Below are 63,573 nucleotides of genomic sequence, written 5' to 3'. Positions count from 1 at the left end.
CCCCCTGGGGTGAAATGAGGGGCTGCGGCCTCACAGCCCCTCCAGTGTCACAGCAGCGCCACTCGAGTGGGGAGTGGCATGGGAGAGACCAGGGAGCAAGGAACCGGCTCCTCAGCTGCCTGGGTGACAGCGGGGACCCGCTGCTATTCCCGCCGGAATCGAGGAGGCCCCTTCTCTCAGGTGTGGAGCAGAAGCGCCCCCGCACAGGGGCCAGCTCCGCGCCCCGCGTGGTGAAGGCCCTGGAGGTGCACACAGGAGGCAGCTGGAGTACCTGCCCGGAGGGGATGAAGGAGGAAGTGGGGCTCAGACCCTAAGAGGCCCTGAGGGGAGCCGCCCCCAGCAGCCCCTCTTGCACCGGGAGGGGCTCACGTTCCGCACCCACAGGGCCTTCCATGCCAGGCCCTGGCTGGCCCCCTGCCCCATGCAGGAAGAGGAAACGCTGCAGAGGACAGTGTCTGCCTTTGAGAGCTCAGCGTCTAGCCAAGGACAAGCCTCCCCGGGGAAAAGGCAACCCTTGATGCAGAGAGGTGGGTGCGCCAGTGTCTTCCTGCAAGATGAGCGGCAGGACGGGCTTCACCTGCTCGCTGGAGTGCCCAGGTCCATTCCTGATGGGTGGATCCCACCCCCTTGGGAACAGGTACAGGGTATTGCCACCAGGGGCGGTAGAAAGGGTTGCATACCTCTGTGATGGGCTCTAGGCCCGACCCCCAAACCCTGGGAACCCAGGGGCCTCGCCAGGAAAACAGGCTGGCTGGTGAGAAGAACCTGTAGAAGCTGCATCCCCCAGCCGCCTTTGGGTGGGGCTCCACTGCGCGGCCTGTCGTGTCTGGGAGCGCCCACCTCCTAGCGGTTCTTCTTCTCCAGGGCCCGAGGCTGCGGTTACAGCGGCACGCCCACCCCTGAGGGGCTTTCGGGGGAGCGGAAGTGCACTTCAGGGAGGGCAGGCAGAGAGAGCCACCTTGAGTACCTGCGCCGATTTAGTCACCTTCTCAGTCTGCTGTGCTGACAGAGGCGGTCCGAGTAACCAGACTCGCTCCTTGGTGCTGACAGCTGATGCTGCCTTCCTGCCTCCACAGCTCTCGCTAGCAGGGCAGGCAGCTTATCCAGCCGCTGGGGGCAGATCCTAAAACGGCTGCTGCATTCGGTTTCTCCAGCCTGCCTCTCCCAGAGAAAGAGTAAGAAGTGAAAAACCTCTATTTTTCATTTACATAGCATGACATATTTGGGTAAATTTTATTTCAGTAATTTTCTTTTTTGTGTGCTATCTTTTTCTGGTTTTGGCATCAGGGTGATGGTGGGTGGCCTCATAGGATGAGTTTGGAAGTGTTCCTTTCTCTGCAATGTTTTGGAAGAGTTTCAGAAGGCTAGGTGTTAACTCGTCTCTAAATGTTTGGTAGAATTCGCCTGTGAAGCCATCTGGTCCTGGACTTTTGTTTGTTGGCAGTTTTTAAAATCACAGAGTCAATTTCAGTACTCGTAATTGGTCTGTTCATATTTTCCATTTCTTCCTGGTTCAGTCTTGGGAGATTGTACCTTTCTAAGGATTTGTCCATTTCTTCTAGGTTGTCCATTTTATGGCTGTATAGTTGCTTGTGGCAGTCTCTTATGGTCCTTTGTATTTCTGCAGCTTTTCCTTTTTCATTTCTAATTTTACTGATTTGGGCCCTCTCCCTTTTTTTCTTGATGAATCTGGCTAAAGTTTTATCAATTTTGTTGGGTAATTTTAATTTCAGTAACATAGAGGGCTTTGCTAGATGTTGAGGAGGATATAAAGACCAGAGAGCCTTTGATGATATAGTCTTGCCTCTGATAAATACCTTCAGTTGGGTAGGGGAAGGACAGGAAGTACTTATAGGACATATGGGCAGGAAAACAAGGACAGGACATGGCAGTGTCACCGGAGTCAAGAGCAGACAGAAATCCATTAAAGTAACGGGCATCAGATCTGACCGAGTGCAGCACGTTCTCACCGCAGCCTCCCGTCGTTGACCCCATGGGCCTCACAGGCCTGTGCGTGCCACTCCTGCTCGGAGCCCTCTCACGGCCCTGGTATTCACCACTCAAGTCTAGACCCCCGCCTGCCTTTCAGGGTGCTTTGTAGTTGGACTCGGCAATCTTTCCAGCCTCAGTCTCTTCCCCCAGCACACCCTCTCTGGTGGGTCTAGAACAGCCCCTGCGACCCCATGAATGTGGCACACTCAGCTCCTATCTCCTTTGTCCCAGGTCTGGAATGTCCTTTCCCTCTGACTCTCCAAGGAGAACCCCCCCAAACCCACCTCCCCTGTGACTTCAGGCTCAGCACACTCCCTCCTGTTTAACAGCATTTTCATCACAAATGTCCTTTGCTCCTTCTCTTGCATCCCAGAGCAGGGAGTGATTCCGGAGCAGGGAGTGACACTCAAGTCGCCGCCTGTCAAGTTTCATACAGCCAGCTAGAGGCAGGGCCAGGACCGAAGCCCGTCTCCCAGTGCGTGGGGAGGGTATAGCTGGCACTGTCCCGAGCTCAAAAACTGGCTTCCCTGTGTCTCTTCATAGGAAAATGGAGCACTAGACCTGCTAGTGTGGCGTGAATTCCCTAGCCTTTTCGAAGATCATTAGGAAGCAATCTGGGAAGCTAGAAGCCACCCCTGGCCCAAGCCCAGGACAGTAACTTGTTAGCCAGAAGCTGCAACCTAGGCCCCCAATCCAAGTCTGACACGGTCTCAGATGAGGCTAGAAACCCCTCGTTGCCTCGGCCCTCTGCTGCTGCCAGCGCTGAGGAAGCAAACCCCGCTTCCCCGCTCAGTCTCCCCTCCCCCACAGGCCCAGAGCCTTTGTACACTTCTTCTTTCTTTCTTTCTTTCTTTCTTTCTTTCTTTCTTTAGGCTGCATTGGGTCTTTGTTGCTGTGCACGGGCTTTCTCTAGTTGGGGCGAGCGGGGGCTGCTCTTCGTTGTGGTGCGTGGGCTTCTCATTGTGGTGGCTTCTCGTTGCGGAGCACAGGCTCTAGGTACGCAGGATTCAGTAGTTGTGGCACGTGGCCTCAGTAGTCGTGGCTCACGGGGTCTAGAGCACAGTCTCAGTAGTTGTGGCGCACGGGCTTAGTTGCTCCGTGGCATGTGGGATCTTCCCAGACCAGGGCTCGAACCCGTGTCCCCTGCATTGGCAGGCGGATTTTTTTGTTGTTGTTGTTTGGTTTTTGTTGGTACGCAGGCCTCTCACTGCTGTGGCCTCTCCCGTTGCGGAGCACAGGCTCCGGACGCGCAGGCTCAGCGGCCATGGCTCACGGGCCCACCCGCTCTGTGGCATTTTGGATCTTCCCAGACCGGGGCATGAACCCGTGTCCCCCGCATTGGCAGGCGGACTCCCAACCACTGCGCGACCAGGGAAGCCCGGCAGGCGGATTCTTAACCACTGCGCCACCAGGGAAGTACCACTTCATCTTTTTTTTTTTTTTTTTTTTTTTTTTCGGTATGCGGGCCTCTCACTGTTGTGGCCTCCCCCGTTGCGGAGCACAGGCTCCAGACGCGCAGGCTCCGGACGCGCAGGCTCAGCGGCCATGGCCCACGGGCCCAGCCGCTCCGCGGCATATGGGATCCTCCCAGACCGGGGCACGAACCCGTATCCCCTGCATCGGCAGGCGGACTCTCAACCACTTGCGCCACCAGGGAGGCCCCCACTTCATCTTTTAACAACAGACATCGATGGTGCTTTTGAGGGCATACATGTGACTTCCTCACAGAAGTCAACGGAAGCAAACGTCTCAAACTAAATGAAGCTCTAGACCGCCCATTTTCAACACTCAAAACAGTTTAGGAGTTTGAATAACTCATTGCAAAGTTAGGCTGACAATTATTGAATATATTTTCCACCTTTTATTTCCATCTGTATCATCCATTTTAAAAGACTTACAAGAAAAGATTTCCACCCATTCAAACTGGACTGCTCTCCAAGATTTATTGAAAATGATTCCTGAAAAAGCTGGAGCATTTCGGCCAGCCCCTTAACAGCAACCACGTGGCCCACCTGCCCTCTGTCACAGGGGCTACCGGTGACTCCCGGAGGGCAGGGAGAGCCTTGGGAACACACCTGGCACTTGATTCATCCAGCACCCGGCTGCTGCCGGCTGTGTCCTGGTGCTGGACAGGGTTTTCAGGTAATACACGTTTACGGAGGGATGCAGGGTGCAATGAGAACGGTTATTTGAGCTGTTAAGAGGCTACAACATATCTTTAGAAACAGTCTTCGGTAACACACCAAGAAACCCCACAAAGACTTGGAGAAAATATACCTTAATCTCTGACAGGTATCTTACCTTAGCCAGCAGTGAATTTATTAATAGGACAGAAATGCATCTAAAAATGCTAATTAAAAATAAGTTGCTTTGGTTAGCATTTAAGACTTTACCATTTAATAAAAGATGTTATTTTTGTAAAGAAGAACTTTGAATACATATATATTCTGAATTTCAGCCTGGAATTTCAAGTGCCTACTTTAGTAAGCTAAGCACAAAACATGGACGTTTCAGGCTGAGGGCGTCTGCCACCGTTTGGTGTGGCTGCAGGAGCCGATGCCTCATCATCAGGCCCCCAAAGCACTTGCAGTGGTTGAGGATCTAAAGGACATTTTCGGGACGGGGCAGAGAGGCTGAAGCAGGAAGGCAGAGCTGCATCACGGGAAGGAGGAGACGATCGAGCAGTGGGCTCAGGAGGGCAGGAGAGCAGGGCAGGATGAAGAGGAGACAGGGCCAGCTTTCACTCCCATAAGCTCCTCCTGGATCCCTTCCCTAGCAGCCACCCTACCCAGCCCTTCCCATTTCTGGGTGGGGAAAAAAAGGAGCAGGGAGGGTGACATTAGGGTTGCAGAACCTGAAGGCAGCTGGGAACTGCAAGATCAGGCCAGAGGCAGCTCAGTTCCCAAGACGGACCCTGGGGACCGGCACCCGCCCCCACCGACCCCACCAAGTCTCTTACTCTTTACATCCCTGTTCCCCACCTACCCCTCCCACCCCCAGGTAGGAAGCACTCTGGAGCAAAATCAGATAAAACATAGGGAAAAAAAAAGACCTGCATTACACTTTTCATAATGATAGAATTTATAAGCAGAAACTTAGTGCTTGTTTCTATTCATCATTTAGTTTCTCTTTGTTGCTGACTTTATACTTTCTACATAGGATAAGTACTCTGCAATAATAATTTCTTCGTCTTCCAGAGTTGAGTCAAGGTAATCTTCTTCATGTTCTGGAATATCTTCCAGGATTTCATTCACAGCCTCTGTCTCCATATCTTCATCTGTTGAGGCGCTAGAGGTCCCTGCAGTAAAGAAGCGCAGCAACAGGGGAGCTGAGGGAGGAGGACAGGAAGAGAAGCCTCCACGGGGACCAGAGGGACACACGTCAGCTCCAGCTCGGCCCCCCGCGCCACAGCGCCGAGCAGCCGGAAACGCGCACGTCTGCGAACGCCCCTCGCGGCCCCCGCCCCGCCTGCCGGCTTCCGCTCGAGCAGACGCTCCCTCCCAGTCGGTCTTCAGAGACCGCAGACCCACCTGCAGAATCGGACGGGGATGTGGGTGGCGATGCTGAAGAATCTTCCGACGAGAGCTGCAGGTCAGGAGGAAGACTTCCACCGTTGTGGGCGAGGGTCTGGGCCGCCAGCTGGACGTTTCCCCGGAACATCCTCAGGGCAGCCTCGGCCGCTGCCGCATCGAAGCCCATGTACACCAGCTGGGAGAAGGCGGGGCGGCACTGCCGAGGGCCCAGGCCACGCGGCACGACGCGTGCCCGGCGCTCCCGCCCCCACGCAGAGCCGGGAGAGTCAGGTCGCGGGGGGACGCGTTCCCAAAGCCCACCGCACGCGTGCACCACCGGCCTTCCCGTGCTAACGTGCACGCGAGGCAGCTTGGAAAGGAAGGAGGAAGACCTGAGGCGGCCACGTTGGGGCCCAGTCACCTCAGAAAGGCAGCCGGCTCGCAAGCCAGAGGCAGCGCTGCGTGCACAGACCTCGTCGTCCCCGGGACCCTGAGCTAGGTCTCTGCAGCACACTAGGCAGGCTAACGCAATGGGGGGCACACGTGGACAGTCACCACGGTGACATCCCTGCAGGTCACAGGCAGGGGGACGGGAGGTGACGCACGAAGAGGTGTGTGTAGAAAAGAGGAGAAAAGCCCAAAGAAAACCTTCCCGTAGCTCCCCTGTGTTTCCTACTCTGAAGGAAATGCCTGTGCCCGGCTTCCACCCACTGCCGTGCCCTCGGGCGGGCCGGTCACACCTGGAGCCCAGGGAGCCAAGGACTCGGCCCTGCCTGGCCGTCAGCCTTGTCCCGCCAGCCAGCCCCTCACGAGGCTGTACGCGCGGAGAGGGGCACAAGGTGCTGGCACTTACTTGGTCAATGGTTTCCCGAGAAGGACTTTCTTGATGGCTGTTGGTTTCCGGACCAGAATCGTTTAACCACCACATCTGAGGATGACTGAGAAGAATCTAGAAACGTACAGGGATACCCGTTACTCATCAGTAACATCCGCTCGGTCACTCAGGCAGAGGCTGAGCACCTGTCACGTGCTAGGCAGGCACAGCCGTGGGACACGCAAACAGGTGTAGGAGACTATGGTGGACAAGGCACAGGGTGCTGTGGAAGCAGAGAAAAGGTACCCCTGACAGGCTGGGGCTGGAGAGGCTGCTGCTCAAAGGCGGCCCCCGCCAAAGGTCGTGTCTGAGTTGAGGTCTGGAGGATGAAGAAGATTATTCGAGCAAAAAGATCGCATCTGAGGAAGCAGGAAAGGATCTGAGGGAGCAGGTGGAAGGATTCCAAGAAAACAAGCTTGTTGCAGCTCAGCCTTAGGGGTGACAAGGTCATAAAGAGCTGTAAACGGAAAGCTATAAGCAGTCCAGGGCCACCCAATACGACTTCTCTTTGGAAGGTGACATGCTCTAGGTTTACAATGTCAAGAAGAGCAGAGTTCTCTGGACCCTTGATTTCTCTGTCACGTGATACTTACTCTTAACCTTATAAAGCCCTTTTGGGGAACTTCCCTTTTAACACTAAATACCTCTATGTCGAGTAAATGTATTCATGTGCTTTGTATAATGAAAAACTAGTTTTGAGGCCCATCAGTCCCTCCACATATTCAGAATTTTTAAATTTCTCTAAGAAATCAAATCAGATATTCAAACAACATTTTTGAATTAAAAAAATACATTAATACATATATTTGAAAATTCAGTCGACCCTTGCACAACGCAAGAGTTAGGGGCGCTGACCCTCATCACAGTGGAAAATCCAAGTGTAACTTACTGTGGGCCCTCGGTATCCACAGTTGTTCCACATGCGCAGATCGTGTAGTACTATATGTAGTATTTACTGTTGAAAAAGGTCCACGCGTAAGTGGACCCACGCACTGTTGAAAAAGGTCCACGCGTAAGTGGACCCACGCATTGCAAACCCATGCTGTCCAAGGGTTAACGGACCGACTAATGGGGACCTCTGAAGAATAGGACGGGAGGTCTTGAGAATAAAAGGCAAAGGTAGGGCAGGCTCCCCACTGCCTGCAGGATTCAGTGTGAACTCCTTATCAGGGCAAACAAGGTGATGCGGCCCGCCTAGCCCCTGCCTACCTGTCCAGCCCCGTCTCTGGCCATTCCCCACCCCGCCCCACCTCCGGCAGGTGTAACCCAGGCCTTGGCAACCCCGGGGCTCAAATCCCCCGGCCTCATGCTTCAGCGCTTGGCGCTGCCCCTGCTTCTCCTCCGTCTGCCGGGCCCCCTCCCGTGACCCGCCCCCCAGCTCAGCTTGCAGTCCCTGCTCCCCTGTGCTGCGCTCCCACGTGGTAGCCCTTCCGCCACTGTGCTCTCTACGTCTGTCTCCCCACTAGCCTGTGGGCTCCCCCAGGGCAGGCGTCATCTCCGCTGAGACTCAGCACAGCGCCTGCCTCCTTACGTATCCTGTCTGCTCCTTGAACAAAAATTGGAAAGGACGGATGTGGACCCGGGCAGAGTTACCACTAGTCTGGATCCCAACCTTTTTAGTCACTTCTGAGGACTTCTTTAAAAAGCCCCTTTGACAACATGTACTACTGACTAAATAATAAAACTAACTATTCAAAGAAAACATTTTAATTCAAAAAAATTATATTAAAACTTCAATCACCTTTCTTTTCTTCCACCTTACTTGTTAAACTCCTGTTGCAAACAGAAACCTCATCAAAGTTCCTGCCCTGTGAGCCCTGCGGAATCGCGGACAGGCACTGAGGTGGGTGGGGCTCGTCATTCTGGCTCTGCCACTGGGTTCAAGAACCAGAGAGCTCTGACCCTTAGATCCAAACCAGGAATGAAGGGAAGGCCCGCAGTCGCAGGGCTCCCAGGGTCAGGAAGGACCAGAGAGCAGCTTCAGTGAAGCAGGGGAGGGGTGGCGCCTGGGCCGGGAGCAGGGCTGCTCAGGGAGGTCGGAGGCGGGGAGGGGTTACCTGCAGGGACTCCTCCAGGTTCCCGCTGGCCTGGTGGAGCGCCTGCTTGGCTGCGCGAGCGGAGTAGCCCATTCCTTTCAAATAGTTTATGTTCTCCAGGCGGCGTCTTTTCTTCTCTTTTTCCTCCTTCCTTATTTGGTCCAATTTCTTTAGGAAAACAGCAGAGTCACCAAGTTAGGGATTGCGGTTTTGTAAAAAGCCTTCTCAATCCATGCTCTGTAGGATTCTCGGGGTCACCAGGCAAAGTGAAAACCACAAGGTGAGGTGACCCTCTCTCTCCCTGTCCCGCCCAGCATGAGGGCCACCAGGGCAGAGACCAGGGGTGTGCTGCTCGTGGGGAAGCCCAGCGGGAGCCGGAGACATCAGTCCAGGGAGGGAAGAGAGCACCTCAGGGACCACCACCTGGCACCAGAACAGGCCCCTGGGAACCAGCGGGCACATCCTGCGGACCCGCAGAGAGGTAGACGTGCCTTCTTCTAGGAAGTGGGGGGAGGAGCTTCCTGCATGGGTGGGAGGGCTTCTCAGCCTCTGCTATGTCACCTGGGATCTTACCGAAATGTGACTCTGAACGTGGGGGCCGTGGAGGGGGTGGGTGGGTCCTAGATGGCGCCCAAGCTACCGATCCACCCACCGCTCCCTGGGTAGTAAGAACTTAGTCCACTTAAAACCCCAAGAATGCTCAACGCCAGGTGACAAAGGTCACCTACCCCCGTGGTTCTCAACCCCGAGTCTCAGAGGTGCCTGGCGTTGCTCCAAGAGCCTGAGGAAGACCACAGGTTCAGTCTCTTCTCCTCTTCCCACCCCAGCCCTCATCAGGAGAGTTCTGAGTTTGTTTTGAAAGCAAGTATCACTGTATTTTATTTCTATTTATTTATTTATTTTTTGGCTGAGCCGTGCGGCTTGTGGGATCTCAGTTCCCCGACCAGGGATCTCCCCGGCAGTAAAAGCGCAGAGACCTAACCACTGGACCGCCAGGGAATTCCCACAAGTATCATTTTAAAAGGATTTCTGCTGATTAAAACAAACTAAAACAGGTTTGAAAACCACTAACTGAATCCAACCTCATCATTTTGCCAATGAGAAGACGGAAATCTCTCAAGACAGTTAGGTGACCCAGTCAAGGTCATCACCGACAGCAGAGCAGACAGACGGCTTCTGCACATTCTAGAAACGGTCAGCCCTCGGCCCAGCACAGGGAGAACAGCAGAGAAAATAGCTTTTTCCTTTGATGTATCTCCTCCTACCTCCATGGCTCAGTCCAAGCAACAAGGGTCCCCTCTACATTCTTACAGCAAGAACTCGGCCTCACCTCTTAGGAGAAGAAAGGAATCCTCGCCATGGAACCAAACGCACCCAGCTGGCAGTAGGACTAGGCAGAAGGGGTGACTGCCCACAACATTTCCTGGGATGAAGACAACCTCAGCCTGTAACTTCCTGTTTACAACAGTGGGGAACCTACCTGTGAGTGAGCAGGGCTGACGACAGCTGGGCAGCTCTGCTAGCCCGCTGCCCAGCCCCTTCCCCGGGGCCACGGTCCGTACCCCCACCGCGCCCTCTAACTGCCTCCTCTGGGCCAGTCTCCCCGACTCCGAACCCTTCTGCACAGGCCCGGCAGCTCACGCACCTGCTCCAGTCCCGCAGCGGCCCCTCCCCACACCCAGTCAGGCGCCAGCGCTCCTGGGCTCCGGCTCCGCCTCCCAGCTGACCCTCCCCGCTTCACCACAAGACCCACGCGGGCCGGCGTGATACGGAAGTCCGTATCACTCACATTTCCACTTTCATTCACACGTACACACCATGTAAAATGCCTCTACCCTGTCCCATCCTCTGCTTGCAGTTCCAGCCTCTTCCACTTACATTTCATAAGGCTAATAAGAAGCATGAATAACATTCAAGCAGAGAAAGACCCTCCCAGCCAGCCAGCCAGCAGACACGGGCCTCAGAGCTGACACAAAGTTGGGGCCTCAAAGAACACTTTTTCCTTATTACAAATGCCTAAGTCAGTTTTCTCTTAACCATGTAGATACACATGATAGTTCTCTTTATACTAGAATTAGGAAAATAAAATAAACTAAGGAAATGACAATAAGCATTGCACTGCGAAATCTTATGGATACAGTAGGGTCAAATGTCGTGAGAGAACTGGGTTCTAGAGTCACGGCTGTGTACAGGCAAAACGACAACTTCTCTTAGGAAGGCCACCACGCTGCCTCTCACGGCCTCGGAACACTTCAGCACTGTCAAGGGACCTCAGTTTCATGAGTCTTGTTTCTTTTGCCAGATGAGAAACTGGCCTGTACTCAGGGCCACGAGGTACAAAGACGTCAAACTTTTAGGAATCACCTATTACCCTCTACTCAGTGAGATGTTCAAACCCGGAGCTTCAGGAACTGAGAGGACAGCAGATTCACGGGAGCTCACAGGCGACGGGACTCGGAGCTGGCCTTCCCACCAGCCACCCCAGCTGTCCCTAGGGTGTGGGAAGCTGACTGGTTCCCCGAGTAGACCCTGACCAGCCTAAGCTAAGCAGACAGGCTCAAGCCAGTCAGGTCTTGGCACTCCCCTGGCCACGGCGACAGGCTCAAATGTGGCCAATCAGCGAGCAGCTCAGAACGTCTCTGAGGATTCTGGGACCCGGACCATGCTCTTGGTGTGATGGGGTGACCCCAGTAACAGAGGAGGCAGAGAGACAGAAACCAGAGCTCAGCAACAGGGCGAAGCCACTGAATGAACTAACCAGAGACCCGGCCCTCCTCTGGGCTCTTTACAATTATGTAGGCCAGTGAACCCCTCCCTTACCCTCTTTATTGGGTGTTTAAGCCAATCTGAACTTGTTGCCTTCAACCAAAAGCATCCCAACTACACATCCACTGAGTGGAAGAGTGAGCAGGGTCAACTGCACTATATACACTATTGTTTTTTTTATTTTCTCCAAGGGCTTATAGTTTAATTCATTAAATGCACATCTGATAGGACACCACTATTTTTTTAAAAAACACTTATTTTTGCTACTTATAAAAAATTAGGAAGTGAAGTGGTAACTTTTACCATTTTATAGTATCTTTTGGCTTTTCAGAACCTTCTGTAAAAACTCAGAATGCTATTCTCAGATGGGAATTAGAAAGTACAGGAGAAAACCAGAGCCTCAGTTCAGGTTTTGCCACCGATTTGACCCATGACCCCGGAAAAGACAACCTCTGAGCCTGTTTTCCTCATTTGTAAAACTACCATATTCGATATGGTAACATTCCTTCCAACTCTGAAATTCTAAAGTATTTTTTTAACTGTACTTATCTCTAATTGTTTTAAATGATTATAGTTTTGAATCTTGGCTTTTATAACATAATGTTAATTGTTCATATGATCTGATTCATGTTTCCAGGCAAGAATGACACCTTGAACTGTAACAATGGCTCCCTGGAAAACACAGACACCTTTAAAATGGTTTCCAGAAATATACTATGATTAAAAAAGAGAGAGAGAGAGAGAGAGAAGACTGCTTGGATACTGTACTTATGAGCTACCTGCCACCATAGCAAGAATAAAATGAAGGAAACTGCACTGTCTGAAAACTGATGCAATTAAAAACGACAAGTTTTTCTCCTGACTCCCAAGTCTGAAGCAATAAAGAGTTCCTTGTTAATAATACCTACTACAGAATTGTCTTTTTCTGTTCTTGCACATCTGAGAGCTAAGGCACTCTGGAAATGATTTTGCCATTGCCTCAAGTTTCACACCTACTCAAAGGCAAAGGCCTCAACCAAGCGCTGCCAAGACCACATTAAGGTACCTCTCTGCGGTTGGTGATGTGGGCAGCTGCGTGGTCCACGTTCCCGTCACATGCCCTTAGACCAAGCCGAGCTTCCTGAGCACTAAATCCCAGCTGCATCAAACTGTGAACTTTTGATGGATCAATATATAGCTCTTTAAAGAGCTGACATGCCTACAGACAAAGAAAAATATAAGAATCATGTAACCATAGTAACATTAAAGCCTAACACAAAGCTAAAACCTAAAGGAAACTGGATTGTACCCAATGTGAATTAGGGTGTGTCAGATTTTAGATAAAACCTCTAAATGTGACCTATTATCAACCAGTGCAAATGCAAACAGACAACACCCTCTCTGCTCACATGACTTATATGCAGTATAACATGAGAAAATGGGCTGAGGACTGTGGGAGGGGCTGGTATCCATTATCTCCTCCTTTTTGGTAATAAAGTCCCCTGAATTTGAGCTGAGTGTAGCCAGATGGTCTAGGCCAATGCCATGGAGCAGAAATGACAGGAGCACCTCCTGAGTCACCTCTCTAAAGAGGCTTGCCCCGGACTCTCTCCCTCCCTCTGCTGGCTGGAAGAGGCACTGACAGGAGCCACCCCGGCTGCCACACCAGCTGCCCCACTGCCCTGGCTGCTCACCTCTACAGCCAGATGAGAGAAATGGAAACTTCTAGCCAATTAAAGCCACTGCCTTTTTGAGGTTTCCTTATTACAGCATCTTGCCTGTACTCTCACAAATACAAATGTATTTGAAGGAGAGGGAATGGGAGGGAGATGCACTTTCCTCACCAGTCACACACCACTGAGTTTATGAAATACTTAACTTCTGGAGATTAAAAAACAAAGTAGGTGAAAATGGTCACAACTCTGGAGCATCCATTTTCTTACCTTGTTGAGATATTCATAAGCCTCTTCACCATTTCCACTGTGATAATTTCGGATACCTTGAAGCAAGTAAAGTCTTAAAAACAAGACTTTCTCTTTTCCACAATTTCCCTAGAATTATTGGGGGGAAAAAAATAAAACTGTCTTATTTCTCATTACAGGTCTGTAATACTCACATTTATAATTCTCTTCATCTCCACAGGGGCAAAATGGCATTCCTAAAATGTTTCTATCTTCACTATTGCTGATGGCAAAAGTAAGGATCCCAGGGTGCAACGGCAACGCCTGTCCCAAACAGAACACCTATCTCCAGGTGCCCAGGACAGGGGCGCCCCCTCTGGTCAGGAGGGAAGTATGCAAAAACCCAAACCAGGAATATCTCTTATGTTGCCCTGCAATTCCCAAGCAGAATTCTGATGACCTGTGGAAACTGCCTGAGAAAAATCCCTATTCAAAGCCCAGCTCTGGAGCTGTGACTCACTCGTGTGAACTGTCACTGTTCAAAATGTCTATTTTCTGCATTTAAACCTTTCATTAGACTCTAATGAATACAGTCACCAGCTCTCTCGGTCACAGTGGTCAATGGGTTTCTGTGACTAGAAGACCGTGTTCCTCTGGTCACAGGCTAACTTATAAGATGTTTAACAATCCCCTTAAAATAGAGCTTAAAAAGAACACATTGCATACTACTATCAAATAAATCACCTTTGGCAGCAGTCTAAACACTTTAACAGGGATAAACTCAAATTCTACAAATGGGCTCACTAATACCTAAAACTAATTACAGCAACATACTTTTATGTGGACCAGTCTCTGATGATTTTCTCCATAACAATTTTTAAAGCATTTCTGGGCCATGTTTAATTTTTTCTCTGCATCGTCCAGGCATTCCAGCTGTCCCAAGCGGAAGTAGCACCACACTATGTCCAGCTGGAGTACTGCATAGTTGTCCACAGTGTCCAGCAGTTCTCTGCAGCACTCGCTGCCAAAGACAGGAAATGACATCACTGACAAGCAGCAGTAAAAACCTTTTTGTGAATTACTGGAATTTTTTTTTCCAGTTTTTGGTGTATTTCCAAAGACTAAGACAGAGATCACAGTGTTTATGAAGGGAACTATATTTATAATCTGAATCCTTCCAATGGGAAAAAAAAAGGAGTTAGGGCTCAAGAATAGAAGCTCAACACCATCTGCCCTGGGAGTTGGGGGCGGGGAGAGACAGACCGACAGACAGATGCACACACACACCCTTGCCATGTTGGGAAAGAGGCCTGGCAGGAAGTGGAGATTGGGGCCACTGTGTCAGAACCCTTCAGCAAATGTGGGGAGACCATGCTTTAAAGCAGTGGTTTCCAACCCTGACTGCAAATTAGAATCACCAGGATGTGAGGAATTTTTCTTTCCTTTTCTAATTTTTTTTGTTTGTTTTTAAGAAATACTGATACTGGGACCCCACTATATCAATTATAACAGAAACCCCTGGAGGTGGGGCCTGGATGTTGTATTTCTAAAATCCCCCTAGGTGATTCTAATATACAGCCAAAGTTAGAACCCCAAAGCTTTAAAAGCACACTAAAAAAAAAAAAATCCTTACTTACTATGAACGCCTCAATTGATGAAGACTCTGACAAGGCATTCATGTCCAATCACATTGAAGGAGGGGAAAAACAATCCAGACAAATGCCAGGCTCTGAATGCCTAGCTGATCCTGGGGCCCAGGTGCAGGTTAAATGCTACTTGGCAGCTGTCGCAGAAGGCTGAACCCAGATACAGAGGAAGGGAGAAGACAGGCAAGGCAATGGAAGGTTGACAAAGATGGGCATCGAGATAATTTATTTTGATTTTAAATTGTGATTATGTTACAAATTCATAATGCAAATCTAGATCTCAAGTTTGAACCCTCTTCAATAAGAAAGTAAAACGTGGAACATTCGCAAACTTTAAAGATCTCATCTGTTTTTGTTTGTATTCTACTAAAAGACTGCTCTGGTATAAAACTACAAAACCTGGATGCCCTCAAGCTTCCCATCCTGCCCATCAAAATCTGCTTGGGGTGGGGGGCGGGGAAGAGCTCTGATTCTGTCATTTATGTTTGTTTTTTAAAAATAAATAAATTTATTTATTTATTTATTTTTGGCTGCATTGGGTCTTTGTCTCTGCGCACGGGCTTTCTCTAGTTGCGGCGAGCAGGGGCTACTCTTGCTTGCAGTGCGCGGGCTTCTCATTGCGGTGGCTTCTCTTGTTGAGGAGCACAGGTTCTAGGCGCATGGGCTTCAGTAGTTGTGGCACGCAGGCTCAGCAGTTGTGGCTCATGGGCTCTAGAGCACAGGCTCAGTAGTTGTGGCGCACAGGCTCAGTTGCTCCGCAGCATGTGGGATCTTCCCAGACCAGGGATTGAACCCGTGTCCCCTGCATTGGCAGGCAGATTCTTAACCACTGCGCCATAAATGACAGGGAAGTCTCTGTCATTTATGCTTTAAAGCAGAAGTCTCCTAAGTGGAGTGCCTGCACTCCAGGGTACGTACAAGACAATCCACTGGGGCATAAGAATAATCTCTCAGAGCAGGATTTTCATATTTATTTGTGGTTGCTTTCTTTGAACATTTCTACTCTTTGTGAATGTTTTGTAACATACACACCATATTTTACACACATGCACACACATCCAGATGTATGACCAGATGAGGGGCACCTTCTCTGAATCTTCTGCTTGGCCTGAGAACTTGACATTGAGAGGAGAGGAAGAAGTTCATGGACCATGGTCTGATCTTACACTCCAGGTGAGATTTACTGATCTACCTGTAGACACCTTCTGTTTCTGGGAGAGAAGCCTACCTCATCATTCTCATGAAAGCAGCAGACATTTAGCCAGTTTTCAAAGCCTCACACATGTGAACAGGCTTGTTTGTGTCTAAAGCATCAAGAGTGAGGACAGAAACTGCCTCCTTTCAGTTAAAAATAAAATCATGTGTATAAGTTTGACCCAGAATTGAGTATTTGTGCAGCCAAAACCAAAACCAAAACCAAAACGCAGCACAGGTCTCACATTAAAGAGGTTCATTTCATTCTTTTAGTTTAAAAAAATAACACTTTTTATCCATATATAGGGCTATAAAAGAGATCATGACATCACCTGTATATAATAATTTTGAAACTGTTAGGACTATATTTGAACCTGCTCATGTCACTCAGAAAAAAATTTAAAGACTTGTATAAAATTGTGTCTTAGAGTATATTTTTATTGATTTTGCTTTAGTAGCCTGAATAGTCAATAGCCAATAAATTTTCATGTTAAAAACATTAATTAAAATCAATGTATAACATTGATTTAAACAAAATATACTGAGCCTAGCTTTAGAAAAATTAAATCCCATTTGGGCTTAAGTCAGTTATTTAACAGAAACTTATTACACTTGCCTCATGAGTTTTACATTTTTTATATAAAATAAAGATATTAATTTCAAGAAAGGTAAGCTAAGCTTAGGTACCTGCTTTTTTTAAAAGGAAGGTTGGCTTAAAAGTCATTTTTAGTTTTTTTTTTTTTTTTTTTGCGGTACGCGGGCCTCTCACTGTTGTGGCCTCTCCCATTGTGGAGCACAGGCTCCAGACGCGCAGGCTCAGCGGCCATGGCTCACGGGCGAGCCGCTCCGCGGCATGTGGGATCTTCCCGGCCCGGGGCACGAACCCGTGTTCCCTGCATCGGCAGGCGGACTCTCAACCACTGCGCCACCAGGGAAGCCCCATTTTTAGTTTTATTACTGGCTGTAAGGAACTGGATTGTGTGTAGTTTTTTTTCCGTATTTCTCGGTACATGGGTTCAATAAATACCATTAAGCGTTGCTTGGGATGCAGTTAAAAACATGTCACTTGAAAACAGCGACCTTTTCAGGGCTTTGTTTTAAGCTTTGTTAGGTGGGACCAGAGCAGCCTGCAGGGCAGAATTAGCCCTTCGTCCCACACCCTACTGACTTCTCTAGCCAATGCCCCGTTTCCCACAGGTTATTATCCGCCCTCTGTGACCTCTCTGCTTCCCGGAGGTGGTGCTTTCCCAGCCTGGGGGCAGGGCGGGAGGGACCTCACAGGCCTGTGCTGACCCTCACTCAGCAGAAGACTCCAGGGGCGCCCTGTGCTCTCTCCTCCCACCACTGTGGCCTCCCTGGATTCCAAGCTCCATCTCTTCCACTCAGGGGAGACCAGGAGGCTCTGCCTGGGTTTCTCCTCCGCACACTGAGGCCTGGGAACTCCAGGCAGTGAGCTGAAACAATTCACAGGGTTCCACTCGTTTGTTTCCCCACCTCAGGGACCACTGTCCTGCATTGCCAGAAAACCACTGTTTTTACACATTTTGCCCAGTTTTTCAGTTGTTGCAGGGGACAGGGTAAATCCAGTCCCTGTTACTCCATCTTGGCCAAAAGCAGAACTTCCATTTTTAGCTTTAAATAGGGGAAAGAAACTACTCTCAGTCATACTACATACCATACCACAAGATGTACAAAAGAAAGCTGTGATAGAACTCTGAGCCTACTTGGAGAAGGCGGGAAAAACATCAAGGGGCAAAGGAAGAAGAACAACTTAAGTTTCTTCCACCTCCACCGCTGACTTGCATTAGAGTTGATCTCCTTTACGAAGAGAGGGAAGGCGCACAAAAATTACGCTAGTAAGTTGACCTGAATAAACAAATCCCCAGTAGAGAAAACCAGTATTTTCTACTTAAAAAGGCACCGACAATTATTATTGGATTATTATGTCTACTACTCACTGAACCTGTTAACGTACTATGAACTGAAGAGGGAGTTATTTTTATTCAGGGTCTCCCTGAGACCTGAAAATGATTTCAAGCAGGTGTCCAAGGTAAAAAGATTGAGAAAGGCTCATACAGACAAATCAAGATCAACCATGTCTCAGTAATTGCTGAAGCTGGATTATAAGTATATGGGAACTTATTATATTAGCTGCTATTTTTATATGTTTGAAATTTTCCATAATATAGAGTTAGAAACAATTATGGAAGGGAATAAAAAATTTACTTGAATTTAAGTACCTAACTTACAGCCTGCACTGCTACCTGTAGCAGAAGAGAATAAAACTGACACTCAGAAAAAAGCAGAGACAAAGAGGCAGAGGAGGAAAACCAGAGGGGAACCAAGCCCTTGTTCTGGTTACTTTCAGCTTTGCCCCCTCCTCCCAAATATTTTAGACAATAAATCCCCCTTTTTGCTTAAATTTAAGTTTGTTCACTTAAGACACAAGTGTGCTGCCAATACAGCTGGCAAACTATATATACTTAGATTCATCTTCTTGAATGTACTGTATATATTGGGAATTCCTCAAAACGGAAAAGAAAATAACACTGATGTTGTTACCTTTTGAATATTTCAAACATCAAGTCTATTTTTCAAATATTTCATCTGCCTGGATTATAGCTTCTCAGTACCGTTTCCCATTAAGAGGAGCCAGAAGCCCTTGAGAAAATGTTGGCTGTTGCTCTGGGGCAGGAAATATTCAGGATGAGTCTGGACCAGCTCTGGGCACGAGAGAGCAGAGACTACAAAGATTACCCCAGGATCAGGTCAAAGGGATGCAGGACCACCTGCCAGCTGAAGACAGCCAATTTAAGCTCTGAGGTGTGAAGTGTATCAAATGTGTTAAAATCCATGAGCTCATACTGATACTTAGAAGGAAAAAAAAAAAGGCAGGGAAACCTCACCGGTGATGTCATCTCTGGAAGATGCTAAGGAAGCAACTCATTTATTCTGAAAAGAAGAAAATAAAGGGAAAGAACCCAGCATTTTATTCTGTCTTTCTGTACAAATTGTACCTTAGGAGGACTAAACAGCGATAAGGAAAAATATTTTTGAAATGAATTCCAGCAATAAATGCAGAAGGAATAATAAGTTATCACCATTTTGGAGCGCCTAATGAAACAATGGATTTGGGGAATGCTCATCAACATCTACACCAAAATCATTAAGTAAAAAGCTGACAGGGGCCTTATAATGGACAGTTCAGGCTGACAACATGTCATAAGAAACAGACATGATACCCTACATGCTTGCTGTAAAAAAAAATTAAGTGCATATGTTTATAAAATTCTTTATAGGGAAGAGAGATCAATTAGAAATGCGATGGGGAGAAACAGTTCACGAATCAGTCTACACCATAACTACGCTTTTACGTTAACCATCTTGGGTGAAAATCTGAAGTCTGAAGTGCATGGGGTGGGGGAAGGGTGCTGTGTATAACTGTCATCCTCCTTCAAACTGGCATTCACCAAGTACAAAAGCGCCTACCAGAAATATTTGTCAGCGTCCAACAGACATGGCAAGGCTATTCCATATTCTTTTCTTTTCAGGAAAGCTCTGCCTTTCTCATGATATCCCATAGCTAACATAAGGGCCTAGGAAAAAATAAGGATTTAAAAAAACATCACTTTAAACTATAATAAAACGAATTATATTAAAAGCATATTAAGTCTAAAGAAATCAAATACTGTGAAAACAAACAGACAAAAAACTCAACATCACAACTAAATCTAAAAGCCAAAATTAAGGAAAACAGAATTAAACCTTCATTTCATTTAAACACTGAAACCAAGAACTCAATTTAACATGGCTGAAATGGTCAGAACCGGCACGTGTCCCTTCGTTTTCATCACTTTATTTTAGTATCGGCTGATCTAGATCTATTTCTAGTATCCCTAAGACTAAACATATTAAAAAACATCCAGTAATGACTGTATCTTTTCTAAAAAGAGCATTCATTTAACTCTCTATTCTTAATCAGGTTTTTTCTGAAGTATTTGTCAACTGTAGCATTTCTAAAACAATTTTTGCAAGGTGATCCAAATTTCTTTAAAGTTCATTAATATTTTTGGATGTGAATTTGTATATAATTTGATTTTGTAAAGGTTTCCCCTAAAGATCTAAATATCATCATTTAATATACGAATGTAATATCTGCAGTGGGCAAATAGTTGCCATAAAAAGTCAATTCAATGAGAGTTACAAAGTTCTCTTATTAAAACTTAACTTTAATCCTTAATTTTAAATCCATAATTCATATAGTGAAGCCAACTCAAAAGTGTCCTTTAAAGACCAAAAAATTAAAATTAACTTGACCCACAGTCACTGAAGCTTTTCATATAAGAAGCTACTGGACTCCAGCTCAGAGACTGATCTCATGGGCCAAGTTGTAGATGCTGCTAGAAAGACCCCCTTGGATATGTTCAAAGGTAAAACCACTTCCCCCTTACTCCAAATTAGAGAACAGGGCTGTGGAGAGACAGGGGAAGAGATGGCAGAATCATCTGTCACACTTTTCCCAAACTACCTAGCACCCCAGCCTCCTTTTCTGATCCATCCCTTAGGGAATGTGGCCCCCAAGTAAAATAAACGACAGCAAAACAAACACTGCCACAGGAAGCGACTGCTCCAGGACAGTGAGGTCCTGCCGTTCTGTACTCAGGCACTGAAACTCACAGAGTGAGCCGGCCAGATGCAGTGCTCATCATATGGTCATGTTCTCTGTTTATGAGCTGGAGACTGAAAGCTGTTTCTAATCCTTTATAATAACATTCCAAGATAAAATAAATAGAAAAACACTTCTGTTCTGACAGGAGATCAAAGAACAAGCCACAAATTTCTTACAGTACTTACTTTTCTTTCTGATGGAGGGATTCTGATTGATCTGCCCATCTGGTTAGCTATGTCTAAGTATGGTGTGGTTTCTGGATCCACCACCATCTCAGCTGCAACAAAACCAAAAGGAACTCCATTAGTTCAATGTTAAAAAGCAATAGTGGTGACATTAAAAATGTTAGACTGTAGGGGAAGAAAGGCCAACAAGAAATGTTGATACTCCCCTCCCACGCACGCTCCCGGCCCATTTGCGTGATTTGCTACCACCTTTGAGGACTTGAGTGAAAAGTCTGAAGCTCTGTGTACCTCTCTCTGCCAGTATCTCCAGGCCTCTCTTAGTCCTCTGAATTCTTTTTTCTTTTAGTTTGGCTTCATTCTGCTCTTCTTCTTCAACCTGGGAGTTTTTTCTCACATCCTCTTCAGACTGTTTTAGTTCAAGCACCATAGCTTTTACATTGTGGGTCACTCCCTGTTCCTCAAGTGTTTTCCCTGTCAAAATCAGAAATGCATGTTTTAAAAAGAGTCATTAGGGCTTCCCTGTGGCGCAGTGGTTGAGAGTCCGCCTGCCGATGCAGGGGACGAGGGTTCATGCCCCAGTCCGGGAGGATCCCACATGCCGTGGAGTGGCTGGGCCCGTGAGCCATGGCCACTCGGCCTGCACGTCCGGAGCCTGTGCTCCTCAACAGGAGAGGCCACAACGGTGAGAGGCCCGCGTACCGCAAAAAAAAAAAAAAAAAAAAGAAAAAAAAAAGAGTCATTAAATTTACTAGGTAATAGGCCATCTTCTATGTTAAATAGAATTCTTAAGCCTGCGTCAGCACTTGCAAACCACCATGCCACATGATTGGTAAGAAGATGTTTAAATTTGGCTGTTTACCTATGTTATTGTTAAGCACTGGTTAAAATCAGCCAGTGAAAATGAGCTGACTAAATTAATCCTTTGTAATTTTCTTTATTCTCATCATAAGATCAAACTAAAGCAATCAACTGTTGAGAATCTACTACAGAGAGAGACATGAATTCTCCCACCCTCTAGCTGGAGATATAATCCAGTTCTCAGCAATGGACTGGAGGCCAGAGTGCAGCGGTGCACTGTGAGAGGTAATTTACTGAAGTGGGTAAAAACAAACACCTTGGGTTCCATCCCTTCTTAACACTATAGCCCTGAGTGAACCACTTATTGTCCACATCCTCATATACAAAATGGGAATAGAGACAGAAGTAGAAGTCAATGGAACAGAATGAAAGAGAATATGAACAAAATCAAAAGCTGGCTCTATGAAAAAAATTAATCAAATATACAAACCTAACAAAAATTAAGTCAAAGATGCAAAAAAACAACAAACAAAACGAAAAAGGGTAAATATAGACAGCAAACATTATAAAATACCAAAATAATATTATGAACTATAAGCATATAAATTTGAACACATTTCTGAAAACTCTAGTTGGACACACATTCATATGCATAGGTACATATACATACACATATATATATTTAGAAACTCGACAACCATTCTAACATTTATATTGAAAAATAAAGGACTTACTTGGTGGCACAGTGGTTTAAGAGTCCGCCTGCCAACGCAGGGGACATGGGTTCTAGCCCTGGTCCGGGAAGATCCCATATGCCGCAGAGCCCACGAGCCACAACTACTGAAGCCTGCACTCTAGAGCCCGCGTGCCACAACTACTGAAGCCTGCATGCCTAGAGCCTATGCTCCGCAACGAGAAGCCACCGCAATGAGAAGCCCTCGCACCGCGACGAAGATCAGCCCCCGCTCGCCGCAACTAGAGAAAGCCCGTGCACAGCAACGAAGACCCAATGCAGCCAAAAATAAATTATTAAAAAAAAAAAAAGAAAAAGAAAGATCCATCAATGGCCAAGTTACCATGATAAAGAAGAGCCAAGAGGGAGACTCATCTCACTAGATTTTAAAACCGCAACAACAAACAAACGAACAAAAACCTCTGGTGAGACTATCCGTTGGGCCCTGGGCTTGAGGAAGGAACTTCTTAAAACACAAACAATAAGGTGAAAAACTGATGGATGTGATAACATCAAAATCAAGGATTTCTGCCCAAGAAAGGACACCACAAACTAATTAACATAGAGATGAGATGACAAACAGTGCGAAGATATCCAGAACAGGTAACAGGAAATGGCTAGAGGCGATGCTGGAAAGGACGACCAGGGCTAGGCTGTGAAGGCTGCCTTGCATCAGGCTGGGATGTGAACCGGACTCTCCGTAGGCCACAGGAACCTAATGGAAACCAAGCAGACTACAGTGCTTGCCCGGACTGCTACAATAGCTAACTGGTCTCCCAAGTCCATTCGTGTCTCCTTCGCATCCATTCCCCTACTGCAGCCAAAGTGATCTTTGAAACACAAATATAATTGTGTCTACTCCCCAGCATCAATGGCTTCCCACCTCTCTGGAGAGAAGCCCTCTAATACTGAGTAAGGCTCAAGTCCAGGGTTCCTCAGCAGCACCACTCGCATCATGAGCTGCATTAAGTCTCTGTTGTGGGGACCGTTCGGCGCCTTGATGTTCAGCGCCATCCCTGGTCTCTTTTGTTAACTGTTACGAGCACAACCCCCCCTGGCCCCCTGCTGCCAAGTCACAACCCGAGATGTCTCCGGACATCGCCAAATGTCCCCTGGTGGCAAAATCACCCTTGGTTAAGAACCACCACTATAAGCTTTACAATGTGGCCGCTCTGCCTGGCCCTCCATCCTTAAAGAGCACTACCCTCTGCTCACCTACAAACTCAGCCATACCGGACCTTTTCCATCTCTCAAATTCGCCCGGTGGAGCTCTAACACGAGGCTCTCTGTCTGGAGCCCTCCCCACCGCAGCCTCCTCCCCGTCTTCACTCAGCTTTAGCTCTTCTCCCTCAGGGAGAATTTACTAGAAACTCTATTTTACTTTCAGGATGCCGAGACTTCCATTCTGTAACATTTCATCAGACCTGTACTGAGTATCTTTGGAAAAGTTGCTTCCTGCTTTACCATTTTTATTTTAGTGAACTATAAAATAATTGGTTTTGCATTATATACGTGATAAAGCCACCCCAAATTTTTGAACAGAGGAAGAGTGAGAAAAAAAGATACAAAGTCATTATTTCTCTATTGACTTGATTTAAAAATTCTGCATACTTTGCCATAACATACCTAGTTGAAGTTGTTTCTTATTTATGACAATTTTGATATAATTTTCTTGAAATCCAAACGTTTCAGCTATTCTGTAAAATAAACCAGAAAACTATAGGTTACCAAATTTGTTATTTATTACCCATGAAATAGATTTTGATCATGATAGCTATTTTATACATTCTTCTCAGAAACACCGAGTATTCCAATTTACTGACTCACAACATTACTTCAGATAAAGTCAGCTACTAGATGGTTATTTGAAACTGTGTCAGAGACAATGTCCTTTTGTAAACTATCTGCTTTACTATTTGGTTCCTGGTGAAGTAGAGACCACTGGTGCTGTGTATCTGTTGGAACAGGAGGGCCGTAGCTGCATGTCAGGAGAAAATCCATCCTCGATACCTTCTGCGGTCTCCTTGGAGGAGCCCATGATAGGGGGAGTTGTTCCATACAATCTCCTGCTCATTGTATGTTGAATGAATGATGCTTCCTGATTCCATCCCTAACAGCCCTGATGTAGACCACAGAAGAAAATGAGAAAAATCACTTTAAGAAACACTGACTGGCTGTCCCTGGAGGTATTCAAAATACTTACCAGTTAAAAATACAAGTAGGTGAAGTAACTGACCAGGTCTCAAAAGTTAGATTTTCACTGCTATGTGACAGGCAGGTATTTTTTTTTTTCTTTTTACAAATGGGCCAACAGCCTGAAACTGGCTGAAATACTTCAGTGAACACCACAGCAAGCTATTAGTGCATTAAGGAATAAAATTCAAAACTAATGATCTGGCCAATATCAGGCTGTCTCCTATTTCTATCACTCATTCATTGATTCAAACACGTATCAAGTACATGCATCCAGAGTTCCCACCTGATCTCAAGTTACACCAGGAAGTGAAGGAGATTGCTGCAAGTCCTGAGTTCTCACTTTGCCCTTAAACGCCCGTGTGAGCCTGAATAAGTCCTTCAGCCTCAAAGCCTCAATTTTCCCTTCCATTCAGTGACGATAATCATACCTGCCCCATCTCTCTTACAGGATGGCCAGGGAGGATCAAATGAGCGGGTGTAAAAGAGCCAAGAGCACCTGGGGCACAGGGCACACAGATACTTACTTAGACCTCAGTTCTCTGCCAGTGACATGCAGTCGGGTCTCCAACAAGTTTTTCCTATCCTATTTAAAAATAAGAGAAATAAAATGCACTTGAATTTGACACTTTTTGGAGCTGTTATTCTGCCTATAAAACCAGACAGGTTGATATCAGATGATGTAAATAGTCGTATGCCTAGCATGAAGCCACTGAACAAAACCTGACGTGTGCTGACCCTGTGACCCGGAAGTCCTCACGGGGGCAGCAGTGTGGCACCACAGGCAGGGCTTCAGTCTCTGGGGGAAGGTCAGCTGCTCAGCGGGGTTTGTCCCCTGTCTACTCAAGGGAGCTGGCCTCTGCTCCACAAGGACCCACCCCACAACCTCTGGTACTAGGGCCACCTCAGTGAGCAAGAGAGAGAGTCCCTTCAGCGCTCCCAGTGAGGGAGCAGCAAGACACGTTCTTGGAACCTTTCCTTCTCGGATGGCTGGGCTTCAGAGGAACACATGGGACCACCAGCGACACCTATGAGACCATGCAAATCATCTGCTCTGATTCCATACTCACCCATCAGCTTTCTGACTGGTGGCCTGGTTTCCCAGGTACTCGACACTAGCAATGAAGAGTCCTGTATATACATACTGCCCTTTAATTTCCCGAACTGGCATTCTGAGATAGATACATATATAATTTCCTTCTTCTAATAAAGCTCTTTGTTTTTCCTAGAAATTTTTAACAGCTTTATAGAGAGGTAACTTACATACCTTAAAGTTCCCTGCCTAAAAGTCAATGGTTTTTAGTGTATTTACAGAGTTATACAACCGTTATCATAATCAAATTTCAGAACATTTTCACCATCTCCCCAACCAAACATGTGCCATACCTCCTATTCCCTCCCCTTCCCCCACCACAGACAACCATGAATATATTTTCTGTCGCTATGGATTCGCCTACTCTAGATATTTCATATCAATGGAACAACACAATACGTGGCTTTTTGCGTCTGGCTTCTTTCATAATGTTTTTGAGGTTCATTCATGTTGTAGAGTATCAGTACTTCGCTCCTTTTTAGGGCTGGATAATATTCATTGTATGGGTGCACTCCATTTATCCACCGACAGACATCTGCGTTGTTTCCACCTTTTGGCTATTGTGAACTGAGCTGCTACAAATGTTCATTTACAAGTTTTTGTGTAGACATAGTTTTCATTCCTCTTGGAGTAAAATAGCTGGGTCATATGGTAACTCTTATACACACTTATTTTCATTTCTTCTGAGAATAATTAACATTGATCAGTCTGAAGAGGCACCCTTGGGTGCCCCGCCTCAGTAACATTTCTGGACTTCAACTACTGAGGACGTGGCCCTGATACAGGTGGCCCAGGTTACGGTGGCCCTGCTTGGGCGCTCAGCTATGCCTCTGGCTTCCACTGGCATAGAGAAAAAAGACGAATTCCTTTGTGATGTGTCCTACTGCACACAGTTTTAGAAAATCTGAAGTAATCTTTTATTCCCCATTTTTGCTAAATGTTCATTCAAGCTCTAGAAAATGTAAGAATGTTGACGCACAGCTCTGTGAAGCCTGCAAGCCAGACTACTTTGTAAACGTTCCAGCTTAAGAATCCATAAAATTGATTTTTAAGTTTGTAAATGTTCAACATGTAAAGTAACTGAAAGGAATTTTATCTTTGGATTGTATCTTCAAAAAGAACTCATAATTTATTTAATCGCATCACTAAGTTAACTAAGCATCAGTAACTATGTAAATTTGGGGAAACTACTCACTTTTTTTACCCGTGGAGGTAAGAAGACTTCGATTGTAGCAATTCCTGTTGCTTTATAGTGCTCATTGCCTGTGCCTCGCTCCACTGCTTTGCAACGTATTTCTTCTATTATCTTTTCTACTTCATTTTCACAACATTCTAGCTTGTCAGAGTACTTCTTAGCAAGGTCCTACGAAGAAAAATTTTAAAAAACACATCAATACAGTACCAACTCAAAAAAAAAGTATAATACAGAACAGTGCACGTGGGACTCTAAGGCAAAATAACTAATGAGTGGTGGTCACCCCTGTTATAGTGAAATCCAGACTGTGGCTTGACATCTTGAGAGGTGTAGAGTTTAGAGAGGACCCAGGGAAACATCAAAACCAGGAAAGGACAGGAAAACAGGCCCAAGAGAGAAAGTAAGACCAGTTGGGATTACGCTAGGGGGGAAAAGCAAGGTGGGCTGTGACTTAAGTAACTGCAGTATATACACAATTATTTTAAGGAATAATGAACTGTTCAATAACACTAAAGGGTGGGGACAAAAAAACCAAAAACACAAACAGAGAACATTCTAATTTTCCTAACGTGTGAGAACAAGTCAGGTTATATGGTGGTGTAAGTATATATTTATAATAGGGGAGATGCTCATGATACACATAAGTTACAAAACAGATCAGAGGACTTCCCTGGTGGCGCAGTGGTTAAGAATCTGCCTGCCAGGTCCGGGAAGATCCCACGTGCCATGGAGCAACTAAGCCTGTGCGCCACATCTACTGAGGCTGCGCTCTAGAGCCCGTGGGCCACAACTACTGAGGCCTGCGCGCCTAGGGGCCGTGCTCCGTAACAAGAGAAGCCACCACAATGAGAAGCCGGTGCACCACAAAGAGGGGCCCCCGCTCACCGCAATTAGAGAAAGCCCGTGCGTAGCAACTAAGACCCAACACAGCCAAAAATAGACAAATAAAATAAATTTTAAAAAACACAAAACTTTCTGTAATTCTCTAGAAAACATAAACATAATTACCCAGTGAGGGTTTTTTTCCCCCTCCTGACACCAACCAATTCTGACACCAACTGGATGTCCTACAATTCAATTCAATTCTGTCACTAACGATCTGGAGTTAGAGGCAGACCCCACAGGCTAAGGGCTCAATCCCACAAGTCTGCCTTCATTTCAGGCACCAGGTATCGGGTCCCCAGGTTACCCACACTTCTGTCTGACTTGGCTACACAGTCAAGGGTCCCTACAACCCTTACCCCTTCAGGCTTGGTAATTTGCTAGAACAACTCCACAGAACTCAGGAAAATGCTCTACTTATTATTACAGTTTACTATAAAGAGTACAGATGAACATCTCGATGGAGATGTACATATGGCAAAGTCTGGAAGGGTCCAGAGTGCAGGAGCTTCTGCTCCTGTGGAGCTGGAGTGTGCTACTCTCTGGCGCATGGACGTGTCTGCCAATCTGGAAGCTCCCCAAATCCATCATTTAAGGGTTTTTATGAAGGCTCCATTATGCAGGCACGATTGATAAAATCACTGGCCGGCCGCTGGTGAGTAGCGTGATCTCCAGCCCTCTGCCCTCACCAGAGGTCGGAGGGTAGGGCTGAAAGTTCCAAGCTTCTAATCAAAGTCTGGTCTTTTAGGCGAGCAGCCCCACCCTGGAGCTCTCTCTCCAAAGAGCTGCCTCTTAGAACAAAAGATGCCCCTGTCACCCTTACCACTCGGGAATTTCCAAGGGTTTTATTAGGAGCTCCGTGCCAGGAACTGGGGATAGAAAACAGCTTTCTTATTATGCCACACTTCGTTTCTAAGCCAAGAAATTATAACAAGCAAATGCAGAAGAAAGATCAGAAGGTTTGCAAAAACTAAAAAGTGAGTCCTGTCAGGAACAAGAGAGACAAGAAAACTCTAAGACCCTGACACAGCTATCACCTCCCAAGCACGTCATTGTGTCACACACAGGACAACTTGATGCCCTCCTGACAATCCTTAGTCCTTGATAAATGTTACACTGTTTATCTCAATACACTCAGACTGAGAAAACAGAGAAGTACATTCTAGGATATTCCAATATAATAGATTTCTATCAAAAATGATTAATGTTCCTCAGCTTCGAAAGGCAGGCAAACTTCAATTTCTAGAAGTTTCACTTATGTAAAATGATGCCATTTCTGATGATACCATAAAAAACCAAGGCATAATTATTAGGAAAATACATTTTGGAAAAATGAACAGATAGCCATAGTGGAAACAAAGCTGGGGGAGGGAAGCACTGTTTTACAACAGAGCACAGGAGCAAGGGGGGCTGAGAACCCACCAGGACACTAACCCTGAACAGGTCACACACTAAGCTTCTGGCACGGGAACTGCCCCGCTAGAAGGAACACCCAGATTAATAAACTTAGGTAACATCGTGAAGGTATTAGAAATGATATATGCCAAAATAATTAGATACCATTCTCATATAAATAAAATCCTTTTAAATAAAAATAAGCTTGCCAACTGCTAATAAAATGTGGGAAGCTGCTTTTCACTAATGTTTTTGGTTATGCCAAAAGTTTACCTGGTTGTGCCTGGCAATTTCTGGTGACTTCAGAATCTTACTTACCAAGGGGACTTACAACACTACTAATTATTAATGTCTTAAAAGAAAAATACCTTCAATGCCAAACCAACTTTTTTATTTTCATCTGTATATGGAGGTTTCCAGAGCTGAATTCTGTCTTCCCTTAAAAACTGGGTCAATTTTGCTTGGAGATATTTCTTTTGCGCCATCCTTGAAAGCAAAACAGTACATCACTGATACCCCACGCCACATTTCAAAGTGTTTTATAACTTACCTAATACACTGACAGGTTTTGTAGAGTAAGCAGAGGTCTCCTCCACTCCTCCTCCAGTTTAATCTAAATTACTTTTAGATTAGGTTTTAACTAGCTCCAGGCTTCTCTAAAAGATATATATATTACATACAGACTGGAGTATGTATTACATATGCAATTATATATATTACATAAAAATACATATTTCAAAGTTGCTAATATGTAGCAAGGTTTATTACACTTTTCTATTTCTTAACCTGCTATTCTCTAAGAGAAAAGATAAGATAAATCCCTAAAGTAGTGAACTTAATTTGATGCAGAGCTTATCAATTCTCCTGTATGTTGGCTATTTCAACACAAAAGACCAATCACCTTGGCAGGTAAACATGAAGAAAAGCTAGCTTGAACCATGAACTATCCATAATAAATATTTTCTATACCTGAATTTTTAAAATTAAAAATTTAGTGTTTACAATACTAGAAAGTTATGCATGCTATTTTGTGATAAAGCATAAAAGCAAATCTACATATACTATTCAAATCAATACTGGCTGGGTCATCATTTTACAGATGAGAAAACCAAGGCCCAAGTTTGTAAAATGACTCAATCAAGGATGCAAAATTAGGCAGCACCATAACTAGCACTGGGACTTCTGCCTACAACACTGGACCATTGGATTCTGCCTTCTATCGCGAAATCCCTTGCTGCTTCTCTGTCCTGTGCATGTAACTACTCTCTCCCAAAGAATCACACACAGCAATGGAGCTGTCTACTCAAGCTTCACTAGCACACCAATTCAAAGGGGTGAGTGAGGCTGCTAGAGAATCAAACAGCTGACAGGGGCAGTACAGCCAAAACAGACAAGCAGTAAAAAAAGTCAACAGTTATTACTCCTGAAGGATGAAGACACATTCTAGAGAGTGAAAAAATATGTAAGAGTTAATGTAACCTAAATAAGTAACTTCCTTTTTTTTATTCAGGGCCTGTATTCCACACTCCCCAAAACTCAACTCATCCGATTTTTAAATCAAGTTTGAGAACTTAAGTGTATTCCATAAACAAGTGTTTTAAAAGAAAGCTCAAATCTATTTTATATCAATTTGGAGGCAAGAAATAGGGTAATCAGGATAGTGGGGAGAAAAGGGATAAAGAAAAAAAACACATCAAAGAGGGGGTTGTGTGCATCCAGGTAACCTACAAAAGAACCCCAGATTTTCAAGCACTAATAAACTGCTTCTCACACAGAAAAGCATATTAGCACTTACGAGCATTAGCTTTCCAAACACAAATAACTTACAGGACCACTACACAAAGTTAGTTCTCTACTCATAAATGTTCAGAAATTCCCACTAAAGTATCACTTGTGGGGAGGGGGCCATTTACTGGAGCCAGGCTATCTGGAAGGCTGAATGCACAGCACTCTGCCATCCAAGTAGCTACCTGACCAAAGTCTCAAGGGATTTCCTAAACCTAGTGTGCGGTCCACACTCCACCCAACCAGCAAATAAACAGCAAGGAGGGTCTATGAACCACTACTTATTTTTGAAAAAAGATTACACCACTGTCTTGAAACTTAGAAAACTTCACTTCCAGACAACCGAATAAATGAGGATACATATTATACATCAAATCAAAAGGGAAAAAGGGTTAATAAATCAGTTTCCGATTTTAACTGGAGAACTGAACGTTTCATGGATGGCATACAATGTTCGGCAACACAGCCCCCCACCAAAAGCAGAAATTCGTTAGTACTACTGCTCTAAACTGAAAGCGAAAAGGTATAAAACGTTCTTTTAAAATTTCACTTTCACTTTTGTAATAAATCGATCAACGCCACCTTTCCCCAGAGCTTTTCAAATATATAGCTATATATATATATATTCATTCAAAATACATTAATTTTTCTCTTAGGCAGACTATTACAAGAATCTTGTATTAAAAAATAAGAATATGGGAAAGAGTTGAGAAATACAGAATCAGATCGTCAAGGCTGGAGAAAATAAACAGTGTTTTCTCATTAAACAGCAAAGAAAATCTGTGTTTGCAAATAAATCCCAAATGGCATATCTGGAATTACAGTGTTATGACTCAAGCTTTTTGTATGGCTAATTAATTTTAATATATACATATATTTCTCTTTCTCCCTCCAAAGGCACTATTCAATCTTCTTCTTTAAATACCCAGCACCTCCGCCCACCCCAGAGCGAAGCTAGGGCGCGGCGAAATGCCGGCGCGACCTGAAGCCCCGGCCCGCCGACCCCAGTTCCGGCCGAGCCTCCGCGCAGGGCGCCCACCTCCCGCCGCTGCGGTCGCGCCCGACCCACACGGGGTTGGCGTCGGGGTCGCGCCGGGGGAGCGGGGGCGCCAGGCGGCGCGGCTGAGATGCGGGTCTGGGACTGGACGCTCGGCCTCCGTCTCCTCACCTGCGCCACAGCCGCGCCAAACGCGACCCGCCGAATGCCCGGATGCGGCGGTGGCAGCCGTTTGTTTTCATTCCGGGTGAGGCCGGCCCCGCCCCCGCAGCCTCTGCTGCCGGCCGCCCCGCCCCCACGCGGCGCAGAAGCAAGGTTGTGGGCGGGGGCTAAGATGGGGGCGGGGTTGTGGGTAGGCTGTGGGCGGGGCTAAGACGGACCGGGGGTTGGCGGGAGTGCGGGACAAGGGTGGGGCGGGGTTGGGGCGAAGACGCTGGCTGGAGGCTGGGGGAAGATGTGGGCGGGCAGAGGGGAGGGCGAGAAGGAGCTGGGGCGAAGACCCCGCCCCGGACTTGCTGGGGGGCGGGGGCGGGGCTGGCGGGAAGACTCGGGCGGCCAGCTGCTGTAGGCCTCAGCCCGGAGCTGGGGAGACCGCCGGCCTAGCCTCTGAGGGCTGACGCACTGTCAGGGCGGGACTGCTGGCCCGGCCCGGTTTGTCTGACTTCAGAGGAAATGGAGCCTGGCTTCGTTTCTCCAGAAACCTCGAAAGAGGCCAGAGCACCTGGCAGGAAGTCCCTTTTTCCCCTCGAGGGAGAGTCTGGACCTTCTGCAGCCGGGTCCGCCCCCACCCCCACCCCCCCAGGCTGGGCCAGATGCGATGTTCCCCTAAAGTCTGGCTTTTCATCCCGCCGTCCATCACCCCGCCGGGGCCTCCCCTCGGTAAACTTCCCGGTCCCTTGCCCTCGCGCCTCTCCGCTCATTGCTGGCCCTCCTGACCCGGTCCCCACACGCTGTCGGCGACGAGATCTGTGGAGATCCGCCTGCTGCGAAGTTCTCTGCCATCGGATGTGGTCAATACACGTAAACCTCTGCGCGGCCGATGTCGGATGTCTAGGTGAGGAAATAAGACCAGGGTGCACAGGGGCTTCCCTGGCGGTCCAGGGGTTAGGACTCTGCGCTTCCAGTGCAGGGGGTGCGGGTTCCATCCCTGGTCGGGGAACTAAGATCCCACGTGGCGTGGCCAAAAAACAAAACAAAACAAAGACAAGGGTGCATAAAAACTTGAGGGCAATGTGTGAAATGCTCAGAGGTCGAGAGCAGAGCCTGGGTGGTTGAGCACAGGTCCTGGCCGAGCTTTGAGAGATGGTACACCCGCCCTTGGCAGGACCCAGGAATGGAAGCTAGAGTCCGTCTCAGACCCCAGAAAGCTTTACTCCAGTGAGGCTGTTGGCCCTTCCATTGCGAATCCCAAGGCCCTTCCTTGGACCCGCTCTAGCACTGCCGAGGGCTGGGGCTTGAGAGCTCGGGCCCGGCACCCGGCAGCCGGTTCCAGCCCTGGGTGCCTGGGCAAGCTACCTGGCTCCCACCTCACCCGGGACGACGGTACTGCTGCCCGCCGGGGCACCGTGGAGAAACCATGCGCTAGGATCTGGCCCTCTCACTACACCGGGACAATCCCCAGGACACGAGTAGCCCCTGCATCACCTTTCCCAAAATGGATGTGTTGGGTCTAGAATCACACCAGGAGCCGTGGACAGTCTGAAAGAGGCTTTGCACACGCTCTGACACCCTCCACCAGGAGAGGGAAACACGACCCCCCCCCCCCCTCCTGGTGCCCTCCCACTCTCTGGGGGAAGCCTCGGGTGGGATGTGCGCCTAAATCCATCTTCGGGCAGAGAAACGTGTTCCCAAAGGTGCCCTGTGTGCCAGTGTTCCTGGCGCCCACCGGGAGGACTCTGCACACACCATGCGAGCGATATCCGTTCCCTTTTTTCCTCCGCTGACCTGCAGGCGTTGCCCACGGGCCTCACAGGGCATAGGAAGCAGGCAGATTGCTGTGTCTTTCCAAACAAGAGTCTCCTACCTCCGTAGCCTCCTTTGAGTACACACTTAGGAAAGCTTTGAAATTAAAGTTCTTTACCTTGGGCCAAATCAACTTCTTAGTCAAGGCGAAAGACAAATGGCAAAACGGGGGGAAATATCGCCAGTTCACATCAGAGACAAATCTCTTTAGTACATAAAGAACTCTCACAATTTGATAAGAAAAAGACCAAAATAGAAAACTGGGCAAAAGGTACTAAAATATGATTCACCGAAAAGGAAATATAAATGGTTTGTAAGCATACAAAAAATTACTAATCTCATTCATGATGAGATACTAAATATAAAACTACACCAAAATACCACTTTTTACCTCTCAGACTGAAAAAAAATTGGATACCATGCTATGATAACAAGGCTATGTGGAAATAGGCACCCTCATACCTTACTTGTGGAAGGTTAAATTGGTCCAACTCTTAAGAGGGCGATATAGCAGTATCTATCAAGATGAAAATGCATAATTCAACTTTTATGGTTCTTACTGTATTTTATTAATCTGCCTCTTTTCTGTTGTTCTTATATTTAGTGGCTTCAACTGCAATTTCTTTTTTTTTGAGCAAGATGCTAATTTTGTTACTTTATTTTATTTTATTTTTTTTACATCTTTATTGGAGTATAATTGCCTTACAATGGTGTGTTTGTTTCTGCTTTATAACAAAGTGAATCAGTTATACATATACATATGTTCCCATATCTCTTCCCTCTTGCGTCTCCCTCCCTCCCACCGCCCCATCCCACCCCTCTAGGTGGTCACAGAGCACCAAGCTGATCTCCCTGTGCTATACGGCTGCTTCCCACTAGCTATCTACCTTACGTTTGGTAGTGCAACTGCAATTTCTTGAGATGAAGAATTCTTCTTAATTTGTGTATGTGTTTTCGTTGCTGTGGGTTTTGTGGTGATAAAGAATCAGGGGACTTCTGCATAATTGATCCTGCTTCCGGTGGAGTAAAACCAGAAAATCCTTAAACATCCTTTGCATGACAGTGAAATTTAATGCTAAATGTTACCAATTCTTGCTAGAAAAAACGAAAAGAAATAGGAAGTTTTGGCAGTTCAGCTTTATTTATAGTTGCTTGGATCAGAACAATATATGTGCATTGGGTTAAGTTGTGTGGTAAACTAATTTTTTTATAGATGGAGAAATGGATTTAAAAAGAAAATAACTTCATTCTTGATTTTTCTATTTATAAATGGGAATTTCCGAGGAGTGGTTATAACCTAGAATTTTGGGGGGAATTTGAATGATGGTTCATACTTTCAGTCTGGTAAGTTTTCAGTCTCACTGATATTAGGAGTTACGGTCGTTTTATTCAGCATCTTGGCTGGATGAGAGGAATGTGGAAGGAACAGAGAAAACAAGCAGGTGGAGAGAGAGGGAGGTTTGTTCCCATCTGATTGGGAATACATAATTTCAGTCACCCTTGAAAATGATAGAAGCTGAAAGAAGTTATGAAAATATCAGATGAGAGTTACTCTGAGGCTCAGGAAACATGGGCTGGGAGGATAGATCTCAGGTACTATCAGAAAGGACTTGACCTGCTCACCTGTGACTCGGGTAGAATCATTCTAGAAGCATTTAGCCCTCATGTTCTGTGTCCTGGTTTTGAATCTCTGACATATCCTGGTCCCAGATGTTTAACACAAGTACTCCATTCATCTGTCTCCCAAAAGATGCGTACGTAGGCAATGTACTAACTTTGAAAAATAAAATAAAATAAGGGCAGAGATGATGAAGTAAATTAAACCATGGTATCAATACTATTGAATTAAGTTCTGGGTAATCTATCTGTGTTCTACTGTTTAATCCATTTTTAAAGGTAAAAAGAATTCTATATACAACATTTGTTTTGTGATTTAAATTTAGGGATGAATTAAAACTAAGGTGACTATGGAGGCAAGAAAGTAGCTAATCATTGCTGTAGACTTACAGTTTGAGAAACTTCTGTGGAATGCTAGAATACTTTTTTAAAAATTTAATTCCAGATAACTTATAAATCACATATTATGCAAGACAATTAAAAATAAAGTCAGAGGGGGACTTCCCTGGTGGTCCAGTGGTTAAAACTCTGCGCTTCCAAGGCAGGGGGTGTGCGTTCCATCCCTGGTCGGGGAACTAAGATCCCACACGCCGTGCAGTACAGCCAAAAAAAAAAAAAAAAAGAGATAAAACCAGAAATCTTCACTATCCCTGTTCTCTAAATAAAACCTAATGCCTAAAACTTTGGGGAATGTTAACAGGTTTATTTTCTTTCATCACATTAAAGATGTCATTCCATTGTCTTCTGGCTTTATTGTTTCTAAAGTCAGCCACCATCTTCAAAGGCAATGTATCTTTTTTTTTTTCTGGATCCTCTCAACATTTTATGTTTATCTTTGGTTTTCAGCAGTCCTGCTGTGATGTGCTCAGTGTGGCTGGCTTTGTGTTTATCTTGCATTGGAGTCATAGTGCTTCTTGAATCTATGATTTGATGTCTCATCAGTTTTGGGAAACTCTTGGTTATTATCTCTTTTGGTATTGCCCCATTCTCTTTCTTTTCTGGGAAACCAATTACATATATGTTTCACCGTCTCAGTGTCACACATGTCTCTAATGCTTGTTTGTGTATTTTTTTCATTGTTTCCTTTTGTGCTTCAATTTGTATGTTCTCTATTGATTTGTCCCCAGTTCACTAACCCTGTCTTCTCTTGTGTCTAATATACTGAATTCATAATTTTATTTAATGTACTTTTTAGCTCTAGGGCTTCCATTTGATTTATTTTTCCAGATTTCAATACTCAAGTAAAATTCTCCACCTTTTCCTCTATTTTCTTGAACATGTTAACCATAGTAATTTTAAAGTCGGGTAACTTCAGTATCTGGCTTAACTGTGGGTCTGTTTCTATTGTCTTTTCTCTCTGGTTTTTCATATATCCAGTAATTTTTTATTAGATGCCAAATTTTGCTTGGAAAAAGTTGTAGAGGCTTCAAATGTTATTATCCTCCAGGGAGGATTTACCCCTTCCTCCACGAGACCAGTGAGAAGAGTAGCCAATCTTGTTCTGAGTCACAGCTGCATTGAGATCCTGGTAGGGCTCAGTCTACCTCTGTGTCTCCAACTTCCGCCTGGGAGCCTGGAGTTTGCTCTGCAGCGACCCACCCCATCAGCACCCCAGCAGGTCTCAAATGCATATCTTCACCTTGCAAGTCTATCAAAAGCTTCCTCTGCTTTTCAGAGGCTTTCCACTTAAATTTCAGTTTCTTGAAATACAGAGTTGCCCAGAATCTGGCACATGTCCTTGGAATTCCCCACTCGGTCTCTGCCAAAAGCTCTGCTGTTTGCCTGTCCCCAGCAGTGGCCTTCTGCGAATTCAGAGTCTGGATTCTCAGCCTCATGCCTGTGTCCAGAATTGGCAGATGCCCTCAGGGTAAATAAAAGTGGCTGCAGACGTTTGCTCACCCTCTGGGGTTCTCTGCTCCCTGGAGTCTCTTTTTTTTTTTTTTTAACTTATTTTATTTACTTATTTTTGGTTGCATTGGGTCTTCGTTGCTGCACGCGGGCTTTCTCTAGTTGTGGTGAGCGGGGGCTACTCTTCGTTGAGGTGCGCAGGCTTCTCATTGCAGTGGCTTCTCTTGTTGAGGACCATGGGCTCTAGGTGTGCGGGCTTCAGTAGTTGTGGCACGCATGTTCAGTAGTTGTGGCTCGTGGGCTCTAGAGCGCAGGCTCAGTAGTTATGGCACGTGGGCTTAGTTGCTCTGCGGCATGTGAGATCTTCCCGGAGCAGGGATCGAACCCGTGTCCCCTGCATTGGCAGGCGGATTCTTAACCACTGCGCCACCAGGGAAGCCCCTGCTTTCTGGAGTCTTAACTCCTCCAGTTCTTGTCTCTTCAGCAGCTCTTCACTGCCTTCAAAGAGATGGATTCTGACGTTTCTTTCTGGCTTTTCTAGTTGTTGTTAGTGGGAACGTTGGTCTGCTGCAAGCTGCTTTATCACCTCTGAGAGTGGACATTCAATTTATTGATGGACCACTATGTAAATTAAAAAGTAAAAGTGATGGGACTTCCCTGGTGCGTTTAGCAGAAACCAACAATTATTACTTAAGAAAATAGGGGTTTATTTTTCTCCCTTCAAAGGAGTCCAGAGGTCTGTAGTCTAGAGCTGATGCCATCACTGAAGGTTCTTTTAATCTTCCTTCTGGAGAAAAACATTTGCACTTTGATGGAAGAGTACCCGTTATCTGTAACACACCCTTCCACCTGATCAGACCCAGGCAGCTATTTCACAACTCTAACTAACTGTAGGTAACTAATAGCAATGCAGAATTCCTGTCTGTGACTAAGCAGATTCTGCCCTTTCAGGTAAAGGTTCGAGTGTCTTCCCTCCTACCCTGTGGAAAGCCAGTTTTACCTCCATTTTCCATTCATTTCAACATTCCTTTACTCCATATGAATTTGTGCTTCTTGGCACCTTATAACATCTGCCTAGTTCCCTCATAAGTTCAATAAAATCTTTAACATATGTTCATTTTTATATCTGAATGTGAGGCATGATTTTACTTTTTTTCTGAAACTTACCTTTTAACACTTTTTATGCCATCAACGAAAGATGTTAGCTGTACCTCCAGGCATTGTGTTTGTGGTCCAGATGAGAATAAGGGGGAAGGGCTAAGAATGAAAAATATATCAACTAACTCTGTCCATTTTTATCTGGAAAACTGTAGCTTGTCCAGAAGCCCCACCCCTAAACTTCCTCTCACTTCTGACTTATTAGGGAAAAAAATGTCACCTTGTCACTACTAGTTGCAAGGCATGACGGGAAATTACTGCTCACCACCCCCACCACCAAAAAAAAAAAAAAAAAAAAACCCACCTGGTAATCAATTAGCAAGGAAGAAGGAGAGAATGGACTTTGAGTAGACAGCCAGCAGCGTCTGGGTCAACAAGAACTCATTTAAGCAAAGTTTAAGGTAGATGACATCCATCTCTTGATGTGTCCCACTTTCCCTTTCTTCCGCATCTGCCTCCTCACCCCCACCCATGCCCATTTATCTCACAAACACTAATTACCAAGCTGTTCCAGCCTATTAAGGGATTCATCCCAATGTATCAGACACTTAGTGTGTTACCTCAAAGGGGGGATAAAATAGCAGCCAGTAATGGAATTACTATAAAGAGCGTGTCAGTAATGGAATTGCTGTAATCAGGGGTGGTCTTGTGAGGCAGCCTTTGCTGGGAGCGTCTTCCCCATGTTCCCTACAGCATTGGCCAATGCCTGTGTTACCTGCGCATGAGGCCTAGCCTAAGGCAACCAATCCCAATATCCAGAACATCCTAGGAATATTATTTAACAATTTTTTTCTTGTTTTTTCATTTCAAAAAATTTTAAATAAAAAAAAATGTTTAATTTTAAATAATAAAGTGAGGGAAGAAAAAATACAGATCCTTCAATGTTTCATTATCTAAAATATAACCATTATTAACATTTCAGTGTAAAATTTCCAATGTTTTCTTTCTAATAAGAGCTTTACTTAGAGATAATCATCAATCCACATGCAAAATTTTTCATCCTTCTAAAAATTAATATATTTTAAGAGTGTTTATTATTATTTCATACCTTCATCAATTAATTTCAGCAGCTACCTAACATCTCACCAAGTGGACATGCCAATCCATTGTTTCCTGTTGATTTATGTGTGTTTTAGCTAGATGCAGACTTACCTGCTGGAACAGAGACTCAAAATAACAAAGAGAGGAATTCCCTGGCGGTCCAGTGGTTAGGATGCAGTGCTTTCACTGCCGGGGCCCAGGTTCGATCCCTGGTCAGAGAACTAAGATCCTGCAAGCCATGTGGTGTGGCCAACAAACAAACAAAGGGAAAATTTGAATTTACAGTTTTCTTATCCAAACAGACCAGCTCTAGTATGGTGGCTCCACGGTGCAGACAAAGAGGTTTTTTCCATCTCGTTGCTCTGCCATATCCCCAGGGTGCTGCCCACATCAGCACAGCCCCAGGTGGCTCACAACTACATCCACAGTCTAGGCAGAGAGTAGGGGAGCCTCAGTCAGAAGCCACATCCTCACTTTTGCTTGTATCTCCATTGGCCAGCACTTGGTCACATGGTCACCTGGGTGCAAGGGAGGCTGGGAAATGTAGTCCTAAATTTGACAGCCATGTGATGACCTAGGTCAGGGATTCCATCATAATTAGAGAGCAAGGGAACTGGATATTGATTGCAGACAACTAGTTGCAAGGTTGTTTCTAATGATTCACTATTTACAATGGTGACGGTCATCTTTGATGTAAAGCTTTTTCTATACTTAGGGTTTTTGTTGTGGTTGTTGGTTGCTCTGTTTTGTTTTGTTCTGTTTGGTGACATTCCCAGAAGTAGAATGAGTAGATAAAAGGGTACAGATCTTAGACTCTCCATACTTACTGATACAGTCTCTTTACTCCCTCACCAGAATTGGATACTATAATTTTTTATTGAATAAATTTGACATATAACATTGTGTACAGCATGTTACATTGACATTTATATATTGTAATATGATTGCCATTGTCACAATATTCATCACATTACATAATTATCGTACAATACTCTTGTCTGTATTCACTATACTGTGCATTATATCCCTATGACTTATTTACTACTCGTTGAAAGTTTATAAGGTACTATAGTATTTTTTTAATCCGCCTTTTCCAAGGGAAAAAGAAGGAGCAGGGAGAGGAGGAGAGCTGAAGAGGAGGAAGGAGATATTTTGGGGTTCTTGTGATGTTAGTGTGTGTTTCATACTAACAGGGCCAGCACCTTCTGGTGTTTGCTTACTGGCTATATTTTCTTTTCTTTTCTTTTTTTTTTTTTTTTTTGCGGTACGCGGGCCTCTCACTGCTGTGGCCTCTCCTGTTGCGGAGCACAGGCTCCGGACGCACAGGCTCAGCGGTCATGGCTCACGGGCCCAGCCACTCCACGGCATGTGGGATCTTCCCGGACCGGGGCACGAACCCGTGTCCCCTGCATCGGCAGGCGGACTCTCAACCACTGCGCCACCAGGGAAGCCCAGAACTGTTTTAATTTTGACAGCAAGCACATATTACTTCTTTGAGGGAAGAGAGACTTGATCTTAAATTTCTATTTCTCCCATCAGTGCCTAGCACAGCAGATGCCTAGTAAATATATACTAATTTATAATAATTCCCTAGGAACACTTACTGATTACTCCATCAATTTCCAGATGAATCTGTTTTGGACACATTACACGAGCATAGACATACCCATTGTCTTTGCTAGGAGCCATACATGCCCTTCCCGTAATATGAAGAGAGTGTCAGACCAGAAGGGACCACCTCTCCTGGAGCGGGTCTGACCAAGAGGGACACCCCCTTAGTCCAAAGAGGCTGCAGTGTGGGAGGTGAGCCAGGCAGGAGAGGCAACCAGACTGGAGAGGCTGCTGGAAGAAGGCAGGTCCCGGGATGCTCAGAGCACAGAGCACAGGGACTTTTGTACTAGGGAAGGTCCTGCAGGGTCCTGCTTGGCTTCGATCACCTGTTTTCTTTGATACTCCTCAGTCCTGAAAGGGAAGAAGGGTGGGACAACAAAGGGAATAAAGTTTCAGATAGAGATTAGTCATAAACTTAGTAAGGGAACTCGGTTTTAGGGGGACTCGGTTTCAACAAGGGGATCAGCCTGTGGCAGGAAGAAGCCCCCCAAGTAAGACAGAGCGGTTAGAGGAGAGAGAGAACAAAGGAAACAAGATGCCAGACAAGGTCAGAGGGATGAGCCGGCCTCGTGGGGCCCAGCATGACTACCCCTTGGGAGCAAGAATCCACTAAAATGGTGAGAACAATTATGCATGGTAGGACTGCAGAAGAGCGGCCCAAACCAAGAGATAGCTAGAGATTGGACCTTCCAGGGGTTGTAAGGGATGGGCTGCAGGAAGTGGGCAGGACAGAGGGGTCAAGGTCACTCCCACGTTTCTGGCTGGGTGGACAGCAGTACCAGTCACTGAATGGGAATGGGAGGCCCTGGAAGAGAACTGGCCTGTTTCATTTCTGTTTTTTGTTTTTAGGAGGGAGAGGTTTGAAAGGACTCAAAAGTTCAGTTTTGGAGATATTAAATTTAAGTTTGGAAACGTCTTTGAGATGGGCAAGAGGGATGTCTGGGAAGAATATGACTAAAAGAGGAGAGATCTTGGCTAGAGATGTAACTATGAGACGTCTGTGTTCACGCACAAATATCGAAGGCATAGGCGTGGATGCGTAAGAAAGCACAAGGCTCAGAGCACAGAGATGAAACGTGGTGCAGGGGACTTGTCAGCGGCTCAGAGCTCTGACAACGATGGGTCCACCTTTTGCAGAACTAAGGAGAATGAGTTTTGAGAAGCTGCTCCAGCAAATGTGCCAGCCCGAGTGGTCACCAAGAAGAAAACTCTAGTGAGTGCCGAGCAGGAGCTAATTTATGCAATGAGGATGTGCAGAGGAAGCACAAGGTGTCAAAACAGAAATGAGATTCGGGCAAAAGCTAGATACCTGCACAGACATCCCCAGGAACCAACAGGCAGAAGGTGCTTTGGTGGCCGCTGAGCTAAACCTTACCCAGAAAAGTGGGTTTGAGTATTTTGTCAGTTTTTTTCTTTGCATACCGTGAAATTACTGAGTGCAGCACGCACTGACTGTATGGTGGGAAGTATCAATACCTCCTCTTCACTTCGGAGGAGTGCCACAGGCTGACAGCATAAGTGCCCGGGGAAGATGGTGCTGACACCACAGGAGCACGCAGAACCAAGGCAGGGCGCAGGGACTGATTGTATCACCAGCCGATAGACCATTAAAAAGACGTGCTAATGGTGGGTCATGGCATGATTTCTTCTTTTTTTTTTTTTAATTAATTTTTATTGGAGTATAGTTGCTTTACAACGTTAGGTTAGTTTCTTGCTGATCACTGCATGATTTCTGGCTTATAACTCGAGTCCAAAAACTTTTGTGGCATTGCTGTAAAAAAACCCTTCCTGGGCCTCCCTGGTGGCACAGTGGTTGAGAGTCCGCCTGCCGATGCAGGGGACACGGGTTCGTGCCCCGGTCCGGGAAGATCCCACATGCCGCGGAGCGGCTGGGCCCGTGAGCCATGGCCGCTGAGCCTGCACGTCCGGAGCCTGTGCTCCGCAATGGGGGAGGCCACAACAGTGAGAGGCCCGCGTACCGAAAAAAAAAAAAAAAAAAAAACCCTTCCTTTCTCTTGTACTTATCTATGTGGAAGTTTCTCAGCACCAGCACCTATAACAATAAAAAAAGGAACGGATCTGATGTTAATGTATCTTATTCCAGTAAAGAGATAAATAAACTGATTGGGAGAGAAATACAACCTCATTCACCTCATTAAGAGATGCATTTCCAATAAAAATTTACTTTTTTATGTTTAACAATTATTTACCAAAATTAGCAACCCATATATATTGCTTTAATCACATACATGTTACTAATAATGGCAATGATAACCCTAACCAGAAGAAACTTTTCAGTACTTAAAGACTTCTGATCATAGGATGTAAACTTTCCTTAAATTTTAATTTATATTTATGTTGCTGAGAAACCTGATAGGAATAATTCATAAAAGACTTCCAAACATAGCATGTATTACATTAGGATAAGATTAGATGTGGGAAGTGGTTGGAAAGACAAGTTTAGGAAGAAAAAGGAACAGTTAAAGAAGAACTTACATATTTTTATTTTATTTATTTATTTATTTATTTATTTTTCTTTTTCTAAATCCCAAGCTCCTAATTTATCCCTCACCCTTTTCCCCTCTGATAACCATAAGTTTGTTGTCTATGTCAATGAGTCTGTTTCTGTTTTGTAAATAAGTTCATTTGTATCATTTTTTTTACATTCCACATTTAAGTGATACCATGTGATATTTGTCTTTCTCTGACTTACTTCACTTAGTATGATAATGTCTAGGTCCATCCATGTTGCTGCAAATGGCATCATTTCATTCTTTTTAATGGCTGACTAGTATTCCATTGTATATATGTACCACATCTTCTTTATCCATTCATCTGTTGGTGGACATTTAGGTTGCTTCCATGTCTTGGCTATTGTAAATAGTCCTGCTATGAACATTGGGGTGCATGTATCTTTTCGAATTAGAGTTTTCTTCTTTTCTAGATATTTGCCCAGGAGTGGGATTGCTGGATTATATGGTAAGCCTATTTTTAGTTTTTTAAGGAACCCCTATAATGTTCCCCACAGTGGCTGCACCAATTTACATTCCCACCAACAGTGTAGGAAGGTTCCCTTTTCTCCACATGCTCTCCAGCATTTATTATTTGTAGACTTTTTGGTGATGGTCATTCTGACTGGTGTGAGGTGATACTTCAATGTAGTTTTTTTTGTGTGTGTGTGTGTGTGTGTGTGGTACGTGGGCCTCTCACTGTTGTGGCCTCTCCCGTTGCGGAGCACAGGCTCCGGACGCGCAGGCTCAGTGGCCATGGCTCACGGGCCCAGCCGCTCCGCGGCACGTGGGATCCTCCCGGACCGGGGCACGAACCCGCGTTCTCTGCATCGGCAGGCGGACTCTCAACCACTGCGCCACCAGGGAAGCCCCAATGTAGTTTTGATTTGCATTTCTCTAATAATTATCAATGTTGAGCATATTTTCATGTGCCTGTTGGCCATCTGGAGGTCTTCTTTAGAGAAAAGTCTATTTAGGTCTTATGTCCATTGGGTAGTTTGCATTTCTTGATGTTGAGCTGTATGAGCTGTTTGTATATTTTGAAAATTAAGCCCTTGTCTGTTGCATCATTTGTTGTCTTTTTGTTTTGTTTATGGTTTCCTTTGCTGTGCAAAAGCTTGTAAGTTTGTTTAGGTCCCATTTATTTATTTTTGCTTTTATTTCTTTTGTCCTGGGAAACTGATGATTTATGTCAGAGAATGTTTTGTCTATGCTCTCTTCTATGAGTTTTATGGTGTCATGTCTTATATTTAAGTCTTTAAGCTATTTTGATTTTATTTTTGAGTATGGTGTGAGGGAGTGTTCTAACTTCGTTGATTTACATGCTGCTGTCCAGCTTTCCCATTGCCACTTACTGAAGACACTGTCTTTTCTCCATTGTATATTCTTGCCTCCTTTGTTGAAGATTAATTGACCAAAGATGTGTGTTTATGTATTTTTAAGTGGTGGGTATCAAATTGCTATGGCATTTAGATATCACTGCATGTATAGCCAAGAGTCACATAAGTCTTATTTTGAAATATGTTAATAGCTGCACTAAATTTGGAGTTGCATCCTTTTAAACTTGTGATGGAAAATTTTAGGTGGAAGATTGAAAATTGTGAGGGGTAACTTTGAAGACAGTACCTTGCCACATTTTGGAATCATCCCGAGTTTAGGGCTCTCTCTGTGGTGAGATTCAGAATTTGAGTCTGTCATCAAGCAAGAACTAAAAGTGCCATGTTCTGCAAGCCACACCCTCCCTGGTGTATTTTCTGGGATCATCTCTATAAATCATGAGCCAAGTAGGATTCAGTTCACATGTTCGTACTGGACCATCACATCCTATCTCCACCTTGGCTCCCCTCTCCTCAAAAGCAGGAAAAGATTTCACTCCTCTACCCAAGCTCGGAATCAATCAGGAGGGCAAAAAAGCAGGACAGAATAGTACCCTACACACCTCACCAAGCGGGTTGCTTGATGATCTTTCATTAATTTGCCACAGGTTTATTGAGTACCTACTATGTGCAGGCGTGATACTCAGTGATCTACTGTTAGGCTGCCATCCACTAGTAGAACCTGCCCTCTACTTCTCTTTTAAAAAGCTTAAAGAAGCACTTAAATAAAAGAAGAACCCAGCAATAACTAACAACCATAGGTTTTCACCAAAAAAAAAAAAAATTAAAATGATCCATGAACATTTAAAAAGATGTTCAACTCCTCTAGTAATTAAACACAAATTAACCACAGTGAGAAATCATTTGCCTGCTATTAGACTGACATAGGTTGATAATATCCAAGGTTGACAAGGGTGAGGGGACTGGGAAATACACTTCGACATAATTTGTTGGTGAAGACATAAATTGGTGCAAAAATTTGAGCAAAAATGAAGAATATTAAGCTTTTTTAAAGTTTATACCTTTTGATTTGTTGATTTCCCATTGAAGACTACCGTCATGACCCTGGCCCAGCCTGCTGCTGGGATTGTCAGGACCTTTGTAAGACTTTGACTACATGTCCCCAACCACTCCCACTTTTGAAGAACAGCCTCTTGGGGCCCTGCTTCCAACACACTTTTCAGCGCCGAGAATGTGGAGGGGAGTGGACTGGTGCCCGGCTCAGCCACCCGGGGATGCAGGGGCTCAGGCTGCACTTCTCTCTCTATCCCTGTCCTCTTTCCCCACCACACACACGCACACACACACACACACACGCACACAGGGAAGGATAGTAAGAGCACTGGGCTTGAACATGACACCCGGGTGGTTTACCCCATAGGCCTCGTTTTCCTTCCTGGCCATAGGAGATTAGATCGGATGACCTCTCTGAGTTCCCCGTCCAATTAGATTGGATGTTCCTCTCTGAGTTTAACCCTACTTCTGCCCTCAAGGAATTTATAATGTAGTAGAGGGAGCAGGAGATATATCTTAATTCATGCAAACATTTATTGAATGCTGCTAGGCAATAAAGTTTAAAATATATATAATTTTTAATTGTATTTTTTTGGCCACGCTGTGTGGCTTGCATGATCTCAGTTCCTCGACCAGGGATTGAACCGGGGCCCCGGCAGTGAAAGCCTGGAATCCTAACCACTAGGCCACCAAGGAACTCTAAAATATATAATTTTAAAACATCATTTTTTCATAGAGAAAAATAACACAATAACTAAATACAATATTAGGAATGGAAGTAAATATTTAGAATGAGAAAAGTATGTTACAAAATTTTTTAAGTTGAAAACTACCACAAACATTATAAAATCCAGAAAAATTAAATAGAATGATTAATTATCTGCTACACCTTTATAACATTTTTTCCTTATAGTTTCTGGCTACAAGTTCTTTGGCGAACTCTTTAAATGACAATAATCTTGTCAGAGAAATTAAAAAGATGGTCTTCCCTCCACCATGGTGGATAAAAAGTTAGTGATTTAGTAATTTAGAAAAGTTTCCTTCACCTTCTGTGCCAGTTGTCAATTTATTGCTTCTCAGCTCCCAATATCTCTTCGTTGTTCTATAATTAATTAAGCTGGACCCTGGAAATATTTGTTTGCCAGCTGCTATGTGGTAAGCTTCGCCAGCAGAGGGCGCTGGAGGGACACTGGAGGAGCAAGGGGTTTCTCTTCCTGGTTCAGGTGCGTTGGTGGTGGCCATCTCCTGTAGCACAGGGGGTTCCGCCAGCATCTGGCTCCTGCAAGACACAGGGTTTCCAGCAGCACGTGCGGCTTCCGCAGCACTTAGCTCCAATGATTCCCAGCAGCCAGTAGCTCCCTTGGCACCCCCGGGGCAGCTTCACGGGGGGTTGTGGCCCGTAAGGCACTGTCCTGTGAACAGATTCCCCTGGCATTTTCTCCCGTGGCTTTGGGGCAGGTTCTAAAGCATGACACCTCCCCGTGGATGGTCCCTCTGGCACCACAGGAGAAGATTTGCAGCAAGTTCTGTCAACCTGGTACCTCAGTGACTTCTCTGCCTTGCAGCGAGCCAAGCCCTCTCCGAGAAGTTCTGGATCTCAGCCCTGCAGAGGGACCGCTTCTCACCCGGGTGATGCCCACTCCCTGTATCTGCTGTGCCTGCGTTCTGTAAGTAAGCATCTTTACTCCTTTCTACTCCTTTATTACTCTGATCCCCTGTTAATGTTAATTCTTTAAAAAAATTTTTTTTAATTGAAATTGATGTACAATATTATATGTTACAGGTGTACAGTATAGTGAGTCACAGGTTTTAAAGGTTATGCTCCATTTATAGTTATTATAAAATATTGGCTATATTCCCTGTGTTCTACAATATATCCTTACAGCTTATTTTATACCTAACAGTTTGTACCTCTTAATCCCCTACCCCTGCGTTGCCCCTCCCGCTTCCCTCTCCCCACTGGTAACCACTAGTTTGTTCTCTATATCTGTGAGTCTGTTTCTTTTTGGTTATATTCACTAGTGTGTTGTATTTTTTAGATTCCACATACAGTGATATCATACAGTATTTGTCTTTCTCTGTCTGACTTATTTCACTTAGCATAATGCCCTCCAAGTCCACCCATGTTGCTGCAAACGGCATTACTTCATTCTTTCTTATTGCTGAGTAGTATTCCCTTGTATATATATATATACTACATCTTCTTAATCCATTCATCTGTTGATGGACACTTAGGTTGCTTCCATGTCTTGGCTATTGTAAATAGAACTGCAATGAACATTGTGGTACATGACTCTTTTTGAATTATGGTTTTCTCAGGGTATATGCCCAGGAGTGGGATTGCTGGGTCGTATGGTAGTTCTATTTTTAGTGTTTTGAGAAACCGCCATACTGTTTTCCACAGTGGCTGCACCAATGTACATTCTGCCAATAGTGTATGTGGGTTCCCTTTTCTCCACACCCTCGCTAACATTTGTTATTTGTGTTGTTTTTGATGACAGCCATTCTGACAGGTGTAAGGTGATATCTCATTGTGGTTTGCATTTCCCTGATAATTAGCAATGTTGAGCATCTTTTCATGTGCCTGTTGGCCATCGGCATGTCCTCTTTGGAGAAATGTCTAAAGTCTTCTGCCCATTTTTTAAATTAGGTTGTTTGTTTTTTCCATGTTGAGTTGTACGAGCTGTGTTCATATCTTGGATATTAACCCCTTATCCGTCACATCATTTGGAAATATTTTCTCCCATTCAGTAGGTTGTCTTTTTTTTTAATAGCTATCAGTGTTTTTTTTAAGGTTAACAAAGCCGTTTTATATATTTTTTAATATTTCTTTATATTCTTTTTTTTTTTTTTTTTTTTTTGCGGTACGGGGGCCTCTCACTGTTGTGGCCTCTCCCGTTGCGGGGCACAGGCTCCGGACGCGCAGGCTCAGTGGCCACGGCTCACGGGCCCAGCCACTCTGCGGCATGTGGGATCTTCCCGGACCGGGGCACGAACCCGCGTCCCCCGCCTCGGTAGGCGGACTCTCAACCACTGCGCCACCAGGGAAGCCCCTTTATATTCTTTATTTTTTTGCTGCATCAGGTCTTAGTTGTGGCACATGGGGTCTTCACTGAGGCACGCGGGATCTTTCGTTGCATTACGAGCTCTTCGTTGTGATGCATGGGCTTCTCTCTGGTTGTGGTGTGCGGCTCCAGGGCACGTGGTCTCTGTAGTTTGCGGCATGCAGGCTTAGTTGCCCCACGGCATGTGGGATCTTGGTTCCCCAACCAGGGATCAAACCCACGTCCCCTGCATTAGAAGGCGGATTCTTTACCACTGGACAACCCAGGGAAGTTCCCCAATAGGTTGTCTTTTCATTTTGTTGACTGTTTCATTTGCTTTTGCTATGCAAGAGCTTTTTAGTTTAATTAAGTCCCATTTGTTTATTTTTGCTTTTATTTCCTTTGTTTTAGGAGACAGATCCAAAAAAATATTGATTATGTCAAAGAATGTTCTGCCTATGTTTTCTTCTAGGAGTTTTATGGTTTCTGGTCTTACATTTAGGTCTTTAATCCATTTTGAGATTATTTTTGTATACAGTGTTAAAGTTAATTCTTTATCTTAAACTTTCTTGTTCAAGTTGCTGTGAGGTTTCTATCTCCTGACTGGACCCTGACTCATAACATCTTTACAACCCATTGTTGGTAAATTTTAAGGATTATTTTTGCATTTAAGGAAATCTCTATCAAATTTCACATATGAGTTGTAAGGTTTCAGGGCATTTTGAGTTATTTTGCTCAGTGACTAATCTTAAAAACCCTTTGGGGCTTCCCTGGTGGCGCAGTGGTTGAGAGTCCGCCTGCCGATGCAGGGGATACGGGTTCGTGCCCCGGTCTGGGAGGATCCCACATGCCGCGGAGCGGCTGGGCCCGTGAGCCATGGCCGCTGGGCCTGCGCGTCCGGAGCCTGTGCTCCGCAACGGGAGAGGCCACAGCAGTGAGAGGCCTGCATACCGCAAAAAAAAAAAAAAAAAAAACCTTTGAATTAATGACGTTTATTAACCAGAGTGTCATGGATGACGTCCCTGAAGTGGCAGTCTATGAGTTTTATTTTGTCATTGTCAATGTCAGCATTTCATGTCAAATTAACAAAGAAGTTACATTCTTTTCCAATGTGTTCATGCGATTCATTAACTGGGTTATCAAACAATCCCAAAATCTATTCCTTTGTCTATTGAAAATTTATATTTTCCCCTGAATCAATTACTGCTTTTTATGTGATCTGAAAGTTGTTATAATTTGCTTCTCAATATCAGAATAATTTATATTGAATTTCTTTTTCATCTTCACTGCTTTTGTAGAGTCTGCTGATTTTAAGTTGAATTTAAAGATGCCAAAAGAAGGTATCCTATAACCGCAATCTAGAGTCTATAATTTCTCACTCATTTTATTAAAATGTTCCGAAACAGTTTTTGAAATTGCAGTTAAAAGACGGTATCCCAGTTTTCTCAGACATACCATTCCCATCGATAAAAGGGGGGAAATGTACACTGTACTTAATTTATACTCTGCCCAAGGGGCGAGCAGAGGGCACATCCCAACAACACCTGTTACAGACAAGTCAGAATTTACAGTCTTCTCTGGGCTGCAGAGCTGAACCTCCCTCCTTTGGACTCAGTAATCCCTCCCCCACCCCAGCATCTGAAGTTCTTCATCTCTTTTAATATATTTGTATTCATGTGTCTACAGAGACCCTTTTATCAGGCAAAAATCACCTCCCTCACCCCAAGCAGAAAATGCCAGGCACCTCACCCTTTCAGCCTCCCTGGCAACTACAGGGCAAGCACATATAAAAGTTTCCACCAATCAGCCACATCCCTCCCACACCTCAGATGGGAAGCTAGTGACTAAACGAGGTCGGTCTATGCAGACTCTTTTAGCCCCGGTACAGCTACATCCAGTGTCCAGAGGCGGCGGCAGTAGCAGCTCTAGCTGCCTGGAGCAGTAGAGCATGGGGGAGGTAACACCGGGGCACTCGTGAGGTGAGACCATAAGACGCCATGGACCTCACTGTGCTCCCCGGGACGCTCCTGCCCGGGACCCAGCTGCCATGCCGTGAGGAAGCCCAAGCCAGCTCATGTACAGCGACCACACCAAGAGGCTTGTGTAGGAGCTGTGGCTGACAGCCGGTCTCAACTGTCAGACCTGCAGTGAGCGAGGAAGCCTCCACAGGATTCCAGCCCCAGCTGTCAAATCGCCCTAGCCTTCCAGTCTTCCCAGCTGAGATCCTGGACACGCTGGAGCAGAGACTATGTTCCTCTCTTTGCCTCTTCTGGGTTCCCAACCCGCAGAACCAGGTGCATAAAAAAAAACCCCATCATTTTTGACACTCAGTTTTGGGGAGGTTGGTTTTGCAACAAGCAGACAGAAGTGGACGGCAGAGCTATGGGCAGGGTAAAGGCAACGAGCTGCCCCAAGAAGGGCCCTACCTGGACAGCAACCACACCCAGGCCTGACCTACGCAGTCGTGTTAGCAGAGCCCATGAAGCTGGAGGTGGGCGAGGGGCCGCCCGAAGGGGCAGTCGTCCTGAGGCACCAGAACACCCAGCCTCCTCGGTCCACCCCTGAGCACCTGGGGGCACAGCCCCGAGACCCAGCCTGACAGGAAGGGTGGAGAATGAGTCTGAGGGCGCAGTGGTGTTACAAGGGGGACACTCTGCGGGGCTGGAAGTTGAGAAGTGTGGACATGGGATTTCCCTGGTGGTGCAGTGGTTCAGAATCTGCCTGCCAATGCAGGGGACCACGGGTTCGAGCCCTGGTCTGGGAAGATCCCACATGCCGCAGAGCAACTAAGCCCATGTGCCACAACTACTAAGCCCACGAGCCACAACTACTGAAGCCCGCGTGCCTAGAGCCCGTGCTCTGCAACAAGAGAAGCCACTGCAGTGAGAAGCCCGCTCACCACAACGAAGAGTAGCCCCCGCTTGCCGCAACTAGAGAAAGCCCGCGTGCAGCAACGAAGACCCAACGCAGCCAAAATAAATAATTAAATTTATTAAAAAACGAAGAAGTGTGGACATGTATAATCTCCCATGAGTGACCAAGATGTGGGGTGGTAAGCGCTTCCATGAGGTGGGATTTTACCAGCCAGTGAGGAGCTGCACATTACAGACAATCCTTGGGTGCGGCCGAGTGCAGCAACAAGCACTTCCTGCAGCTCATTTGTCTCAGAGCCCCTGTACAAGCAGCGCCGTAGATCCCGCTGAGCCGAGGCCTTTCTGGCTGCCCCGAGGCCTTCCTGGCTGCCCTGATGACAGCGCCCATATATCTCGGAGGGAGGTGCACGGAATACTAAAAACTTTAAATGCTGCAATCAGGACTCTGAAAGAAATGTTGCTGGAATTATTGAGGAAAATTTACAAGTGAAATAACCTAAAAGGCTGCAAATGCAAATGACATTAAATTAGCAGGGATTCAGGGAGCACAAGAATGACTCGTCCTTCCTGGAAAAAGAAAGTGGTTAGAGATCAAATCACAAGCCAGGAAGGACAGGGGACACCACCCCCAAACCCCACATTCCTGACACGGTGTCCTTGGACCCCAGCCCTTAAGGAGCTGACCCCAACCTCAGAGGGTAAGTACCACCAAACCTTGCTTACCAGCAACCTTGACGCAAACCTGAGCACCTGGGTCATTTCTGAACTGAACCCGTGTTTCATCTGGCTCTGGTTCCCTGTGAGGGCTGGCTGCTCGGGACCCTCTCACAGGGGCCATCCTGAGGACCCTGACCTGGGGAATACGGCGGCGACACGCAGAGCAGAGGGATGCTATGTTGGTACACGTGCAGAGTGGACGTAACTGCCCTTAGTACTTACATCCTCAACGTGAGCTTAAAATGCAGATCCTCACATCAAATTTTGCCAACAGCAACCCCTCTGCTCTGGCCCACTGTCCCCTCCTTCCCCAGCGGGACACCCCATGATGCACCCAGGGCTGAGCAGCTGAGTGCAGGTGACCTTCAGATGAAAGGCTGCCTCTCCCGATGTGAGCACCTGAGCACAGGCAGGGAGGAAAGAGCCCAGGGAGGGGGGTCCAGAGATGGGGTTCTAAACTCAGCTCTGTGTCTAATGAACAGTGTGACCTTGGGCAAATCCCGTGCCCCATCTGGCCTCTGCTTAGTGTCTGGGTGGCTCTAAGATCCGTCCTGATGCTGAGACTCTGACTCGGTGGGGAGAGGAGGGAGGCTCGTGGAGAGTCCTCCCAAGGTGACTTACATGAGCAGAGCCCACTGCCCTTCCGTTCCAAGAGGAACCTCTACCTGCTTGGCGGCCTCAGCTGCCCAGGTCCTCTCTGGTGTGACTGGACTTGGGTTGAACGCAGCGAGGCCATTGTTTTCTCCGTGGAAAATCTCGGATAAGGAGCAGGGCTCCACTACAGCCAGATCAGACTGGCCTCCATGATAGGGTCCCACCTCCCCTTCCCTTGATATCCCAGCCAGCCTGGCCTCCTGACCCCAGCGCACAGTCACCTGTGCATGCACACACACACACCCTGCCGGTTCAGTACAAGCTCAGTGTTTCCCTGATGTGGAACATCTAGCTCTCCTCTCTGTCCACCCATCCCGTATAATCTAGCTCAAGTTTTACCTCCTCTGCGAAGCCCTCCTGGATACATCTTCATGCAGCCAAACAGCATCAATTCTCCCCCATTTCAGCCGTAGCACTTAGTGCCCAAACTGTAGACTAAGGTCTAGATAATTTCTATGCAATATTTAAATGCAGCTTCAAACATACAAGCCAAGAAATGTCACCAGCACATGCCTTGCGTGGTCTTTTTTCATTCGTCACATTGAATACTTCCAAGGACTTTTTTTTTTTTTTGGCTGCGTTGGGTCTTTGTTGCTGCGCGCAGGCTTTCTCTAGTTGCGGTGAGCGGGGTCGCTGAGGTGCCCGGGCTTCTCATTGCAGAGGCTTCTCTTGTTGTGGAGCACGGGCTCTAGGCACGTGGGCTTTAGTAGTTGTGGCACGTGGGCTTCAGTAGTTGTGGCACGTGGGCTCTAGAGCGCAGGCTCCGTACTCAGTAGTTGTGGCACATGGGCGTAGTTGCTCCGCGGCATGTGGGATCTTCCCGGACCACAGCTCGAACCTGTGTCCCCTGCATTGGCAGGCAGATTCTTAACCACTGCACCACCAGGGAAGCCCCTTCCAAGGACTTTTCATCTGCAGACTTAACGATGCTCAGTTTGGGGAAATGTTCATGTATTTTTACAAATTAACTTCTTTCCTATATTTTTTTGTTCCCTGTTTCCAAAACTGCAATTTGGATATTCTGGATTTATCTTCTAATTTTATTTTCTCTCCTAAATTCCCAGAAGCGAAGGTCATGAAATACATATTGAAAGAGTACCCTAAATGTCCCATACAATGTAAAGTTAGACTCCCTCAAAAGCACATCATCATGAATTTTCAGGATACTAAAGATAAAGAGAAAACTCTAAAAGTTTCCAAAAAGAAAAAGAATAGATTTGATAGGAAAGATCATGGATCAGAATGGCCTCAGACTTTTTTTTTTTAATGTATTTATTTATTTATTTTGGGCTGCTTTGGGTCTTGTTGTGGTGTGCGGGCTTCTCATTGTGGTGGCTTCTCGTGTTGCTGAGCACGGGCTCTAGGCGCGTGGGTTTCAGTAGTTGTGGCACGTGGGCTCAGTAGTTGTGGCTCATGGGCTTAGTTGCTCCATGGCATGTGGGATCTTCCTGGGCCAGGGATCGAACCCGTAGCCCCTGCATTGGCAGGCGGATTCTTAACCACTGCACCACCAGGAAAGCCTGGCCTCAAACTTCTTATCAACACTAGGCAGTAGCAGTGCCCTCAAAACTCTGAGGGAAGGTCATTCCCAAACAACATTTATATACCCAGCTCAGCTGCAGAGGGTTAGGATGAAATAGACATGTTCACAGGTGCATAGCCTCAAGACTTCATCTCACACACCCTTTCTCAGAAAGCTACTGAAGGATGTGCTCAGTCAAAATGGGAGGATAAAGTAAGAAATTAGAAGAAAGAGGATCCAGGAAATGGGCTGCCACCCAAGTGAGAGGAGGGTAAGTCCAGGATATCAGCTGGCCCCAGACGAAAATAAGAGCCCATTTACATGAGAGCAGGGCAGATGGCCCCAGGAAAGAACTCTTCAACACACTGAAGTTAATAGAATATCTAATATAACTGAGTTTATACAACTTGTAAATTGGTTAGAATTTGGTGATAAAATAGTGATAAACCTATGGAGCACGAAGCAAAAGCCCACGCAAGACAATTAATAAAATCCACAGCAAATGAAACATGGCAGAGAGGAAAGAATAACCATGGCTCATCTGTGAGTAGCAGTTACCTAATCTGTTAAAGGGGAAATTGATCTAACCCCAAATAAGATGTAACTGGGAGGTGAGGAGACAGGAAGTGTACGGGGGTGAAGAAGAGCTAAATCTTCATCCTCCATCCTTAGCAGAAAACACCTCAAATGAAAAGCGGAGATTATAAATCTGTTGTGTTGTGACGTGGAGGAAGAGCATAAAAGAATCAGCTAAAAGCGCAGAGAGCTGCCCCCGCCAATAGGAAGTGGGGAGGTGGAAACTGCTGCTTTTCTTACCAGCCTCCTGTAACTATTTGACTTTAGTCTGTGTAATTTTAGTAAAATTACACAAAGCGAGACCCTAAGGAGTTGAATGGATGTGCCATGTGCGTGGGCCGGGCCTACTGGCCACCCTCAGGAGGTGCCCCGGTGTGTCGCGGCACTCACGCCCCAGAACTGCCCCTCCAGGAGACTCGACGGGGAGTGGGGAGTGAGGGTCAGAGGGGGGACTGGGAGGGCGCGGTTGGGTGGGGTGCTGAAAGGGCTTCCGGAGGTCAGGGCAGCACCGGGTGGGCCCGAGCCTGGCGTGGCGTGGGCGGCCGGCTCCGCTTTGGAGCGCTCCATTTGCCCGCGCCCGGGAAGCAACGCAGGGTGTCGGTCCCGCGACGGCCGCCAGGTGGCGCCAGAGCCCGCGCGTCCCCGCCGCGCCCTCCCTGGGCGCCGAGGTCAAACCCAGCGCGGGGGAGGCAGCCGGGTCTCAAGGGTGCATCTTAGGATCCCGCCTCGGCAGCCTCAGGGGAAACTTGTTTTCAGTGGGAATTTTAAAATTTTCAAATATATACCAAAGCAGAGCGAAGGCTAATCCAGTTTCTCCTATCCGTCCACCCATGCCTCCCCACCCATTTTATTTTTAAAGGCAACTCCCAGACATCCAATCATTTCATGTAAATTTCTCTGTTGGTAACTATAAAATAAGCACACTTTAAAAAATCGTAGTCACAATGTCATTACCATAAACGTGGAACAACTGCGGGTCCTGGATCAGGAATCTGCGGCACGGAGGGTTGGAACCTCCAGGATCAGGTAGAGAGCCGGCCCTCCACACAGGGCGTGGGGTGGTGGGCATACTGGGGGAGAGGGACCCCCCCCCGCAGTTCCTCGTGTGGACTCCCGCAGAGCTGGGTCACGTGGCCAGCGAGGGGCAGGCTGGGGAGCCCTGGTCCTGCCCACGCCCTCCCCACCCTGGACCACTCTCTCCTGCCCCAAAACAGATCCAGGTCAGCTGGACGGTGAAGGAGCAGAACGGACGACTAGTGCCTTCCGGGGCTGTCCTGTCTGGTCCCATGAATTCAGTGCAGTTCGTAAGGCTTAAATCTTGGGCCCCTTTCTCTGCCCAGCTGGTCCCGTGTGCCCAAGGAACCGAGCAGCCCATCTCTCCTCCGAGCTGTCCTCCTGCCTCCGTCCCGGGGCTGCTCCTCTCCTGCGCTGACCGCAGTGGGGGACAGGCCTGCTGTGCTCCTTCCTTGTGTCCCGCCCTCTCACATCTCCCCCATTTCAGGGCCAGTCCCTCCAAGGAAATGGGGGGGTGACATAAGCACATGCGGGCGGGTGGCAAGGGTTGTATTTGTCCCTGATCTCCTCTGGCAGGCTGCTCCGGGCTCCAAAGCCGGGGGGTCAAGGCCCAGCTCTGCCTGGCGAGCCGGCTGGCCTTGGGCAGGCTACCTCACCTTTCCTGGGTGCAAATCTTCATCGATGCGATGGGAACGGTGGCACCAAGAATAGGTCTGAAGCTTCGAGGGGACTGTCCTGAACGCTGAGCTCAGTGTGTCCCTTGGTGATGTTCTCGCTAAACTGGCCTCTTCCAGACCCCATCTTAGGCCGGCCCCTTTCATTCGTCCTCTCGACAAGTGCCTGCTGTGTGCTGGGTGCCAGGGAGCTGCAGCGAGGAAGGCAGAGCCCACCTCTGCTCTGGCCGAGCTGGGGTTCTTGAGAAGACACAGTCCAACAAGGGCCAGGCAGGTTGTGGGCCGGCAGAGCAGGGAGTGCTGGGGACCAGGGCGCCGGCTTCAGGATGAGCAGGGCTTTCCCAGGTGAGATGCGCTAGCAGGTGGCCCCAAGGTGGGCTCACTTGATCTGCTCAGTGCTGTTCATCCCCACAGGACACCCTGCCCAGTACCCCTTCCTCTGCTCTCAGCTCCTCTCTCCCCTTGGCTTTAGCTACTCTCTCCTTCCAGGCTTCCTCCCAGCCTCTGGCCCACGTGGAGGGAAACAGAGGCCCTGGGAGCTGGAGGAGGCTTGTTGCAGCCCAGCCAGAGGGGGAGACACCGAGTAGATCAGAAGGACTCGGGTCTGCTGACCTGGATCAGCTCTGGCCAGTTGGGTCACATAGTACTGGGGCCCACGGGGCCGACCTGCACCTGTGCGGTGCAGGGGAGAGGAGGGGGGCCGAGGAGGGTGGGCTGGGCCCTGGGGAGTCCCTCCTGCAGCCTCCTGGGAGGGTCTCTTCTCCCACCCAAAGGGGCCCCCTACGCGTTTTGTAGATGAGGAAACCGAGGCTTAGGAAGGTAGTTTTGTTTCTTTTGGCTTCTGTGACACATCACCACAAACTTGGTCCTGTACGCAACAGAAATGTATTCTCTCTACAGATTCATGAGGAGCTCCCTACGCCTACGCAACAGAGGAGGGAGAATCAGTCTGTCATTCCCAGGGGGCTTTGTGCAATAGCTGCCGTCACATGGAGGTGTGCGACCACTGCATCAAGTCCCACTCAGGGATGGTCCTGAAAGACAGTAGTGAAGGGAGAGCCTCCTGGTGGTCCCATTTTGGCCAGTCTGGTCGTCTGCTTTGCTTTGGAGGAGAGGTGGCTGGGGCTCTGGATCTACACTGACTAATGAGCAGCGGGCAACAGACTGGCTGGCTGGTCGGGCACCTCTAATGGTCAAGACCAGGAAGTCTGGGAAAGAGGTCCATGGACAGAAGTCCCAGAAGGAGCACCAGGTGAAGACACAAAGGTGTCGTATAAGTTCCCATCAGGGGCAGAAGAGGCTCTGGGTCATCGGGCTGATGAAATGAGCGGTCTGTCCTGTGAATGTCTGTCAGCCTCTCTGCCCCTCCCCCCGGTGCTTTTTCAGTAGGCCCTCCTCACTAGGGCCAGCATGCATATCATCTCCACTGAGGTCCCGAACTGATAAATACTGACAAAGAGCAATGCTGAATCCCTGACATGGCGGACCAGCCTAATGACCTGTATTGTTCCTTCATGGACGGAGCTAGTCATTTGTTCCCTTAGGAACGGAGTCCTGTTCCAGATACAGACTTTCTTTCCCTACTTGCAGAGCTTCTGCCAGCACCAGATTTTCAGAATGCCCCATTCGTTGTCATGGTAACCCACACAACATCCTCTCCAACCAAGGAACTCATTATAGAGCAAAAGATGTGTGGCACTGAGTTCATGCCCAAGGAATTCACTGGTCTGTGCACAGTTACCCAAATACTCAGTTGCAGCTGTTTAGGTGAACTGGGGAATGGACTCCTGAAGGCTCAGTTTTGGCACCCACTGCAGGCCAGCACCCTGCAAGGCTAGGTGCCCTCCTTGAGGGTGTGGTGTCTCCCCTGGCAGATACCATCTATATAGGGTGCTATTTCCCACATAGCCAGAATACACAAGGCCTGTTTTTTTTTGTTTCTGTTTTTTTTGTGTGGTACGCGGGCCTCTCACCGTCGTGGCCTCTCCCGTTGCGGAGCACAGGCTCTGGACGCGCAGGTTCAGCGGCCATGGCTCACGGGCCCAGCCACTCCGCGGCATGTGGGATCTTCCCGAACCGGGGCACGAACCCGTGTCCCCTGCATCGGCAGGTGGACTCCCAACCACTGTGCCACAAGGGAAGCCCAGGGCCTGTTCTTTGACAAGGTACCCCCAGAGATGCGAGTTGGTCTCCAGCGTAAACTGGAGAGATTCAAGGAGAGAGGAGTGGCATGAAGTAATCATTAGGTGCGTGGATGTGCAGAAGGGCGAGGGTGGACGAAGAAATACCTCTGTCGCTATTGCATCAAACAGCCCTCTTACAGAACGTTTGCTTCTCCCCCATAACCTTGGGCTCAGTAGGTTTGGAGGTCGTAGTGCACAAGAAGGAACACTCTCCCCAGCGAACACAATCTTGATCCCATTAAATTGGAAGCTCATGTTTGCTACTGGCCACTTCAGGGCTTCTCGCGCTGCTGAACCAGCTGTACTGGTTGGGTTGACTTGTCGCAGTTACCAGGGGAAATTGGATTGCGGGGACAGAATAGGCCACGGAGAACAGTATCTGAACCAGAGGGTTTGCTGGAGTGCCTCACAAGTCTCCTCAGTCCAAAAATAATGGCCAGTGGGAAACTGGTGACTCAAGAAAGATAGGACAGGGCTTCCCTGGTGGCGCAGTGGTTGAGAGTCCGCCTGCTGATGCAGAGAACGCGGGTTCGTGCCCCGGTCCGGGAAGATCCCACATGCTGCGGAGCGGCTGAGCCCATGAGCCATGGCCGCTGAGCCTGCGCGTCCGGAGCCTGTGCTCCGCAACGGGAGAGGCCGCAACAGTGAGAGGCCCATGTACCGCAAAAAAAAAAAAAAAAAAAAAAGAAAGATAGGACAACTAAGAACTTGAATCTTATGGGGATGAAGAATGGGGCCACCCCTGTCAAAAGGCAAGGGAAATACAGACGGGGCAGTGGAAGAAGGAAGCTAAGAGCAGCAGCTTAGGTCTTGTGACCAGCAACAAGTGGGCTTTCCCTTTCTTCCGTTTTTCCTGTTACCTTCTGTGCAGAGCAGTGTCGGTCACTGACGCTATTCCTATTGGAATTAGGACTGACTGACAGCACCCCACTGTGATCAGTGGCTGTTGGGACCTGGTGTTTCCCCTGGGTGGGACCACAAGATTTATTCCTCTAAGCAAAGGACAGAAAGTCTCTCCTGATCTGTTCTCTGTCCTTCACCTGCCTGCTTTGTGTCCCAGGAGGCTGACCTTGACAGACTGCATCATCCGGACTCCCTCACCTTCCGGCTTCTAGTTGGATGTGGCCAGTGGAAGCGCTGCAGGACATCAGAGGTAGGTCAGGGGATTTATCATGGTTTCGACAGTGGCTGCGTGTCCCTACAGTCCCTGCTGTGCAGACCCTCTTCCATAGCCTTGACCCCATGTGGTCCTGACGGTGCCATCCCCTCTCCTTGTCCCCTTGGTCCCCGTCGGATGCTAGTATCTGGATGCTGCATCATCATTATTGGTTCCTTTAGCCCCGCCCACATCTCGCAAAGAGGCCCTTCATTAACTTTCTTCAATTAAACCTTTCTGTGCCATATACTTCCTGCTGGGAGCTTGACTGAGCTTCGGACCTTTAAGTAATTCAGCTTTACTGAAGCGTAAAGTTTAAGGTGGGAGGAAATGGTAAGAAAGGAAGCTGTACAGAGAGGGTGACCAGTTACGAGAGGCTTTGTATACTGTGATAATGTCACTTTTACACGCACGGGACAAGCTACCTAACCTCTCTGTGCCTCAGTTTCATCCCCTATAAAATAAGGATAATGATAGCACACACCTTTGGAGTGACTGCGAGGATTAGATTAAAGGAGGCATGTGAAGCACTTAAAGCGGTGCCTGGCACAGCAAGTGATAGTGTAGTTAGGAACAGTGGGTGATTGCAGGGTTTTTTTTTTTTTTTTTTTTTTTGCGGTATGCGGGCCTCTCACTGCTGTGGCCTCCCCCGTTGCGGAGCACAGGCTCCGGACGCACAGGCTCAGCGGCCACGGCTCACGGGCCCAGCCGCCCCGCGGCACATGGGATCCTCCCAGACCGGGGCACGAACCCGCATCCCCTGCATCGGCAGGCGGACTCTCAACCACTTGCGCCACCAGGGAGGCCCTGATTGCAGGGTTTTAAACAAGGAAGTGACCAGGTCAGATTTGGTGCTTCAGAAAGTGACTCTGGAGGAAGTGTGGAGAAGACGTGGAGGTTGTCAGTGAACAAGTGGAATGAAACAAGACTGGAAGCAGGAACACCAGTAAGGGGACTACTGAAATAGTCCTAGCAATAATAATAAAATAATAATAACTTATGAAGAACTACCATCCAAACAAGGAATTAAAGAAAGAGGATGATATGGGTTACAAGAAACAGGAATTCCAACACAATATCTGGGATCTTTAGGAAGTTCAATTTTGCTGAAGCCTAAACAGCAAGGCGAGGGTGAAGGAAGAGCTGCCCCTCCCCCAGCCCCACACCTACACTGTCTGGGGTCCAGAGAGGATCCTTCTAGCTCGCTCTCACTCTCTCCACCATTGCTCCCGTCTTAAAACCTGACAAGTGGACTATCCACAAAGAGGATACTTCCAGAATCTTGGCCTCTCAGTTTCTTCAACTCCTCTCCCGCCCTGATCCTGGTCTCCGCCCTCCCTCAGCCACTCGCTTCCACAGTCTTACCCTAGACCTCGTCATTCACGACTGCGATCTTCCCACGCCCAGATCATCACCGCAAGCTTCACCTCTCCTCAAGCCTCCAGAACCTCCTCCATCCTCACACTCAGTAGTGAGTCTGCTCCCGTTTCACCAAGGAAGCCGCAGCAGTCAGAAGAGAGCTTCTCCCACAGTCACCCTGCCCGCCCACCTGCCTCTGTGCCCCCAAACTCTCCCCTCCTGCCTGTTCTCTGCTAAGTCATCCCAGAGACCCCGAGTTAATGGGTTAGGGGTGTGGCCTGGGCTGGAGATCTTTAAATGCTCCCAGATGACTTTAAGGTCCATCCAAGGTTGAAAACTGCTGCCGTAGGTGAATGACCCGTGCTCTCCCCTCTTACCCACACAAGGACGTTGTTCCAGAAATCGTTCCCTCCCTCCCAGCATCATTCATTTGTCCCTCCACTGACTCTTTCTTTTTTTTGTTTTTGTTTTTGTTTTTGTTTTTGCGGTACACAGGCCTCTCACTATTGTGGCCTCTCCCGTTGCGGAGCACAGGCTCCGGACGTGCAGGCTCAGCGGCCATGGCTCACGGGCCCAGCCGCTCCGCAGCATGTGGGATCTTCCCAGACCGGGGCACGAACCCACATTCCCTGCATCGGCAGGCGGACTCTCAACCACTGCGCCACCAGGGAAACCCCACTGGTTCTTTCTTATCCGCTACGAACATGCTCTTAATTCTCCCAATTTAAAGAAAGCTTTTCCACCCCATTTCTCCCTCCAGCTACTGCTTCACTGCAAAACTTCTCTGAAGGGTACTTGTGTCTGTAATTCCCCTTCTTCCCTTTGCCCCATGGACCCACCAAGGCTGTTGCTATCACATTCACCAACAGCCTCCTCAGGGCTCTAGCCTGTGGCCGCTGCTCAGTCTTCGACTTCAGTGACAATTGGCAAAGGTTGTCACAGTGACCACTGCCGTCTCCCTAGAACGCGTCCTCAAACTGCCTTCCAGGATGCTACATTCTTCTGGGTTTCCTCCTAATTTGTGGCGGACGCTTCTCCTCATCCTTTCTTGGTTTCTCCTGTTATCTGACCCCTTAACGCTGGACTGCCCCAGGGCTCAGGCTTTGGACCTCTTCCCTAACCATGTTCATTCTCTTGGGACCCTCATCCAGTCTTGTGGCATTAATACTTTCTAAACCTTGACTGCTACATGTACATTTCCAGCCTAAACGCTCGATGCCTACACCCAAGTGCCAACGGGACATCTCTTCTTGAATGTCTAGCAAGCATCTCACATGCGTCACGTGCAGAATGGAGCCCCGACCTCTTCTCAAACGCGCTCCTCCAGGCACTTACTCCGCGCCATGAGTGCACGGCAGCTCCGTCCTCTGGTGGGGGGGGCTCGGGCTCAGTCCTTGTAACCTGCAGGACTGCCGCAGCCAGGGTCAACCTGAGAGCAAATCCCAGTGGCTCTGCTTTCCAAAAATACTCAGAATGCAACTATTTCTCACCATCTCTATTACTACCTTTTATTCAAATCCGGTCTCTGTGTCACCTGAGTGATTCGACGGCCTCCCATCTGGCCTCCTTGCTCTTGCCTTGCCCCCTACCGTGACTGCTCAGCCTGGCAGCCATATTGGTCCAGTTCCACGTAAGTCAGCTCATGTCTGTCCTGCTCAAACCCTCCAACATTTTCCCATCTCATTCACAGTAAAAGGCAAGGCTCTCAAAATAGCCTACAGGGCCCTGCGTGGTCCCTCGTCCCCACCCCCCATCCACACACAGGCTATTATCTCTCTGACCTCAGAGCTTCCAGCTACACCCAGGTTCCTTTAATACACAGGCCCGTAAACCCAGGGC

At 47.0% G+C, this 63,573-nt stretch overlaps 1 protein-coding gene and 1 long non-coding RNA gene across 3 annotated transcripts; one reads left to right on the top strand and one right to left on the bottom strand.

Moving 5' to 3' along the window:
- Positions 1–3,840: 3,840 nt before the first annotated feature.
- On the bottom strand, positions 3,841–32,073 carry NUB1 (negative regulator of ubiquitin like proteins 1). Of its 2 annotated transcripts, none has more exons than XM_060108383.1 (15): positions 31,997–32,073; positions 29,412–29,529; positions 26,767–26,934; positions 25,006–25,064; positions 23,912–23,982; positions 21,043–21,225; positions 20,755–20,846; positions 19,390–19,496; positions 13,895–14,081; positions 13,103–13,210; positions 12,226–12,378; positions 8,436–8,582; positions 6,358–6,453; positions 5,523–5,700; positions 3,841–5,290 (listed from the first exon to the last, which is right to left on the bottom strand). In XM_060108383.1, the coding sequence occupies exons 1-15, from the start codon at positions 32,065–32,067 to the stop codon at positions 5,112–5,114; spliced, it is 1,917 nt and encodes a 638-aa protein (XP_059964366.1). In that variant the 5' UTR covers positions 32,068–32,073; the 3' UTR covers positions 3,841–5,111. The 2 variants fall into 2 exon arrangements, with proteins under 2 accessions (XP_059964366.1, XP_059964369.1); XM_060108386.1 differs by lacking the exon at positions 31,997–32,073 and adding an exon at positions 31,868–31,990.
- Positions 32,074–32,728: 655 nt separating this feature from the next.
- LOC132496474 (uncharacterized) lies at positions 32,729–60,366 on the top strand. Its single transcript, XR_009533412.1, has 4 exons — positions 32,729–32,879; positions 47,528–47,629; positions 57,937–58,031; positions 60,280–60,366. It is a non-coding gene; the product is annotated as an uncharacterized LOC132496474 (long non-coding RNA).
- The last annotated feature ends 3,207 nt before the right edge of the window (positions 60,367–63,573 follow it).

This window comes from Mesoplodon densirostris, chromosome 9 (genome assembly GCF_025265405.1).
Source record: "Mesoplodon densirostris isolate mMesDen1 chromosome 9, mMesDen1 primary haplotype, whole genome shotgun sequence".
Taxonomy (NCBI): domain Eukaryota; kingdom Metazoa; phylum Chordata; class Mammalia; order Artiodactyla; family Ziphiidae; genus Mesoplodon; species Mesoplodon densirostris.
The sequence above is the reverse complement of the archived record's forward strand: the minus strand, read 5'-3'. Positions and strand labels throughout refer to the sequence as shown.

Excerpts from the sequence above, each read along its gene's own strand:
- NUB1 (XM_060108383.1), bottom strand. The coding sequence starts at position 32,067 with ATGAAAACAAACGGCTGCCACCGCCGCATCCGGGCATTCGGCGGGTCG. Across the intron at positions 14,082-19,389 it reads GACGCTGACAAATATTTCTG|CGAGTGCTGCAGAGAACTGC; the intron begins GTAGGCGCTTTT and ends TGTCTTTGGCAG. Across the intron at positions 12,379-13,102 it reads CTTATGAATATCTCAACAAG|GCATGTCAGCTCTTTAAAGA; the intron begins GTAAGAAAATGG and ends CTTTGTCTGTAG.